The sequence below is a fragment of the Triplophysa dalaica genome, chromosome 17 (assembly GCF_015846415.1).
Source record: "Triplophysa dalaica isolate WHDGS20190420 chromosome 17, ASM1584641v1, whole genome shotgun sequence".
Classification (NCBI taxonomy): domain Eukaryota; kingdom Metazoa; phylum Chordata; class Actinopteri; order Cypriniformes; family Nemacheilidae; genus Triplophysa; species Triplophysa dalaica.
In genome coordinates this window covers 9,046,880-9,118,739 of record NC_079558.1, presented here as the reverse complement: position 1 = coordinate 9,118,739, position 71,860 = coordinate 9,046,880, and the positions used below count along the sequence as shown (strand labels likewise).

The 71,860-nt window shown below is 36.9% G+C and overlaps 5 protein-coding genes across 13 annotated transcripts in view; 3 read left to right on the top strand and 2 right to left on the bottom strand.

Annotated features, from left to right (window-relative positions):
* Positions 1-888, bottom strand: part of LOC130439296 (uncharacterized) — a 1,718-nt gene extending 830 nt beyond the window's left edge. For all 4 annotated transcript variants that reach the window (XM_056771847.1, XM_056771849.1, XM_056771848.1 and 1 more), the window contains exons 1-3: positions 646-888; positions 347-417; positions 1-69 (exon numbers count right to left, since the gene is read on the bottom strand). The exon at positions 1-69 is cut by the window's left edge and continues 108 nt beyond it. In XM_056771847.1, coding sequence (XP_056627825.1) covers positions 1-69; positions 347-417; positions 646-818 — 313 coding nt within the window. In that variant the 5' untranslated portion in view covers positions 819-888. The remainder of the gene's footprint in view (positions 70-346; positions 418-645) is intronic.
* A 1,229-nt stretch (positions 889-2,117) lies between these two features.
* On the top strand, positions 2,118-5,105 carry LOC130439374 (alpha-N-acetylgalactosaminide alpha-2,6-sialyltransferase 1-like). Of its 2 annotated transcripts, none has more exons than XM_056771979.1 (4): positions 2,118-2,598; positions 3,501-3,601; positions 3,838-3,921; positions 4,879-5,105. In XM_056771979.1, exons 1-4 carry the CDS (start codon positions 2,557-2,559, stop codon positions 5,027-5,029), a joined length of 378 nt encoding a protein of 125 aa, XP_056627957.1. In that variant the 5' UTR covers positions 2,118-2,556; the 3' UTR covers positions 5,030-5,105. The 2 variants fall into 2 exon arrangements, with proteins under 2 accessions (XP_056627957.1, XP_056627958.1); XM_056771980.1 differs by lacking the exon at positions 4,879-5,105 and adding an exon at positions 4,187-4,304.
* A 4,108-nt stretch (positions 5,106-9,213) lies between these two features.
* Positions 9,214-13,037, top strand: st6galnac1.2 (ST6 (alpha-N-acetyl-neuraminyl-2,3-beta-galactosyl-1,3)-N-acetylgalactosaminide alpha-2,6-sialyltransferase 1, tandem duplicate 2). The gene is made up of 8 exons (XM_056771823.1): positions 9,214-9,232; positions 10,737-10,899; positions 11,094-11,262; positions 11,356-11,494; positions 11,760-11,863; positions 12,377-12,460; positions 12,582-12,681; positions 12,783-13,037. The coding sequence occupies exons 1-8, from the start codon at positions 9,215-9,217 to the stop codon at positions 12,960-12,962; spliced, it is 957 nt and encodes a 318-aa protein (XP_056627801.1). The 5' UTR covers position 9,214; the 3' UTR covers positions 12,963-13,037.
* Positions 13,038-14,696: 1,659 nt separating this feature from the next.
* On the top strand, positions 14,697-54,180 carry caskin2 (CASK interacting protein 2). Of its 5 annotated transcripts, none has more exons than XM_056771904.1 (21): positions 14,697-15,030; positions 25,148-25,199; positions 30,727-30,824; positions 31,482-31,627; positions 33,045-33,140; positions 34,358-34,470; positions 37,316-37,424; positions 38,226-38,334; positions 39,382-39,476; positions 41,295-41,412; positions 43,506-43,679; positions 44,042-44,113; positions 44,514-44,629; positions 45,285-45,360; positions 46,882-46,967; positions 47,220-47,330; positions 47,450-47,551; positions 48,332-48,470; positions 49,419-51,014; positions 51,725-51,968; positions 52,650-54,180. In XM_056771904.1, exons 1-21 carry the CDS (start codon positions 14,937-14,939, stop codon positions 52,744-52,746), a joined length of 3,843 nt encoding a protein of 1,280 aa, XP_056627882.1. In that variant the 5' UTR covers positions 14,697-14,936; the 3' UTR covers positions 52,747-54,180. The 5 variants fall into 5 exon arrangements, with proteins under 5 accessions (XP_056627882.1, XP_056627881.1, XP_056627886.1 ...); XM_056771903.1 differs by having other exon boundaries at positions 44,511-44,629; XM_056771905.1 differs by lacking the exon at positions 14,697-15,030 and adding an exon at positions 23,636-23,710 and having other exon boundaries at positions 44,511-44,629.
* Positions 54,181-54,562: 382 nt separating this feature from the next.
* On the bottom strand, positions 54,563-55,946 carry nme2a (NME/NM23 nucleoside diphosphate kinase 2a). Its single transcript, XM_056772039.1, has 4 exons — positions 55,818-55,946; positions 55,290-55,391; positions 55,053-55,165; positions 54,563-54,680 (listed from the first exon to the last, which is right to left on the bottom strand). The coding sequence occupies exons 1-4, from the start codon at positions 55,944-55,946 to the stop codon at positions 54,563-54,565; spliced, it is 462 nt and encodes a 153-aa protein (XP_056628017.1).
* Between the last annotated feature and the right edge of the window lie 15,914 nt (positions 55,947-71,860).

The following is a 71,860-nucleotide window of genomic DNA, read 5'->3' as shown; positions in this document are numbered from 1 at the left end:
CTGCATCCGTCAGAGGTGGTGGTGCAGGACCTCCTCCTGTTTTACGTGCCTCTGCCCTCTTTCTATTGGCTGAGTAGACATGAAATAGTCAAATTATTGTCATTACTCTAATTAAGATATGCAGAGAGAATTTTCTCTGGTAGGCCATTACAACTGTTGATTACTTTCATTGGATGTGGTTTCACGGACTATCAAATCCAGTGCATAGCTGTTATACAGACATTATTTAGAATACCATAGTGCTCGGTTCTCCTCATAACTTTTAAGGCTTGTTTAAGTAATATATCAAACATATCCCAGTCAGGCATCCTATACTAGTAAGAGCATTTTATTTCTTTAAACTCACCTGACTGAATGATGTTTTTATATTTCATTTTCAGCTGCTGCCAAGTTCTTTTAATTGCAGAAGGATTGCACCTATATGAAAAAAACGTAGATGTGTGTGTGTGTACAATATATATAATATACTTTTAAATTAATTTTGTTGAAACTGTCAAAATTGTAATTATATTGAGCTCTACTAAATGTCTCCCTCTCTCTTTATATAAAGAGAGAGAGAGAGAGAGATTTAGTAGAGCTCAATATAATTACAATTTTGACAGTTTCAACAAAATTAATTTAAAAGTGATTGACATTTAAACTTACGCATTAACACGTGAAGCAATTTTCTCCCACGCCAACGCTCTTTCTTTTGCTGCTGCGGCTGTGTTGCTCTTTTTTCTAAATATCGGCTCATATTCACCGTAAGCTTGTAATAGTACCTCCAATTCCATTGGCGAGAAATAAACAGAGCGCTGTTTGTCACGTGCCGTTGCCATGGTGAATCGTGCTATCTTCGCTCAATTGATGATGGCTTTTTATAGCCATGGTGCACGGGCGTAACCCAGAGTGAACTTACCCAGGGTTGATTAAACTAACTCAAATCAGCTGTTCTGAAACTGAAAACTCAGAGTAACGATTCTCTGAGTAAATCAACTCAGGGTTCAGATTTTAACTCGGTGTTTGTTGAACTTCCTTATTGAAACGGGCCCCAGTACACAGAAACAGCAACAACAGTACACAGAGACCATAACACAATAGAATACAGTACACAGATGATTTATATAAGGTCCTATGGGTATAAAAATATGAAATACAATATAATAAACATAAGATTTAGACGTAGAGAGTAAACCTATGTGTGTATGTAAATAGACAAGTAAAAACTAGGTTAATGAGTTAATAAGTTAATGCCTGGAAAGGTGGTCCTTTTAGGGCTGTTCATCTCTGCTTGAGTCAGTACAAAGGTCTCTTTAATGTCCTTTGGTATTCTAACCATGCCTTTAATTGCTCCCTTATCCACATATGTGCATTTTGGACATAATGGTTACATTGTAGCATGCAAAACATAGTTTAAACCCTTTTCAATAAATACATTTTATTTGATAAATATCTTCTTTAAAATTCTGTATTAAAATGTATACAAGACATAAGTGATGTTATAGGCTGTAATATGTGTGTGCAGTGACCTTTAAGTTGTAAATAAAAACGTAAACATATGTAAGTTATACACCATACAACACAGGATAGAGTATGCCACAAAAGAAGCAATTAAATAACAGCGATATATAATTAGTGATTTGAATTTATTTATTGACCTCAAATTGTCAGCAGTTCAACTAAAACAGAAAGATAAGTATGTCACGTTTCAAAATAAGAGTCAAAATATTACACGCTCAAAAATGACCTGTTGACACGACAAAAACGTTCCTTTGAACAAAACACGGCCAAAAAGATCGCGTTATGGCGATAAAAAGATCGTGTCTTCAAATAACACGCCCAAAAACTTCGTGTTAAGACGAAAGAAACGTTCGCGTTTACACGGAACAAAAAGTCGCGTACAAATTGATCGTGTTGACGCGTCCAAATTTCACGCGTTTCATGTTAAGAGTATTGTCCCCGTTCGCGTTCCATAAACTTCCCCTATGGCGTCATATTTGGCGCGAGCACCGAAGCGATCTACCGGATGCGTCGAGTATAACACAGCATAAATCAACTCAATGAGCGAGCAAGTTTTGAGTAGTTGCGAGAGCACAGAGAGAATCATCAAAGCCTTTACTCGCGGATTGAGAATTTGCCCGAAGTGCAGAAATGAGCTCACGCAAATATTTTTTTCCATGCGCGGATACTGTTCAGCGCGCTCGCGGATTATAAATGCGCTCTCGCGAGGGTGTGTTTGAACTGTTCTGCGCGCTTAAATCACGCGTGTGCGTGTGGTCTTCATGTGCGCGAGTTTTGGGTCTGAATATATTTATAAAAATAAAATAAATGGAACACAAAACGGCCCCAAACAAGAAAGGCCGAACCACTGGCAAACATAGTAAATAAACAAATTCAGCCATGAGAGAGTAAACATAAAAAAAGAAAGATGAGACTTTAGACGAAGCTTCAGTGAAAGGCGAGGGTTAAACGGAGACTAGGAGACTTGAGACGAGATGAGACGTGAAGGGAAACCAGCCATGCGACAAAACTTGAGATGTGAGAAGAAGAAAGACAAGAAAATACGTAATTAGACTTATGATGAATCTTGAGACACAGAGAGATGAGACTTCGGATGAGGTGAGACTTGAAAAAAATGAGATCTAAAATGAGATGAAACCTGAAATGAGATGAGGTGCAGCTCACCGAGAAAAGTTCCTATAATGCCAGAAGGCCAGTCCGCCCCTGAGCTTACATACGCTCAGCTAAAGGATTATTAGGAACACCTGTTCAATTTCTCATTAATGCAATTATGGTGGTCAAAGACAGTATTAGTATGGTGTTTCTAATAATCCTTAAGGTGAGTGTATATAAAGGATGCATACCAACAGAATCTGTATCTTCCATTTCAACCTCTCCACCACCATGGTCAAGACCAAATAGCTGTCAAATGATGTCAGGGACATGTTTGGAAGTCTACACAAAGATGGAATGGGCTATAGACAGAAGCTTGGTGACAAGGAGACAACTGTTGGTGTGATTATTTGGAGATGGAAGAAATGCAATGATAATGAAGGGCAGTTCAAGGCAGTTGGGCCGACAGTTGCCAAGCAAACCATTGGTTACACAATATGCCAGAATAGACTGAAATCCTGCCGCAAGGTCCTCCTGTTCAAGAAAGCCTGTCTGCTCAAGAAATACTTATTTTTCTCAATGAAATGCAAATCAATTTATAACCTTTATATAACTTTTTTTGGTCGATATTCTGTTTCTTATCAGTTAAAATAAACATACCTTAAAAATGATAGACGCTTCATTTCTTTGTTAGTGGGCAAACTTCAGAAGGGTATCGAATAATTACCCATGTACTGTATTAAAATATTTATGAAAATGTGAAGTATTGTGCATACCTACATAAAAAAATTCATATGAATTTATTTAATGTTGATATGCCAACCACGTTTAAATGTTTCTGGTGAAATCACTTTAAAAGTGTTTTCCTAACACAAAGTAATCAACTCTGTCTCTCTGTTATTCAACAGGACATCAAATATGTCATGATCCCTGAGGGCCTGAGGGACTTCCAGTGGCTCCAAGGCATTCAAAAGGGAAAAGAGGCCATAGGGGACTTTAAGGGTGTGAGGTACAGTATCAAGATCTAGATCTACTTTTAATACAGTTATATTTTGCATAGAAGATGCTTATAACATGTAAATAAAGTACAACAACAGTCAAATGCTAACATGATTATTCAAAATATTTTTTTATGAGTGGCACAACACAAAATTACTAACGTTTACCAGTTCTTTTAACCACAGACTGAAAATATATGTACAATTTTACACTTTAAAAAAACTATATTGTCCTTTTCTTTCCTAGACCGCTGAGTTTCTTCAATGGTCATTTCAATGAGAGCAGATTTTATGTTCTTCATCCAGATTTACTTCAATACATTCGCAACAGGTAATTTACAGTAATGTTAGTACTACTATTAAAAAAATGATTTAATTTACATTTTACTTTTTAATTTTAATTTTACTCTTGTCATTCCAAACTTGTATGATTTACTTCTTCTACAAAAGAAGATATTATGAAGTATGTTGTAACCAAACAACATTGAACACAGTAGACTTCCACTGCACAAAAGCAGTCAAAATATCTTGAGCCATAAACAGAATAAACCTTGATTCTGCCTCATCATGTCATGTCTTTCTTGGTCTTGTGGCAGAATCATGACAGAGCATCATGTTCTAAGCCCCCGCACCTCTCGTTCCCTTGTTTAGCTTTCCATTAGTGTTTCATACCCTGCACTTGCCTTGTGTTAATTTACCCCTTGTTAGTCTCCCTATATATCCCTATATAATGTGTCTATTGTCCTGTGCTCGTTCGTACTTGTTCGCACTAGTTACCCATACCTCTTATTAATGCCAGATACTGGTCATACAGCGTGTGAACATGAATAAATTAACATTTGAACTATCCTTTTAAGTCAGAAAATAACCCAAGTTCATTTCAAAACACTATTTTAAATCAGTCCAGTGAAATGTTTTTATATCCATCCATCCATCCATCCATTTTCTACCACTTATCCGAACAACCTCGGGTCACGGGGAGCCTGCGCCTATCTCAGGAGTCATCGGGCATCAAGGCAGGATACACCCTGGATGGAGTGCCAACCCATTGCAGGGCAATGTTTTTATATGTCTGTTGTAAAGATTAATGCCATCCAAGCAACTACAAGACAACACATGGGCACTGTACAGGCCAACAAATGGAGCCTTTACTTTGTTCTTGGCTCTGCATACATGTGACATTGTAGGCTAAATGTATTATTTTACTATGGTAGAGTCAATGTTATTTCATATATCATACTTTATGATTATTTCATAAAAAGGCTCTTATCTTAACCTTCAACATTAGGTGGATGCCTATGGATCTGTTACAGAAGACCACCATAAGTAGGCTACTCCAACTATTACTTCGAAAAGTTCAAAAGACCAGTGTCATTTTCTATATTAACCATGACTATGGCTTGAAGATTGAGACTTGGAAGAAACTACATTTAGCATGACATTTTTGTGTTAGTTATTGACATTTCGAAAGCCACAGCTCCGTTACACTCATTTTACACTATTTACACATGCAATACATGTCCAATATTATACAAAATGTCATGCTGCAAATCAAAGCAGGTTGTACTTCTCTTTATATCTGTCACTTCTATTTAATAAATGTTTTACGAAATAAATTAAAGGCCCTTTTGTGAAAGGCCTGCCCAACCTAACTATGAGTAAAAAGGGATCTGGTCTTTGGTATTTGACTAAAACTGTTAATACTTTGGAATTAGTTTTATAATACACTTATCAAAACAGTTATAATACTGGTTAAACAGACTTATTCTGATTTTCTCATCCTCCGAATTTTACTTATCAAATGTTGTTTTTCTTATCATCATTATCATTTAAAAAATGAATAAATTCAGAAGAGGGTTAGAACAGAATTATATTTTTAATATGAGGAAAACTATATTTTCTTCAACAGTAAAGACAGCAACTGCAGCAGAAACATCCCCAACAGCCAGCTCAACATCAGCTGCTCCTTGTTAATTATGTCAGACCACAGTGTTTTAATGTTTTAGCATATTGCTTACAATCTTACAATACAATATTTTATGATACAGTGGACACGTTTATTTTGAATAGTGACCATGTCTTACAAAGTTTACTATAGCAGCTGTTGTTCTAACAGAGAGGAAAACTTAAAGGGACAGTTCATCTAAAAATAAAAATGACATCATGATTTACTTACCCTCATATTGTTTCAAACCTGTATACATTTCTTTGTTCTGCTAATCACAAAGGTAGAATATCAGTAGCCAAACATATCTTGTCCCCCATTGACTCCCATACTATCTATTTTTCCCACTATGGCAGTAAATGGGGGATGAGATCTGTTTGGTTACTGACATACTTCAAAAAATCTGTTCAACTGAACAAAAACATTTATACAGGTTTAAGATTATTTGAGCGTGAGTAAGTGATGACAGAAGTTTAAATTTTGGATGAACTATCCCTTTTAGGTTTGAACAACTTAATTCACTTCAGTTTCTAACCCAAGACTTCTTAATAGGTGCAAATAAAATATTTTTGAACTTTTAATAATTGGAATGGTCTTTCTGTTTCTTTTTCAAAACTGCGTCATGGCATTTGGTGCTGTATCAACACAGAAGCATCCATATGGATACACGTATCACCAAGGAATTCATCACAATATACAGTATTGATGTTTTGAGCACAGCCCTATTGAAAGCCTTGTTCCATGTGCCCCTTTTATAGCCTACTTTGAGCACCTGCCCATTTAAACGTCTCTGCACGGCCCTGCTTAACAGATAACTGCACACTCTAAGAATTGCTGGGTTAACCAAGCTGCTGGGTAACTATGGGACAGAACACGCGCTGGGTTATTTTGACTCAAGTAGTGGGTCTAAATATTTCACCTAGAATGATGGGTTGTTTATTTGACCCAACCAGTGGGTCATGTTAACTTTATTTCTGGGTTAAACATTACCTAAACATTGGGTAATATGTTATCTCATTGCCTTGTTACTTTTATATTTAACAATAAAATTAAATAATCACAAAGGAATATAAAATTATATTTTTCTGTATAACAATTAAACAACACAAATGCAATTGTAAATATCGATTTTTATTACATTTCTTTTAATTTTTTTTGAATGGGTGAAATTGTCATACATTTCATCAAACACCAACAGATACAGATAAAACACATTTTTGTAGATCAGTTTCTTTAAAAGCATAAAATTGTGTGGATTCCTATTCTATATGTCAACATTGCAGCATTATAACGCTTTGCCCTCAAAAACGTCACACATAAAGACTCATGTCCATCAATACGATAAACTGCATGGTAATCCCAGGTAGGAAGACACTGCTTGGTTAACATCAAGCAAAAAATAGGACTTGAAACACAGATCAACTGAGCAGCTGTCAGTTTCAATGGCATGGCCCGAAAAAATGGCGAAGGTCTGGGATGTCGTTGCCCTGTCCCCAAGGCACAAAATGTGCAGGAATACATCACTGTATTTGCATTTTGCAAATATTCCACCACGTTGGTTCCCAACTATGAAATAACACTTAGTCTTGAAACATAACTAACTTTACCGTAATCTGCATTTAATAATCAAACACAGAGGCCTGATAAAAACGCTCATTTTAGAAGAAAATTTCAAACTGCACTTTTAGTCTATTACTTCTGAACATATTACATTTACAATGATATTACATTCATGTATATCATTTACTTCTGAGAATATATATATCTCACAAACAGTGGTGGCCAAAATTATTAGAACTTATTATTATTATTAGAAAAAATGGTTTAAAGTCAGTTCTTTCTATCTTTTGATGTATTGTGTGAGTAGGACAATTCAGTATGCATTTCCAAATATTATTTTTGTCATTAATTGTAATAATAAGTGAGATAAAGTGGCATAGTTTTAAGCTAATGCAGCTAATGTTAATGTTATCTGAAGAAAAAAAGCGTGAAAATGCTCAACAAAATTATGGATGGTTGGTTGGAACCGGCACGTCGCAGAGCCTTAAAAAAGTATGCCCTTAGATCAAGTTTAGTATGAAATGATCTAAATCTGACTAACGATTACAAAGCCATACAGTAAGCAAACAGTAACCAAACTTTCCCATGTATTTCTAAACCTCTAGTTAGTTCAAGTAAGGCCTTTTTTTTAATGTCGCTTTCAGGCTCCTACTTAAAGTTAATCCTTCACAGAATAAAACACTAACTCCGCACAGCGACAGATAAATATTGCATTAAATAGTGAAATCAGGTTGCTCTATACCACAACTTATTAAAAATAGAGGAAAATTATCATATTATCATAACTAACCAAATAAAATCGGTGCGTGACCAGAAAGTTTGATGAAGAGGAAAAATGAATTAACCGGTTGGGTCAAAACAACCCAACACTGCTGTTCCGTGGTGAAAGAACCCCTACAGTCCATTTGACCTAGCACGAGCAACCCAACTGTATGTTTACAGTAAGTTATAGCCTACATGAATACGGTTGCAATTCGAAGACCAAGGGTTCAGTTCCCAGGGAGGAATAAACCGCATTAAATGCACTGTATGTTGTAGTCTGCTGAATGCATAGGCCTAAATGTGAGTGATTTATGAAACTGGATAGGTTTAAAATGTTTTATCACATGATGTCTGGTCTGGAGCAGTTTTTATCCATAGCAGATCAACATGCAGTGATCAAATATTTGAGTAGGCTATATAAACATGCATTAGACAGTAAGGACATAGATTTAGGAAATGAGTTTGTGAACCAGTTTTGCTTGTTGGTAGAGACATATCAAACATCACATTATATTAACTAGAATGTGTTACGGACTGTAAACATCAATTCTCCTGCATAACAGCATCTATAAGCGCCTTTAAGAATCATAATCATGTTATATTCTGTGTCAGAAAATCTTATATGTATTTACACCAGTGTGAACCGCGCACAGATTTGTCATTTCTTGTTCGTTTTACATTTTGGGATGCCGCAGCCTCATCACGCTGAAGACGAACAGGTGTGGATGTCACGTGATCTTTACGGAGGATGTTGGTAGCGAGGATTTTTCTGGCTATATCGGTTTCAACTTTGATTATTCTGTTTCTTTATGTCACGTTTTACGACGAAAAATGCACTTTAAAGACAAACACGCGGTAAAAGACCAAACATTAAGCCTGGAAACTTAGTCTGTGTAAATCAGTTTTTATGCAAGTAGGCTAGGGCCGTCGCTAGACCACTTTACTGGGGCACGTGCCCCAGTATAAATCTTCTGTGCCCCAGTATACATTTCAAGTTTAAGTCTAAAAAATGTACTTAATTTGTCAGTGTAATCATTTACATTGATATAAATGCCAAAACCGGATCTATATGCAACATAGTAACCTAATTTACTCTTGTAAAGGGACGCAGTCTCGCTCTTTAATCGGTCCGAAAACACAAACTCTGTTTTGGCGCAAAAATCTATGTCCGTGCGCGTCTGTGCATTATCTTCTTGCAAAAATCTAGGGTGACGACAGGAGAATGATTTAGGCTATGAAATTAAAGTAAGTTTCAAAATAATATCAATCATCTTATTTCGACTCGATCATTAACAGCCCCTGAAGATGGACATCTGAATTTGTTTGTGCAAAGCAGGGAAATGGAAGCAGAAAGGAGATGATGAGTTTGAGGCAGGTAAGACTTGATAAACGCACTACTGCTGTAACATCCACAGCCAGTCAGGTCTGAGACATCAGAGGAAAATGTCTCAGGAAACCTTTATAAAAGTCTATCAAATTGCATTGTTGCATAGAAAAACATTTGTGTTCTGTACTTGCAATAATTCATATTTAATTTACTGGTTCTTGTTTAGGACTTTTCATAAAAAGTTGGCAGTAACTATGGCTGAGATAACTATGCTATTGGGGAGTACAGTTTAATGCAGTAAAGTTGGTTAAAAAAGTAACTTTTTAAATCAACCATTATCTTTCTTTAAGATAAAACATGCTCTTTATATTACTTGGAGCCATAAAATGACTAGTTTCTTGAAATACTGTAATTGTAAATTCTTGAAAAAAATGTATGTATTGATTGTTATCATTGTGCAGATGTGCTAGGAAATAACTTCTTTCTGCTTTCATTTTTTCCATGCAGTGCATTCAACCATGTTAATAAAGTTATGTTAAGAATGTTGAAGATTTCATATTTGAATATATTTGTTTACCTTCCCCAGTATTGTTCCACGGTAGGAATAGTGGTTAAAGCAGGGGAAGTTTGTGTACTGCATTAGGTTGCATTCTTCTTGCACACAGAAGGTTTTTAAGAAAATAAGTGATAGAAAAAGTAATGGGGGACCTGCTGTGCCCCAGTAGAGCTTTAGGTCTAGCGACGCCTCTGCGCTGCTCGATTACCAGTAGCAAATCAAAACACAAAACAGTATTTTAAGGCAGTCTGTTGGATTATTTTAAATTAATGCAAATGTTTTGCCAATGCTAAGAAAAAGGTTTAATAGGTCTAGTAACTTAGCCTTCGCATCTCTTCAGACAGCATTTCTTGTTCTCGGTCGTGAAAAGCAACGGCACAAGTTTAGTGCAGAGAGCTGTGCAAGTTTACCCAACGGAGAATCCTGTTATGAGGGATGCTACAATTGCTACAGCAAATGTGACAAATTCAGTCAATCTCGAGATGCAATCCACTCTTATACCAGCTATGGACAAGCACAATTTTACCTCTCTGCCACAATGGGAATTTGATGACATTTACCGATTGGATCCACAGTTTAATAATAGTGTAAGTGCAACACCGTAGTAGACATTGACCTGTATTTTGGGATGTCCAGTGGGGGTCAGTTTGTGCACAAAGGGTTTTAAACGGGTGGTTGGTTTCACTCACATGGATATGTGAATCATTGCACCATAAGCTTTTTACATTAAGTCATTGCAAAATTCCTGTTTTGGGCATTATTCCAATAGGATTTAATGGTGTTCTTTTGGTTTCCATCTTCCAGATAACATCCAACCAAAAGAAAGCTTCACATAGCTTACCAGTAGACAGAATTTTAAAGTTTCATTAAAACATTTCAATTCCCGTTATAACTATCACATCTATTCCATTGTGTGTAGAGCGAGGTTCTATTGTTTTTTAGGCAGTTTTTATGTATAAATAACCTTGTTTAATGACATTTTCCAATGTGTTTTAGGTATGCACAACCTCCTTGCGGAATTCCACAGATCCTTTATTCAGCAAGATGTTTATCCCAAACATTCAGCTGTTTTTACAGAGTGATCACCTTAATGTTAGTGAGTGGAACAGGCTTTATCACTTTAACAATCCCTTTGGCTATATGGGAGTCAGTTACACAGGTTAGTATGATCAGCAAAATATACCAAGACAGTGAAGATAATTGATTAAATGTAAAGTCCATTTTGAGAATAGCCATTTTAACATTGAGGCAACATTAAGTCAATTTTCCTTGCTGTCTGGTAGGTGAATGTGTGACATAGATGTCAAACTGTGGTACCAAAATTATGATTATTGATTATTTTTCCTTTTATAGCCATAAAAGCAGGTGTTGATACCATCCCAAAACTTAATTCTACCCAAATATTGCAAGTACCCACAGACGCAGAAGATGGCTGTATTCGTTGTGCTGTTGTTGGGACATCAGGCATTCTCAATGGCTCCGGACTGGGAACAGAGATTGATTCTAATCATTATGTGTTCAGGTCCAATTCTTAAGTCAAATTTCACAGAAGGAATATTTTGATTATATTTTTATTTTTACACAAGGTCATTTAAGCTTCTTTTATATTCGTTAGGATGAATGCTGCTATTATAGCAGGGCATGAGGAGGATGTTGGAAGAAGGACTTCAGTTTATGTGCACACAGCACATTCATTAATCAACTCCTTAATATTACACAAAAAGAGAGGTTTCACACAGATTCCTACTGACAAGGTGTGCCACATGGTGATGAACGCAATTATTAGATTTGCTTCACTATAGAGCAATTCCTTCTGTAAAGGAATTATTTACTAAATATTTCCTGATGGCTCTTAGGATTTATGAAAATTAAGATTCATTTAAATCTACTAGTATTTGTAAGTGTCATGCTAAAATGACCAATACGGTCATTCATTGTTTAGTTTAGATTATACATTTTTCTCATGCTTGCAATTTCAGAATTTAAGCTGGTGTTGCTTTTTTTCTTGTTTTTTATTAGGACATTAAATATGTCTTGATCCCAGAGGGTCCAAGAGACTACAACTTTCTGGAGTACCTTATGAAGAACAGAAGGATACCGTCAGGAGAATATCGTAAACGAACGCAAGTCATTTAGAGATTATTAACATTGTGTTATCATAAACTGAAATGATAGGGATTAATTTTGCTGTTTATGGTTCCACATATCAAGTACAGAACACAAGGTCAATGCCCAAGTAAAATAATCACACAATAAAACACGAAGCTACATGAAAGTTTCATTACAGTAAACTGTTGTGGTTCATTTTTTTCAGATTCATGATAATGAGTGTATTTGTAATACTATTAATGCTTTACAAACAATCTAACTAAACTTGAACGTAGTCTGCTAAGAACTGATGGCTGTTGACTGCAACAACACTAATTAAAAATATAATAATTGGCTCATGAAGCCAATTCAAATACAGCTGGTTAGAAAGATATTAAAAAGATCACAAAGCTGTCCAAATGCATCACTGGAAATGACTCACTGTGCATATCTTGCAAAGCTTTGGCTCTTTAATGTTTACCTACGAGCAATATGTAAGCTTCTTGCATTCAATGCAATTTAAAAAATACCTGTTGTGATTTTATTAGGCCAAGGAATTACTACAGCGGGCATTTCAATGAAAGTTCCTACTATGTCCTACATCCAGACTTCCTCAGATATGTGCGGAACAGGTATGGGTGAACATTACGTGCACGCAGCAGACACTACAGTATGATTTAATGCCACTAGTAGGCATGAGCTTACTTTATTTTGGATAAGTTCAATTGGATGTGTACTATTGTTTTACCGTAGGTTTCTAAAGGCAAAACGATTACGAACTAAAAGATGGTGGTTGGTAAGACCCACTAATGGAGCCTTTACTCTTCTGCTGGCTATGCACACGTGTGACATTGTAAGTGGTTGTTTTTGCAAAATGGGATGGAAGACCATCCATTACTCACCAAGTCATAGATTTTCTCATTTAATTTGTTTGCTTTAATTTCTCTTATTTAGGTGAGAGTCTATGGTTTTAGCACAGCTGACCATTGGAAATATCCAAACTACTACTATGACACCACACACACTAAAATGGTGTTTTTTGGAAATCACGATTATCCCTTGGAGATGCAAACCTGGAGGAAACTTCATGATGACAAACATATCTGGTTGTATCTGAGAAATTCTGATAGCTAGGTGGACAATTCCTTGACACACTTAAACAACAAGTTTAAGAAAACGGATGAGTCTAAATAAACGTTATTCCACAATGAGATAAAGAGTTGGGAAAATCGGTATTGTTTTGAATTGTTGCACATAAATAAATAAATAAGACAAGAATATCAGCTGGTCACGTCTGCGATTTTCTAATCGGCTATTACACAGTTTTGTCACTAGATGTCACACTTGCATTCAGAAAACCTTTGCGTTGATTTCACATTGGGGTTTCTGCTGTTAGTGATAAGGCCAGTCACCATAATATAACCATTGAAAAATATTTTACGTTTTACTTATTTTTGAGAAAATTATTCAATAAAATTTATTAAAAAGACGTTATACTAGAGTACCAAAAAATCCCCGAATGCATAGAGAAGTACTTTTTACAATATATTCTTATTAAACTTGGAACAAATGTTGGAAAAAAATATAGCGCACCTTTCAGGAAGAGAGCAACAGCAGGCGGGCGCGCGGCAGACGGGCGCGCTCACGCATCTGACACTAGTGTTGTGTCAAACACGTTCCCAAGTATGGCACTTCGCGCTCGCGCTTGAAAGAACGGTAATAGAGATTATGAACAGGATTATACTCATTAAAATCTTGCTGTTCTGGACTCTGTGGATATCTTTGCGGCCGGAGTTTTTGAAGGAGGGTTAATATTGACAGACAGGCTGCATATCAGATCTGTGGAGGCAAGTGAATCGATTATTTTGCTTATAGAACTAAACCCTTCCGGACAGATAACTGGTCAGAAAAGTTTTGTCGAATTATTGTCAATGACTTGTTATCCGTTTTGTGTTACTTTCCTTGACTATGACCGCAAAGTTATTGCGCTATTCGTCACATAAGGGCAGGTTGTAGTAAAAATGTCAAACGCTCGTGACAGGCACGCGTGCTAACGTTATATCGTAAGATATCGACATAATAATATTTTTAATAATATACTTTTATGACATCGGCAACCTGTCAGATAATTTAGAAATATTTGCTTTTGGGTTATTATGTCTTGATATTGGCATTTACCACAGATTAAATAAATAACGCAATATGTTCTTCAAAAACCACTAATGTATATTTATTTACCTTAGTAATAGTTCAACCTTAAATAAAAATTCTGTCATCATTTACATGTCAAACCTGTATGACTTTCTTCCTCAGAATACAGAAGAAGATAATTTGAAGAATGTTGGTTACTGGCTACCATTCACTTGCATTGGTTTTTGTGTTCATACAATAGAAGTGAATGGGGGCCAGTGGTGTTCGATTACCAACATTCTCCAAAATATACTTTTATGTGTTCTGCGGAAGAATGAAAATCATAAAGGTTTCAAATGACAAGAGGGGGTGTAAATTATGACAGAATTTTCATGTTTGGGTGAACTATTACTTTAATGTACAACATGTTTAAAGTTCAGAAGCGACATAACTCTCTTTTTAAAAAATATCATGTTTTTTATTGTAAGAATATAAATAATATCTAGAATAATAAAAATCAATCAAACTGCTGTTGGTCTGTTTTGATTTAAGCCAGAATAACAGAAAAAAACAGATAACTAACACAATAAAAGAAAATAAAAGCATGGTAACATAATAAAAAACATGTTTTTTGTAAAAAAAAGTTATCTCATTTTGGAATCAAAACTCATCATCTGTTCACAGGGTTATTATGTTGATAATATAGCTTGGCTGTTGTTCCCCTATAGGTATCCTCTGTGATGTGGTTTATGAAGATGACTTTCACTCAAGAACAAACTACTTCATGTTGAATAACTCCATAAGTCTAATGACAACTTTTCTTCTCTCAAAGAAGAATGAAAAGCTTCATGTGGTAAATCTCTGAATCATGTTTGTGAAAATGATATGGTAAACCAAAGGCCAAATCCGTCGTTTTGTGAACACAAAAGATCATGAGAGTGTGAGCCCAGATTGTAACTCTTTTGCTGGATAAGAGCCATGGGCAAAGAGCAGGACCTTCTTCTGGCTGTGAAGAATGGAGACCTTCCCTTAGCTCATAAACTCCTTGCCAAGATCAAGACCAACCGAAACAGTAAGTAGATTTTGTGCAGTTTTAGGATTCTTCTTCATGTGGATAGTCAGCTTCTTGGTCAATTCAGTTTGGATCTCTAATGCATCATACAACATTCAGAAATTGTGGAAGAGTTTCAATTTTGCATATTTGAAAACATTTTATAGGGTAATGCACTATGATTTTAAACCTGTTTACTCATTATTTTTCTTTTGTCACTTACCCATTTTGTTTTAATATTATTCTCAAGCACAAAAATCACAAGTGAATTAATTTGCCTAAATGTTAGTCATGCCAAAACCCTCTATGACAATTTAACATCTGAGCTATCAACAGCGTAGACAGTTACAGTGGCATAATTAAAATTGATTGCGTTTACATGCACAAAATAAATGGATATTTATCAAATATCAGCTTATAAAAGAAACCTGTTTTCATGTGTTTACATACATATCAATAAACCGGCTATGCGAAATACCGCGTACAGTGAAGTCACCATCGATAGTCCATCTACTAATTAAAAATGCCATGGGAAATTGGTCAGAAGCTGTATTTTTATATATCTTCTCATGTCCCCAGTACCTGCAAATGCACCAATAGTTTTTCATTTTTCCGTTTCCACATCAAAAGAATGATTCGAGAGTGGTTAATTCTGTTTGGGACTTTTACTTTTGCCTTGTCAGACATGCGCACAAAAACAAAACTGAGAGAAAACCAGTAAAGGCGTTTACATGCAGCGCGGAATCGGAGTAATAGGCACAATAAAAGATAACATTTTTGCGCGTTTAAATGACCTTACTTGTTATCAGCTTATTAAGTATAATCGGAGTAAGACTGAGTACTCACTGTAGAGTTTGTCTGGTCAGGTGGCACCAACAGCTGCATCAAAACATAACATAATGTCAACGTAGGCATTATTTGACCATTTATTCAAATGTGCACATACAGTAAAAGATTTATATAAACGCTAAATTTAAATAAGGCATCTTCGTTTACATGCAAGAGTACTTGGGACTGGAGTTAAAACACTATGCTGAATCTTGTTTGACAGTAAAAATGGTCAGTTACTCACCGGACTAAGCAAAGAGGTCGAAGGTCAGTTGCTGACCATTTATGTGCAGGTCACATACAGAGGATGATGTTAGCACTGGTCACAGTGTGAAATCTTGTATTCAGTGCAAGTATCTGGTTGACCCTTTGACATAGTGGTGGAGGTTTTGCATTCATTTCCAATTTCCCTTAAAGGTCCAGTGTGTGAAATTTAGCGTCATCTAGCGGTGAGGTTGCAAATTGCAAACAACAGGTCACTCAACCTTACATTTCGAAGCAATACGGTGGCTGACACAGAATCAAGATGTCATCACGTTTACGCTTCATTGCTGAAGGAGAAAACATATTTACGAAATGCACTCTGTAGAGCAGTTTAACTGTTTTGGGCTTCTGTAGAAACAACATGGTGATGTCCACGTTAGGGGAGCTGTGGCTTATGTAGATAGAAATAGCTCATTCAAATAGTGTTTCCCACAAGATTTTGACATGAAAGATACTCACAAACTAATTAGCATATTTGTGACATCATCACGTCCTGTTTATCTGTTTTTCTTCTACTTTATGATCAGTCGCATTATACTGTATTTTACAACTGAATCCCACCTGCAGTCACTTTTACTGCTGCTAAAATCCTTATTTATAAACTGTTTGCCCTTACTCGACAATGTTTTGCCTGTATTATGAACGCTTCTTTGTTTTTAAATGCAAGTAACAGTTAAATACACTACACGGAGCAAACTACATGTACTGATGAGAGGCAGAGGGCTCGCACACACACGGAGCTCATCGGAAGAGAGTGCATGCGAACACTGAAATCGGAGGATCTGCACGTTGCCATTCGCCACTCACACCAAACAAGTCAGGAAAGAGAGAAGACAAGGAAGCGCTGTTTATCCACTAGTTAATCGATCATAGATATAGTCATTATCATGGATCGATAAAAGATTACAATATGTGACGCAAAATATATACGTGGGCGGCCTTAAATAAAACTTGGTTGCCCAAGTAAATGCAATGTAATGGAAATGCTGTTCAAAGGTAATAAAAACATTATGCCAAATAATGTAAGATCTTTATAGACCTCTGAAGACATAGATGTGTATAGCATTTCTGTCAATAGATCCTCCACACAATTACACACAGCACCTTTAAGACTGCTAAGAGCCACAATGTTTACAAAATCTCACCTGAATAAAATACAAAGCCAAAACTATAAATAATAAATTTGACTAATGTCCGACTTTATGTATTTTTTCAGATATCCAACTGATATGGAGACAATACAGTTGATATAATCTGATTGTGAAGGCTCTAGTCTGAGTCCTACTATAACTGGTTTATCATTTCATTTTAGTTAATTGAAAAGTAGCACCTTGGGTATATTCTCATTAGGACTGGGGAAACATTTACAAAAGAACCTAAAACCCGAAACTTTGGGCACATTATTTCGAAGTACAGATAATTAATATAAAATGAATCTCTGCATGCTTCTGATGTGTAAATTGTATTCGTGCATTGACCTTTACCAAGCAAAACCTGTAGGTGCTCATCCCCGCCCCCACCCATTATGTTACAAATCAGGGATAACCCATATGGCAAACCCACAGATTAACTTTAAAGAGAATTGGATTTCAGCAGACAGTTCACTCTAGTTTAACAATGTCACTGGGCCATTGTAGTTCATCTTATTTTATTCTTCCTCTTTTAGGTCAGAGTGCAGTAGCACTGTAAACTACCAGGGTAAAGATATCAGCTGTGCAACACGAGTTGGGTGGATCTGATCTTCATGTAAATTGTTGCATAATGATTGTTTATACAGATTTGAATACTCTGGTTTATGACTGATAGGTCGGTTGCAATTTATTTGACAGTATGTGCACTTTCAGTGTACTTATAGTGTACTTACCCATCAAGAACTGGTGACTATAATTACTGAATATGGGTTAGGGATATGGGTAGGTTCATGGTTAGTACATAGTAATTACACAGTTATACAGTAAGTTCATACTCTAGTATGTATATGGGTAACAGGACTGTAAAATAAAGTGCTATTGATAGGTCTGACTTCTCAAGACTGTTTTGGATCTGCTCAGTGAGCAATGTTGTCAGTCATACTCTGATCTAGTTAAAATGGTGTAAGCCTTGAACTAAGCAGACAGCCTCCTTTAAAATTTTCATCAGAACTGAATATTATTAAGAAAATGGACTGTATTATTAGCTGTATCTGAGAACATGCATACATTTTCTATTTTCGGCCTAATTAGCGTATAGACACAGAGCGACTGTAGAATATACAAACACATGCGGGCTGTGAGAGCACGTGGTGCATCTCAGATCTAGATCCTCACTGGATATGGCTGTATGTAAATTAGCTTTACTTTTTTGCATTGGTTTACAAGTGTAAATAGATTCAGAATGAAACGTACTTGTCGTTGCCTTTACCGATAAGGACATTACGTCTTATGTAGTTACTTCACCTTTCAGCTTTGACCTTTCTTCCCTTCTCTGCGTCATTTCTGGTGTCATTGTCTCAATTGATAGTAAACCTCTATAGACATTCACATCCACATTGGTTTGTTTTAGAATGGTTGAGTGCAAGTATAATGTATCTCAATGTTACCAAGAAAGCAGCGCTTTGAGTAATAATGCTAAGTATTGAATATACAATATTTTACTTAAAACAGTGGTACTTTAAAAGTATTAATGGCACGCAAAGATGTTTAATTAATTGTCTTTTTATCTTTAACGTAATGAGAACATCCTGCTTAAGTTTAAGTTGTTTTTATGTCTTTGCTAGCTTAGGTAAATTTAAGCTTTATCTGCCCTGACTGGTTCTCCACAAGCTTGTTGTTTACAGTCATCAGCTGTACATCAACAACCCTTTAAAAACACCTGATAAAACCAAACCATGCTACAGATATGAACTTTATCTGAACTCATGTCTGCTGTCATTTGTCATGATTTTGTCTTTGCCCAGAAGTGTTAAATACATTCTGTACTTCCCGTCTGTTACAATGTGCGATAAACATTTCTCTGCAATATTTCTATTATTTCTATAATGTCTATTGAACCCTAATAAACTTAAGTGTTTTTACTGAAGGAGCAAAAGTAAAGTTGCTTATGTATTTACAGTATCGATGTGGAATGTTGTTTGTCTAAATCAGTTTTAATGTAGACCATACAATGTGGCTTTGCAAAGATCATGGATTTGAGTCGCAGTAGGTGGACATACTGTAGTTATAAAATAGCCTAAATGCACTTAAAAGGTGCAGTGAGTGAAATTTAGCAGGATCTAGTGGTGAGGTTTGAGAACTGCAACCAACGGCTCACTCCACCACTTCCTTTCGAAGTACTCTGTATGCTGTATTTACAAAATGCGCTATGGAGATTGGTTAGGGCTATTCCATATTAAGGCAGCTGCGGTATATGTAGATAGAAATAGCTCATTCTAAGGTAATAAAAACATAAGCTTCATTATGTAAGGTCTTTGCACCTCTGAAGATATATTTATGTATATTATATTGCATTTCTGTCAATAGATCCTCTAAAAAAAATACACAGAACCTTATAGGGTTAGGCTATAGAGTATAGATTATTGTAATATTTTGTGACATTTATTTGTGAATCTTTTTGTGTTTCCAGCTAATTTTGTTGCATCTACTGATGGATTGTGTTAATGTTAAAAACACCAATTTATCGAATTACAACGTGACAACCTGCTTGTTCTTAATGGGTATGCGCACCTCGCTGCATCCAGTGTAGACAAATTTTGAAATTATATTGGGTTCTGATGTGTTTCTAATGTCTTTTGTCATGTGGTGTCGTGCCTGTCGCATACGGTGTGGACACGGTGTTAGATCACATTGTGTGGAGTCATGTGATGTATGTTACCTAACCTCATGCCTCTTTCATCTCCACTAAGCTTAGACACCTTGACAATTTTCCATTTGTTTTGTTTGATGACGCTTTCGTCGTGTGGCAGAACGTTTAAGAATGTTGTTTAAGAAAAGAACCGAGAGCCTTTGTTTTTTTAAAGGATATAATATTAAACCTTTTATTTTTGTTATGCCAAATCCTTTTGAGCACACTGTCATATACAGTCACAATGTGTACAGTCAGCTTGTCTTTATGCCGATCTCCAACAAGCAGCAGAGACCCTATTTTGCTCCTTTTTTATGCCAAAATTAGCAATAGTAAAGCTATATTTTTCCATTCTTTCAATATTGAAGATTATTTGTTAAACAGTTTGCACTTCTCTTTTACTCTTATGTTCAAAATGGATCAAGTTCAAAGTTTATTCGGCAATATTGTTATGAAACATAATAACGTAATAACTTTAATAATAGAGGTTCAGTAGCAATTACTGGAAAACGTGTGGGTAGGCATTAAACTTTATTACTCCAAATTGGATCTGGCAAGCCAAACCCAGTCCATCAAATTAAAGTCATTACTAATCTTTTGAGAGCTTTATCGCCAACACCTGCTTGTGTTCCTGTAAATCCCAGATAATAGTAGTTCTAATAGTTTGGTCAGAAATTAATTATACATTTAGCTAACCTGGTGAAGCCTAGAGTAAAATCAAACATTTGCTGTGATAAACCATAATGTGTATTTTAATGGAGATGTGATAATTGAATCCCCTTGAATGTTTTGGTTCTCGTCAACTTGCTCACAAATGACCTGAGGATAGAACACTGAGGATTTTAGGAATGATACTCAATTGTATGATTAGAATTTTAAAGTTTTACATAACTAATGTTGCATATAGGAATTTATGGTCTGTTTAATATTTGACATGTGTTTCTCTCTCCTTAATTGTGAGCTTTCACTGTGTGTGTGTGTGTGCGTGTGCTTGTCTGTGTGTCCATGCGCGTCCGTGTGTCTGCGCATCTGAGTGTGTGTGTCTATGTCTATGTGTGGTAGTACGTGTGCATATCGTGTGTGTGGAGCGTTTGTATGTCTTCAATGTTTTTACCTGTTTCTTGTTTTTACATGTATCTAACTTTAATTGATTTGCTTATAGTTGTTTATGTCTCATGTGCAGCTGCTTTGTAACAATGAAAACTGTAAAAAGTGCTATATAAATAAATTTGAGTTGAGATAAACTTCTCCGATTTTTATCAAGATTCACTGCAGTTTGTTGATCATTACAAATGTGTAAATCTGCAGAGTTTAGTGTTGTTATTCTTTCCCTATGGCAGCTCTCAGTAACATGCCTTGAATGAGCGGAATTGGTAATGCATACTAAGCTACATAGCTACTTTTAAAAGAAAGGGGATGTTAACATGCTGTGAAAGGTTTGAAATAACACATCGCACTATTTTAGACGGTTTGATTCCAAGCAACACATACACTCAACAAACATTAGTAGTGACATTAACCAAACAATTATTACCCCATCTGCATCACATTCTCTTTTCTTAAGAAAAAAGATCACATTCTTTCTTTGATCTGATTGATCATGCTGAACTGTATGCAAGTCATCTTCATCTATTTTTTTAATGCCCTACATTGTTTTGTTTGCTACTGAGCATTGTAGCTGCGGGAATACACAAACCTTTGAGCTTGTCTTATTTATTTTGCTTGCTTGCTATAAGCATGGGAACTTCGAGAGAATGTAAATAGTTATTATGTATTTAATAGAGGTTTTGGTATTGTTCATATTTTGATGTGAAAATCAACCCATCAAATTAATTGAGTCAATCTATGAGTTCCTAACGTGAATGCATGTTGTGTTTTGAAAGGCTTTTGACTTCATAAGAAGATGCATGGAAACATTCTTTCAACCTTAAAACACGCTAAATGACAATGAAAGGTTTGATACAAGGTTTCCTTCAAATTGTTTCATTATATGAATTGTGTGTGGGTTTAGGGAGTGGTTGAACGCTGTGGTTACTGTGGCTCACTTCATTTAAGAGATGCCCACATTAGAAGCAGCTCTTCCATTTGACGAGAAAAGACCACTGTTGACAGACACAAAGCATGTTTGTGTTTGTGTGCACGCTTTTGTGCGGATGCTACCAGTGAGGGTGGGAGAGAGGGGGACAGACAGAAGTCGAGTGATCGGGTGGGTAAACCATGTCAGGAATGTTGTTTCGTGTTGAAACTCGACCTCCTCTCGAAAGGCCAACAACTTTCATTTAACAGACTTTTTTCATACACTGCGGCAGTATGAAATGTTCATACTGTAGCTCTGTTGGCATCTTGCCCGCTGCACGCCGATCATAGCATGTCTAAAGCCACGTTCACACTGCCACCAAAATCCGTTCATATGCGACCCAGATCTGTTAACTGCACAACAGTGTGAACAGGACAAACCAGATGGAATCCAATCTTTTTTTTTATCTGATCTGAGCCACTTCCATATGTGTTCCTAAATCAGATACAGGTCTGATGTTTCACAATGTGTTCAGTCTGAACAGTCATATCGGTATTCATGCGTCATTGTAGATCGACTTGCGTCATAATTCTATGCTAATTTAAAGCTTCACGCGCTATTCTGTTGACGGAGGTGCACTTTACAGCTCGGTTCCCAAACATTAAACATCAGATTCTAAACATAAGCTCTTGCACTGTCTACAGCACGTGAGCCGCACGATGCAATGCAACAAATGACTTAAGAATCCGTAATAATAACAAATTTTGCAACTGGATACAGCGCGATGCAACGTCCAAACCGGCATGCGCACAGCACGAGAGCGGACGGCTTCGGGATTGCTCTAAACAATCCACTCAGCACCGCTTAAAATCAAACACCACGCTGACTTGACCCTTGCTTAATTCCATATGAAAGCGTGCTGCCTGTCACATTGTTGTTGTTTTGCGCATGCGATTCAGTTTATAACCATCACCAGTTCACACTGGAATCTGATATTGGCAACATTTTAAAAATAGTGTGAACAACCAAACAAAAAAATCTGATCGGAGCAAAAAATCGGAATTGAGCATTAAGGCTTGCAGTGTGAACGTGGCTTAAGTTATCGAGTCCCCCTAGATCTACAGTACAGAAAATCACAGATTTCGGTGTGGTAGACTGCTAGGATTGACCTTAAAGGGATATTTACTTTTTTAAAATCATTTATTCACTTATGTCATTCCAAACCTGTATGACTTTTTCTTTTGCAGAACACAAAATAAGATATTTTGAAGAATGTTGGCAACCAAACAACATTGGTCTACATTGACTTATATTGTATGGACAAACACACTAATGCATTTCTCAAAAAATCTTCTTGTTTGTTCCACATATACAGTATTATTATGACAGAAGTTTAATGTTATTTAAACTATTTCTTATATATTATTTATATTATAAAACCTAAAAGCACTCTTTACAGAAAAACAAAAAATGAGTTTTTTCTAATTGATTTTAGTCCAAAAGATGTGGAGGAAGGAATGCAATGCTCCCACAACTCTAGTTAGAACAATTGGTCATAGATCTGTTTTCCTGCAGTGTTTTCTGATTTGGAGCAGAGCAGGAGGAGAGAGGATGTTTTGTGACTGTGATGATGATTGACTTGGATGGATATGAAGGTTTTTGAGCAAGTGAGTGATTAAGGCGCAGAGGATGTTTAGACACTGATAGATGACGTTTTGGTGAATGATGTTATGAAAGGCAAAATGGGACAGGTGGCTGTGTGTGTACTAACAGGTAAGTGAACACTGTTTACATTTTCAGTTTGGCCTTTTACCTGTTACATATTCTGTGTGTTTTGAAGGGATGGACTGTGTTTAGTCACTGACGGATGAGACGGTCTTGCTCTGCATCGTCATGCTTTACTAATTGACCTCACATTACATTTACGTCACATCACATTTATTCTACCGTACATTACAGGGTTAGGGTTAGGTTAGATATATTTTAGAATTTCATATTTTTGTTGTACCGTTTTTATTGTTTTTTTGTTTATTTACATTTCTAAAACATTCTGCAGTTCCTCTTACCTTACATTCAAATTAAAATTAGTTGTGGCATTACTGTAAAATTTGCACAGTGAATTTGTGATCTTTTTATTTGTTTTATGGGGAATTACAGCATTATGTATATGAAATTCTGCGTTATTGATGTGATAAAAATGTATTTGTTACAAATGTACTGAACTATCTGTTTGTTTTACACAACCCTTGAGTCTAAACATTATAAAAAATATCAGTCTATACACACGTTTCTATGTAAAAAAAGGGAAATAAACATATAATTCCAGGTCAACCTGAAAATGTTACTTAACATACTATGGAAAATCATGCATTTAAATACAAATGCTTTAAAAACTTCCTGGGTGTTTGAACCACCAAATGTTGGCATCTGTGCTAGTAGTTTCATGATACTGTTGATTTTTTCATTGAATTGCCATCATATCATCAATTTATTTATTTACATAGCATTTTATTATCGGTCTTCTTGGGGGGCCCCAAAATGAATCCAGGGGGCCATAGGTTTTGTGGCATTTTATGAAACAGAATTTTTTTCTTAAACTGTCAAAAATGGCCAAAAATGGCCAAATTAACCACTTTTATTTTTTATATTTGTAGTTATGAGCTTTTTATGCCTTTATTATGACACAACAGTGAGATGTGACAGGAAAGCTTAGGATGGAGAAAGGGGAACGGAATCCGCAAAGAACCCTCTGAGACATGAATCGAACTCGGGTTGCCATGAAACACACTGGCACTATATGTCGCCGCACTAACCATGATAATGTCGGCACCAATGGCTCTTTAACTTTTAAGATTTTATACACTACATTTGATCCAAAATGAATACATAAAACAGAGGCCCACAAACACCTTTTGTTCTTTCCTCATGTAGGTTATTTAAGAAACTCATCCTACTTCAACAAGTCAGTCAAGTCAATGCTATTTAAAGGCATTCACAATGTTTTGTAACCTGGGCAAATAATAGAACACCTCCATCAATCCCATTGTGTTTGTATGCATACAAAAAATGGCCTGTTGACGGTTTGAAACAAGTGCTTTCTTGCCATTACAGCATCATGCCTCATACCACTGTAATGAAGACTTCAGCAGCTGACTGATTTGTTGAAAATATCCCATCATGCCCTGATGTTTTTTATGTCTGTTTTTGTAGAGTTACTGGGCTCCACAAAGAGGCTGAATGTCAACTACCAAGACCAAGATGGGTAAGTTCTCTCATTTTCCACACGTCATTGTGTAAATTACCAAGGAAACTTTTCAAATATTTTTTTTTTGAGTGGGCTGACACAGGAATTTTTTTTGCAGTTATTTTAATGTAGCACCTGTAAAAATCCATGTGACCGTTTGTTATATCTACTGAGGAACCGATTAGTGTCAGACTACATCTACATTCATCTTAATAAATTACCTTGGGTGTCATCTTGGTCAGGTGTATTAACAATATGATTTTATTTCTGGGTATATTGAGGTATATTTATCATTTTTACAAAGTAAATTGCAGACATAACAATGCCAGTACAACATGGAGCTTCAGTATTGATATTGAAGTTAATGATCAATATCAATGATTCAAGTTTAAGATATAAAGTTTACATTTATGCATTTGGGAGATGCTTTTATACTCAAAGTGACTATCCAAAGATACATTTTGATTCTGAGTATGTGCAATCCTGGGATCGAACCCATGACCTCTGTGTTGCTAGTGCCATGCTCTAACAGATGTTGTCAAGTTAACACTGATTGTAATAATTCAAAACATTCAACAGAATATTTACAACACAAACCAAAACTATCATTTTATCAATGATAAACAATCATTTAGACTTTCCAGGAATCTTTTTTGTAGTAATGTACATCTCAATGAATGCAGTAAGAGACTTGTTTAACTGTATTTAACTATATGCCTTGCAGGTACATATTAAAGAATAGTGCTCTTCCATGCTGCGTCTTGTTTTGTTTGCTGTGGTTTTGTCTGCTTTCACAGTTGTTTGCATAGATTCTATCCAAACATTCAAAGGTGTTGTAACACCGTCCTGTGCAAGTAAAAAAAAGTGCTTGACTCAGACAAGAAAATTAAGCATGTCTTGCCTACTTCGTAGTTTTTTGTAATTATGTTTGTTTTAATGTACTGTTCATGCAAAACTTAATATAGCTTGTGCATCTCAGGCTTTGTTGCATTTGTAGTGGGATGTGAGTTTCAAGCTGTGAGGACAGCTGATCAATTTTCCTCGGATCATAATGTGTGCACCGTAATATCAGTCAATGAGTGCCAAAAACCTTAAAGTGCCATGCATTTGCATTTGAGATCTAAGTTTTGCTTATCGAATACTATTGATGACTATTCCGTGCCAAACTCTTAAGGGGAGGTTTTGGGATTGGACTGCATGTTTTGCATATTATCAAACACAGCTGTGATTATTTGGAATGTTTTGATTTGATCCAAGGTGGTCTGAAAACTTGAAGAACCATTAGACTAACTGTGTGTTTCTTATGACTATTCCCATGATGCCATTCTGCTTTGAGCTACTACCGCTGTTTGAAGTCAAAGCTTAGCCTGTTAGAAAAAGATCACGCTTAAAATACAGTAGGGTAGCCCTGGAAAATATTGTTTGGAGATGAAACTGCTATGTGTAAACGTTTGTGTGCATCTTTGAGCGCAAAAACCGATGTGTTTTATGGAAGATGAAGCGAAAAGATTTTTTCTGTCTAATGGCCATCAAATCATTTCTGAAGAGTCTTCTGAAGAATCATTGCTGACTATTGGTGAAGTCAATAGCACAAAGATGATGTGACATTGTGGCAACACGTATATTGAAACAAGCGGTGGTTGTTAAATCTGGATGTCCCATTAGTCTAGAGAGATAAGTGGGGGAGAAAGTTGAAAGCGCATCTTGATGAAGTTGAGGGAAGAATATTATCATGAGTGCTAATTTTCAGGGGAAGAACTGAGAATCAAGTTCCTGAGGGACCCGCAGCTGAGGTGCAGGAAAACACTTCATTATTCATTATTCATCACTGGCGCTCTTCATTCCAGCTCTCAGTTCTTTATTTCTTTCTTTCTTTTTCGACTCCTATGCTCCCCATTGCATTTAACTTTTGTATTTAACTTTTGTAGCTTTCCTGTAGCTCAGTGGCTAGAGCATAGTGCCAAAGTTCATGGGTTTGATCCCAGTGATTTAAAACACAAATGTATATTATCATGCAATATAAGTTACTTTGGATAAAAGCGTCTGACAAATGCATAAAAAATATATATTTTCGGAAGCCCCACTCACAAAAACTCAAAATTTCAAGCAACAAAAATATTTTAGAGTTAAAATATATAAAAATAAGGCAATCTTGGTTTTTTGTTTTTTAAATGTAATTTAGTGCTCATTTTGTTTAATTTCAAACTATTAGTTATCCCCGTTTGAGACCCCCTTTGAAGTCAGCTTGAGCCCACTTGTGGGCCACAGGCCCCACGTTGAGAACTGCTCATGGGGTGCCGTGATGAAAAATCACACAGATGTAAAGTATGTGCTTTTATTCATTCACAAATTTGAATATTGTCTTTTCGAGGTCGGGGTTAACTCATGCAGTTGTGTTTAAGTTACTAGAATACACGTTTTGAGAGTTTTAACAGCATAAACAAAACATGACAGGTTTTCTCAGGAAGGCCTAAAATGGGTTAAACCAGTGGTTCTCAACTCCGGCCCGCGAGATCCATTTTCCTGCCGAGTTTAGCCCGAACTCTGATATAAAACACCTAAACAAGCTAATCAGCGTCTTTAGCAATAGACGCGTTCAACTTAATGCGGCGCTGCGCAAATCTATCAGTGTATGACATTTAAGTACCGCGAGAGCAATTCAACTGCAGATAGTGATTTACGGATTTGAATCGCTCTCGAGGTACTTTAATGCGATATGCCAAACAATCTGCGCAGCCCAACATTAAGTTGAACGCGTCTGTTCCTGAAGTCACTGATTAGCCTCAACAGGTGTTTTATCAGAGTTGGGGCAAAACTCTGCAGGAAAATGGATCTCGCGGGCCAGAGTTGAGAACCACTGGGTTAAACTGTTGTAATCAGTGTTACTCGTTTACATATGCAAAACACCAAACTGTTTTGCTTTGTGTAATTTTTTCCTATTATATTCTTTTCTACTCACCCATAAATGGTACTTGAAATTAGGACTTCTGTAATATGGGAATAGTACATAAAATGAGTCAAAGCCCCTCTGGATATTTTTTTAACACACATCAGTATGCCATCCACTGAAAATTGGGTGTAAGAAGTGTCTCTGGTGGATGTGTTTAGAAATGCTCTCAGTCAGTAGCTCAGAAGTCTGGATCAGATAATGTGAGCCTCACCATAGACCGAACACAGCATGCTTCAAATACATGTCATATTAATCATCTCAGCGTTACTCGTGCTCAACATCTGCGGTTTCAGAACAAAGGCTGCAGGGTTCTTTTTTCCTCTTTTATCAAACAGTTTCACAAAACTCATGCACTCTTGTATGCTTTTAAACAAGTACTGGCTGAAGTTATGAGGGGTTGTTTTGGTTTTATGTCTGGTTGGGGGATAATTTGTGTAAAGTTTTGCTCCTATAGGAGATAAGGGGTTGGTTTGTCTTTTGTGCATGAAAGGACATGTAGGAATGAGCACTCACTACAATTAGAGAGAAGCCTGCATGCTTCATTTGGAAAATGTTCAGGAAATGTTGCCTATAGGCATGTAAAAATCATATTTTGTTGGTGGTGCAAAGAATAAGGTGCATTTACTTTATGTATAGAATGGGCAAGCCTAAAAAACGACCTATGCGATTTAAACCCAAAAAAGCCACATTCTACTGTAGTTGCGATAATACAGTTTCAGACTTTTAGTGATATTGTTATTAAGCACAAACATTTTTGGAAATCTTGGTATATCCCCATTCAAACTTTACGTGTGTCCTTAAATATTACATTTAGTGACTTTAAGTTAAAATGGGTTGTGTGACACAAGGTCAAGATGTAATCCTTTCCATCATTAATCTCAAGGCATTGGGATTTTATTGTTATGTTGTGTTACAACCATGGACCTGAAAGGACCATAAATTCCCTTAAATTATCCCTTAAAACAACCTTTAAATTAATACTGAGAAACTTCAATTGGTTCATCTTAGAATCGCCCGCACTAAAAAATTTGTGAAAGAAGTGTACTTTTTTAAATGTGAATGAATAAAGGACGTTTTCCACTTTGTGACAACCAGGTCCAAAAATTAGTTTTCTATGCCTGTGGTACATTTTTTATTACGAATTATATATTTATCTGTCTCATACTGATGGGCTTTATTGGGATTAGTGCAAATCTACTGGATGAGGAAAAGTCAGCCTTGTCTAGGGAGCTAATTATCCACGCATTAACTGAACTGACATGATTTTAATAGCCATTTGAACTGTGTGTGTTCAGAAAATACACTGTATGAGCATGTATTGTATATATACTTGAAGTGATTAGTAAATGCCGTATGCACTTCCATATTTTAAATCCCAGATTAGAAAATGATTTTAGAACATGTCTTTGATATATAATTGATCTTAGATCTGGCTTGAACGCCACATTATTTATATTTCATGTAGAATTTATTCAGACCGTGAATTCTGTACAGTGGAGAAGATATTTAACAGTAGGTTTCTTAATTCATAATAAATCCAAAATGTTAGTTATTAATTCTTCAATATAGTTCTTCAAAAAAGCTGGACCAGTTACTTGCTGGGTTTCCATCCAAAGTTGCAAATTTGTGCTTATGCGCAAAATTGGAATATCGCATAAAACATTTGCGAATAAGCACCGTTTCCATCCAAGTCAACCGTCACTTTCTAATAAACTGACACTAAATATAAGTAAGACAAGTAAGAGAAGCCACTGAATAAAATAATTTTCATATATATTAATACTTTCGCAAGCAGACGATTACAAAACACAATAAATGCAGTGCTTTTGTGGATGCCTGGTGTTTTGGAAAAACAGTTGTGAAAGTTCTAAGAGATGATTACAGAAATACTTTGACGACTTTGCTCAGTCATCTAAGAATGACCATAACAACATTTCTGATGCTGTGCAACAAGATCAGTACTCTGGTTAGTCAGGTTACGCCTTCAAAAAAGTGCAGTTACTCGACTTTTGGAGGAATTTGTTCAGCAAATGCTTTCCATCTTCCATTATTCGCATTAACCCTTTTTCGCAAAATTGAAAACAACGTTAAACCAGCATAAACATAGCAAAATTATAGCAAAACATCCAAATGTTACTGTATTTGAGCAGCATATACTGATTGTCAGGACTGACTGCAGTTTTTAACTCGTGACCGACAGAAGCTGTGTCAGGGCTTCCAACTTGACCCTCTTAGATAGCAGATGAATCATTCTTTGCTAAGATCCAAGTTCAATTTGTAAGCTGTTTATGAGTTTTTCTTACGTAGAACACACAATAAGATATTTTAAGAAGTGCCTCCGTGGTTTTGTTTCCATATGATGAAAGTCAATGGGGTGATGTTGTTGAGTACCAGCATTCTTCAAAATGTTTTCTTTTGTGTCCTATTGACCGAAAGGCGAATAAATGATGAAATCGTTTTTGGGTGAACTATCACTTTACGGTGTTTTCTCATGCAGAACATTGACTTCGACAAAAAAAATGGACAATATTTCTAACAAATAGAGCTGTTTTCATGTTGGATAACTTATTACTTATTGCTTTATTCTCTCCACAGATTTTCAGCACTTCATCACGCTGCTCTCACTGGCACCACTGATCTTCTGTCTCTGCTGTTGGAGGCACAAGCCACTGTGGACATCAAAGACAGTAATGGTGAGATGCTTTTATCCCCTGTGTCTCTCAAACTCCTATCACTGTCAAATCACTTTAAAATGCATGTCCTCACTTCACATTGCTTTGCATGTAAATTGTTGCATCACTAGATGAGATGGTAAATATACAATTTTGCCCTTTGTGTTGACTTATTCATATACACGAGCCTGCTTTTCATCTGCATTTGTATATCAGACAAAAAGTGTTGACAATTTATAAGCCTTTTCATACAAATAGTAATTCATATATTTAACACCTAGAAGACACCAGGGTGTTCATGTTACATAAGGGATAATCCACAGCTAGCTGTGCATTAAAGGGTTTTAATGCATGACGTGGAGGCCAAGAACCCCCCAATGCGAAGCGTTAAAATTGTTTAACGCACGGCTAGCTGCTTATACCATGGTCATTTGCCAAGTTAAATCTTTTATTGATGTTTACAGTGAAATTATAGATCAAACAGGTGAAAATTACAGTGATTTTGTCAGTTAAATTTCAAATGTACTCAAACCTACTGGAGTGCGTTAAAGGGTTTTAATGCACACCTTCCAGCCAATCAGAATCGAGTATTCAAAAAGACCAAGGTATAAATTGTTTTATTGCACGTGGCCAATACAGTATACATGGGTAATCATATTTTTCCACACTCGGTTGTAGGTATGCGTCCTTTGCACTACGCTGCCTGGCAGGGGAAGGCTGATTCTGTTCTTATGTTACTGAGAGCTGGAGCGTCGGTGAACGTAGCCTCGCAAGACGGACAGATCCCTCTCCACCTGTCTGCACAGTATGGACACTATGAGGTGGTATGTAGCTTACCTTTTCTCCATTTTCCTCCTTTTCGTGCCATTCTGCAATGAATGAATGGGAAGACAATGTCAAAAGTCACAATGGTTTTACATAGTCATTTACATGGAAGTTCATTGTACTGAAGGAGGTGTGGCTGACTGGTTTGCCTGGGTGTTCGATTTCCAGGGAATGCATGGAGTGACAAATGAACAGCAAGTAAAAATGTCAGGAATTTGTGGGAATTGTGACATGAGTTTGCAGTAAGAGGGTACTTGCAGTATACCAGTATCTGTGGTAGTCAGTGGCAACAACACATCATCTGACGTTTAGGTTTCAAATCATTGATTTGGTTTTGTGTTCACTAGATGCTTCTTCCTTGCAGTGTAGACGGTGCAATGCTCAACATACACTGCAAGCAAGCAGCGTGACTGAACTAGAACACTCCCATTATAACAAACATGGTGTAGACATAATGTAAACAAAAGCTTTATTGTGCAGTGTGGACATCTTTGTTTATGATTGGAACATTCGTGTGAATCCATGGACGGTTTGAGTTTGTGCGTAACGGTAGGTTCAGTGTAAGCCATCAATAAACTTTTAATAAAGGATTTTTTTCTTTGAGATTAAGATGTAGATAAATTTGTAATAAATGTTTTATCAGTGGTTTAAGTAATCATTTTTGAAGACATTTAGATTAGATGCAACGTTATTGTCATTGTGCTGATAATGTAAAGAGCAAATAACTTCTAGTTTAGATTTTAACAAACAGAAATTAACACTTTTTATATACTGTATTGTCCCCTTTATATTCACATCAATATTCTGTAAATAAAAATACAAATTTGTATATGTCCAATGCCCTTTATTACCTCATTTGTGACTGTAAATAAAAACAGTTGGCCGAAGGGCAATATCATTTATCAGTCGAAAAGTTTGGTAGTGACTCATTATATGTGGTATGTCCTTTAACTCAAGCTGTAAAAACTCAGTTTTGTTAGATACAAGCCAAGAAAATGCAAGACTTTCGGTCGTTGCATGCTCAAGGCAAAACAAGAGGTCCCCAAGCATAGATAGCATTACTTTGCAAGTTCATAGCTTTGTTTCAAAACAATGCATTTTTTTAGTTCATCTTGCAGAATGGCAGGTTGTTTGGCTTAAGCTGCAAAGTATTCCCTTTCCTGAACTCTTAACAAAACAGGTCACGGGATCTGCATGACAGATAACGAAATATCCCACAAAGAATTTACAGTGTTCCTATGCCCTTTCCCTCATGTTCATTGACCTTCCTGGATGCCATTTCAGCTTTTCATGTGAGCAGACTAAAACCGATATGGCTTTTGACAATGTCCTTCGACTGTGTTATCCCAGAATGCTTATGCAGCAAGACACAGCTCCTATTGCCCTTTCAGTGTGTCTCTGTGTTTATCTACTCAGTCTGAAATGCTGCTGCAACACCAATCCAACCCCTGCACTGTCAACAAGGCGAAGAAGACACCTCTGGACCTGGCTTGTGAGTTTGGAAGACTCCGGGTGAGTGAAATGCAGACTTTGGGAGGGACATTTCATCTGTTGTAAATTTGAAATAGTCATAATTAATAATCAACAATAACCGTTCATCAAAAACAACTTTCTCTTTTTTCTGAATATAGGACATACATATACGTAAAGATAATAGAATATTACAAAGAAATCCGAAAAAATATGTTGTCTCTCAATAACAGTGTCACATCTTTAATGCATCTTAAATAGAAAACACCAGTATAGACTGACAATCAGCTGTCTAGACTGTAGATATGTCTTGGTGTAGATAATAAAACTTTAATAAATGCAGTTTAAATTGATGTTTTGACTGAGAATGTCACATCCATAAGACTAGAACTGCCTCAGAAGTGTATTGCTATAGGTTTTGGGAAGGTTTCCTATGCTATTGACAAGAACTACTTTAAGGTTTGCTATTGTTTTATTTAAAACAAATTGTGCGCACAAATATTTCCTGGCATACAATGCAATGATATGGTTGTTATAAAAACTGCAGGGAATTGTGTTTAGCTTTTATTTTGGTACATGTGCATAAATAGAGTTAAGGGCTTATCCCTTTTAAAATAGCTGTGCAATTTTAAACATCTATCCAAGTTATTCCACTCTGTATGCAAGCTCATAGCAAAGAAGCTATTTCCACACTGCATTTTGAAAGATAATTATAAGTAGGATTTTATGACATAACCGAGCTTGAATGAGGTCTTGATTATTTTGGTAAAGACTGTATTACACATTCAGCAGGAAAAAATATAGCAATGGTAAGCTCGTACAGACTGCGTACAGTTGCACTGCACATACCGGGCAAATTAGGATAAAGGGTTTTAGAAGATGGCTTTTCTGACAGTTTACTCAACAAGTCCTGTTAAGAGATCTTTAATTCACCTTAGACTCGATTTGCCAGTGCGAACCGTTTTTGATTAATCTTTCACCCAAGTCATTTGGAATTACAGAATGCAAACGCTGCCGGGCGGCAGGCTGATGGTATGAGTCTAATTTAGCTGCGCCCCAGCGAGTCAGTTGCTGGGCTGCGTGAGGATTCTGCCTCAGCTAGAAACTAAATTACATTTGACAGATTCTTAGTGGCAGAGAGTGCAAAGTCATGGCTGTTTGGCTTTCTGTATTTCTGACATGTTTAGTCATAAGCAGACACAAATGAGGTGCTTTTTGACTGGCAGGTTAACTCACCAGCTCTGATTTCCTTCCCTCAGGTGACCCAGCTGCTGTTAAGCAGTAACATGGTGGTGGCTCTCTTAGAAGGGAATGGCAGAGATAACACTCCCCTACACCTTGCTGCCCGCAATGGCCATAAAGACATCATCAGGTCTGCTTATACTTTTTATTATGTGTAGATTGATGTTTTATAGAACATTGGGGTACCTCATGGAATGGTCTTTATCAGTCATCCTCAATTGGGGATACTGCGGCTGGATCCGGACCTTTGCTTCGTTCCATCTGAACCGCGAGAAATAGCTTATTAAAAAACATTTTGACTATTTAGGTCTGTTTAAGTTGAGCCGCGCGTCTACACAACAGAGAATCACATCACATTTTATCTACATTTTAGAATTAGCATTACTGATCAGCATGTAAACATTTTAACCCTGTGAAACGCAGGCTAAATTCTCATAATTTAATTCATTATTAGATGATCAAAGATTCATTTCAAGCGTTCATTTCACTAAGATTTCAAGCTTTAAAATGGCATTATTTAGTCACTATGGAAGATATTTTTGTTATATTTTATATATGCATAAAATACATAGCACATGCAAATACCTGGGAAAAAAACATTTGTTAGACTACATTTGTCACAAAATTCACTACATGATCATAAGAATTCACAATATGGCAATATTATCGTAATATCTGTGAATTTTTTGTGAATTTTCAATAAGAATGTTGTTGTTGTCATGATCCTGCCTCTTCTTGTCATGATTTTCGAGTCTTGTGGCAGGATCATGACATACCCAGGTGTTTTATGTGGAGAAAGGGCATGGCATTGTTTTGGTTTTGTAATGCCATGGTCTCTCTCCGGTGTTGCGTCTTCTTGCACTGCCCCTTTGTTTCTCCGTCTACTTCTCGTTATTGTTTCATCTCTCAGACCTGTCTCTTCCCGCCAGTTTCTCATTAGTGTTTGATCCTTGTCACCTGCCCATCTCCATGCAATCTCCATGCAATCTCCCCTCGTTAATATTACCCTATTTAGTGTCTCTGTTTCCCTTGCCACATGTCGGTTCACTCCTTCCCGTAACCTTTCGATGTGTTTCCTTCCCGTTTGTCAAACCCTTTGGATTACCTTGGCCCTTCGTGTGTTGGATTATCACGTTCCCTTCATGTTGGATTTATTATTTACATTCTCCTTGAACCTTTTTTCTATTTCCCCTCGTGGAAGTTTAAGTTTTGATTAGTTGTGTTTTCCCCATTTTGGGTTTTTTGTTTGTCTTATTAATAAAGTATTTTGTTAACCCTTTGACTGCCCTGCACTTGGGTTCTTCTGCACCACAACCGTGATAGTTGTGATATCAGTAAAAATTTGCCTCAATATCGCAATTTTCGCTGAATGTTTATCGCGGCTATAAGAATTCACAACACAGCATTATAATATTTCGATATTTGCGAAATTTGTAACAATATCAGTTTTGCAACAATATCTCAAATCTCACTGCACAATTGTCATTGTAAAAAAAAACTAACAGGATCAGTTTTGCAACATAACGTAGATTTCACCACATCAATTCACCAATTCATCATCAAAATATTATTTATAATATATTATAAATGTAAATAATTATTATCTGTGAAATGTCACAATATAAGTTTTGTCACAATATCACAATTTTCACTTCTTGGGTAAAGGAATTGGATTGACAACATCATTGTGATATTCATGAAAATTGGTCACAATATTGCAAATTTCTCTATGAGATTATTGTGGCTATAAGGGTTCACAAAATAACAATTATTATTGTGATAAATTAGAAATTTTGACTCAGTATAATTTTTGCTACTTAAACACAAGAATGGTATTTGTGAGTAATGTATATGTGTGCTAGCATGCAATCGGCACATGACAGGGTAAAGATGTCTCCTTTTTTGCAAGTACAGTGGTGTTAAATGGGTGGCCCGACAGGATTTGGCAGGGTGCCTTGTTGACATGTTTGTCGAGCAAGGGAGGTGAGGAAAGAGGGTGTGGAATGTTCTTGTGGACAGACGAGTGCAGTTTAAACAGATGAGTAAAAGACAAATCGTATGTTCGTTTGCGGGTGTTGACCTGGGCCGCCCTGCCCCTGCGTGATTGTAGCGAGAGGTCTGTGACTGCACCGTTGTGATGTGAACATATGCAGCAATGAGACCGAATAGGGTTACACTGTCCAGTCAGCTGCTTTGACATGCTTCTTTAGCAGCAACCATATAAGAAAGTTCTCAGTGCAGCTCTGCACTTTACCACCCGAGTGGAATGCGGCTTGTAAACATAGACAAGATGGACAGAGGTAGTACAAGGTCACTAAAAGCTTGTTAGAATGAAGCATTCAATTGCGCTCTATCTTTATCAACCACAATCATTTTTGCCGAACAATTTGAGCAGGGAAATAATACATTTATAGTGACTTTTACTTTTTTGTAATTAAATCAATCCAGTTGAAAATGAAGCTCTTTTAAAGCATTTTTTTCATTAAATCTTAAAGAGACTCTTGTTCGGTAAAATTGCACCATTATGCAGTGGACGTTTGTGTTGCTCTGAGGCTTTATATTGCTGTATCTTTATATTGCTGTGACTTTTGACACCTTGGCTGGTGGTCTTGCCATCACCTTTTGGCTGGTGGTCTTACAAACTTATCATTATCAAATAGTTTAAGGATTCCCACTAACTTTAGTCTGTGTTGTTGATTTTGGTTTGAAGTTTTATAGCTGGAAGCATAAGAGAAGTAAACGAAAGCAAAAATATAGGTTTGGCTACTAAAGCATTAACTTAACACACACTGCTGTGATTGCCTAATGATTTGTTAACTTGTTTATAATGAAATTGACTACAAAGTTGCGTTTTGTTTAGTTTTTATTTATTTATCTGAACATACACTTTAACGTAATCATGTTTCAAATACTGTACAACAGGATGTACAGGATAATGTACAATGAGGTTCATGTGTTGACTATCAAATATTTAGACTGCTGCTGAAGGCTGGGATTGACATCAACAGAACCACTAAATCGGGAACGGCTCTGCATGAGGCTGCCTTGTACGGGAAGACGGAAGTAGTCAAATTATTGCTTGATGTAAGTAAATTATTGTTCTTTACCATAAGCATGTAAATAGTCTATTAAAATTGCTACATTTATTTGTCTATACAAGACACAATTTGAAAAGACACTGAATGTGAATTTTTAGTTGATGCATAAGAGTTTAAAGAAAACTATCTGATTTATTTTGAAGTAACAAAACTGTAAAATATAGTCGTTATAGTTATAGACAGTACTGGAAATGGCTGAGATTCATTGTGGGCTGTAGTTGGGACCATACAGCTGAGAAAAAAAAGAGCATTTCAAAATTATTTTCAGTTTTCCTGAATCTACTATTTACAGGTATGTGTTTACTGTATAGGTAAAATTATCATTTTGTTCAACCGCTAACACTATTGCTCCCAAATATATATATTTTTCTATTTGCATTTATTTGCAGAAATTTTATATTGTAGAAACAGATCAAAATAACAGAAAACATGCTCTGTATTGTGCATTTTTTCAGACCTCTAATACTGCATAGAAAACAATTTAACAATCACTTTTTTTTTTATGTGATAACCTCATCTAATAATATAATGCATATAATAAATCTAGAAGTGTTGATTAAATGAAAATTTGGAATGGTTCTTTAATTTTTTATATGTGCATAAAAGGCCGAAATTCCTTATGTTTTAAGATGGAACTTCTCGTCTCTTGAAGTTCACTTCCCGGACTCAATCTCCACCAAGTCCCCTTCATTTCCACAGTTATATCGCAGTGTTGCATATATAACTTTTATGAAAAATATTTCTAAAGGAGTCGTCTAAATCCAATGCCTTACCTTATACCCAACAGGCTGGAATTGATGTGAACATCAGAAACACCTACAGTCAAACAGCTCTGGACATTGTGAACCAGTTCACCACTTCACACGCCAGCAAAGAAATCAAACAACTCCTTAGAGGTGACTGAGATAAAATTATATTTATTTTCCGCTTCCTTGTCTCTCTTTACTCTTGGTCTTATCTTTTTTATCTCTACCATTGAACTAGCTTTTTTGATGTCAGGCCATGAGCCTTTATGTACTGTACAGTACTGTTATCTTTATCTTGATGTAGACCATGGGTCTCCAACCTTTTCGTAAGCTACCTGCAAGAGATAAAATCTTCTACTAGGGCTACTTGTTGATGAAATACTTTCAAACTTTAACATGTGATGCATTATTTTCAGTACACAGCATCAAAGTTTTCTTTCACATATTTTTGCACTTGAATATATTAAAGCTTAAAGCAGGTGCTAATAATAACATTTTCATTACGATATAGTCACATATTCGTCAACTATCCTTATAGAGCTCATGCGGGCACCACGTTGGAGACCACTGATGTAGAGAATAGATGTTCAGAGGTGTGGATTGTGTTGTGTTTCGTTTCTCTGTGGGTGTGTGCACATATGAGTGAACCTGTTTGTTTTCATGTTATAGAGTTTCATATCATTACTGCTCTGGGGTAGCAATGACAACCATGCCTGGAGATTTAACTCAAACTTTTGTTTGCATGTGCGTAAGCTGCTCTGGGTCCGCAGTATTGCGTGCGAAGCGTATGTATGTGTTAAATAAAACTGTTCTACAATGCCTCCTGTAATCCAGTAGCTTGTCCTCTTTGAAGTGTGCGCAAGGAGCCGTGTTTGAAGATGAGGGGTGTTTAGCTGCTCCACTTCTTAATACGAAGTATTGAGAAGAATTTTCACGAAGTGTGCTGAGCGTATTTAAATATTACCTTTCTCCATCTGAAATTTTCTTTATAACCCCAACAGTTATGTTTTGGTATTAATTTTGTGGAGCCTACCCTGAACAGTATGAAGACCCCACAGTTTGATCACATTAGTGACACTCATTGGGAACAATATTTTTAAGTTTGTATGGGGTAGACTTGATGAATATTTTTAGGGCAACATTCTCTCTCGCTCTCTAATACCTTGTATGCATTTCTTTGGGTTATGTGTATATTAGATGCCAGTGGAGCTTTGCAGGTGAGAGCGCTGAAGGACTATTGGAATCTACACGACCCCACTGCACTCAACATCCGGGCGGGAGATGTGATCATGGTAGGCCTAAAGCAAAATAGTTTTTCAATTAAACATGCCATGATTTCTCACAAGAGGTGTTCTAATTTGAAACTGAAAATTATGTGAGTGTTATGTAATAAGCTCATATAATGGGTGTATTATGTGTCTGGGCATTGCCTTGATCTCAAGACTTATTAGATTTACCAATGTTCCTCTGATAAATATTGCTCTCCTGTACCTCAGTGGTTAGAGCATGGCACTAGCAATGCAAAGATCATGGGTTCGATGAATCTCAGTCATGTTTTGATATAATCGTGTTCTTAACATAAGTAACAGGCGCACAATGAAGATGTGAGGATGGTAATTTTGTGTTCTACGGTCCAGCATGCCGCAGCAGGTTCTCGTCGCTCAAGCTTTGATGTCAGATTCATATGACAGAAGCGGAGCTTGTGTTGTTTGTTGTTGTAGTGTGTTTGAGTTCATCCTGGCTTTTTTCATCCGAACAGGCTTCTCCCCTCACAGAAAGGCTTGTTTATGATCAGTGCCTGTGCTGTAGCTTTAAGCCTGAGGCTCAGCGACACGTGTATGATGCCTCATTGTTCACACCTTGTCTGTCTGGATAGCTCCGGGCTGCCATTTCTGCTGGCATTTCTGAGTGCTGTGCTTATGTGGAATTAAGATGTTGCAGAAACAAAAAGAAAGACACGTCTTTTGGGTGAAATAGGTTTAAAAGCCAGCAGTGAATGTTTTTTTACTGAGCCAAACAAACCTTTATTCTTTCTAGTTGCCTTACAGCAGTATTAGAGCAAAATGAACAACCCTGACCAAGGAAAAGTGTAAAATTTTCATTTTTTAGGGGATAGTTCACCTAAAAAGGAAAATTCTGTCATTATTGATTCACCATTATGTCATTGCCAATCCGTCTGACATTGTTCTGCAGAACTCACAAGAAGATATTTTGAAGAATGTTGGTAACCAAAGAACATTGGACAAAACACATTTTTCAAAATATCTTCTTTTATGTTCCACAGCAGAAACAAAGACATGAACATGTTTATACCTGACGTATACCCTAGTGAAACGACTGATGACATGAGAAAAAATTTAGGGCGGGACTTGATTTCATCCACCTACAACTGATTGGATCGTTTAAAGGTGAAAGATTTGAACAGCAGTTTGCAATCTGTCAGTCATTGTAGCCCAGCCCTCGCGCCATTCCTTGTGACCAGAAGTGAAGAGAGGTCATTTCGAGTGGGGGAGGAGGTTAGCGCAAATGAATTAATAAAATGTAATGATGTGCACAGCTTAATAATTTATAATAAATACTTCACTGTGTAAAACAATTAGAAGTTTTTATTCTGTTACAATTCCGTCCAATCTTCCTTACAACAATAAGTTAAATACGAACTCAGGAGATGAGCAGTTCAGAAAACAAAGCTCTATATTTTTCCATTAGCCCACACGCTTGTCTTTTCCAGAACAGCTTTGTACCGCATTCATTCATTTGTCGGTCAGATGGAGAGGACGCTGTCTTTCAACACTACACAGGTTCTCTCGGCCATGTGCGGAATGTCAACTGACTTTATTTACCACGTTGGTCAGCCAAATGAGGAAAGGATCACATGCTAGGCTGTGAGGTTAGGGGAAAAAAGGTTAACAGGCTTGGTTATTTAAAACTGTGCAGAGGTCATTTGGCTTAGAATACGAAGGTGCAAAGGGGTTTTAATGAAAGTAGACTTTTGAAATAAAACCACTATTTATAGTTATACAATTTTTTTCACTATAGCTCAAGGGGACATCTGCAAGTATTCAAGTGTTTTCCCCCTGTAACGGTGTAATGTTATTGGTCTTTTTAAGGTCTTAGAGCAGCACATGGATGGACGCTGGAAAGGGCACATCCATGACAGTCAGAGGGGCACGGATCGTGTGGGATTCTTCCCTCCGTCCATCGTGGAGGTTATTAGTCGGAGATCAGGTATACTGGTTACATATACTTTTGATTGTTCCAATTGCACAACTGGTCAGTACAAAAATATGCTGTGCTTCAAAGCTAAATTAATCATTTAATTTGAACTTGACTACTTAGGCACATTTCTCAGCAAAGATAAAACTAGCTACAGCATGTACGTAACACTCTCCTATAAATACTGCAGGGTTGAAATTCTGAGGTTGATAGTAAACAAAAATAAATTGTGTATGACTTTTATAATGAAGACAATAAGGAAATTAAATATATATATATATATGTATATGGGTCAAAGATGAAAAAGTGTTGAAGCATAAAAACAATACGTGTAATACTGCTTTAAATTGTTGTTGTTCCAAAATTGCATTTTTGGTTTTGTTTTTCTCACCAAAAACATAAATATCATACATGTTTTCCATGATATACAGAAAATGCTCACTAAAATGTCATTCAGTGTAACAATCTTGGCAGGCATATTTACAACCAAAATCAATTTACGACATGTTAAAAGACTACATTCATCCCAAATGCTAATTAATTGTAATTTTACATCTAATCTAGATTTGGTACATTTGTCAATAAGATTTTTTTACTCATTTAAAGCACAATAAAATGTTACATGCTCCCTTATTCTTTTATATATTTTAATTTGAAAAGTCAGAATAAGTGTGTTGTTTGAATTTGTACATAAATATTGCGTTACACTTAATGACAATTAAACATTATTTCAACCAAATTTGGACATTTTGTTCTCCAAAAACTTAGTTGAAACCATAAAGTAGACATTTTACTTACATTTCATGTGCTTTCTATGGACATATAATCACTTTTGCACATTTATTTTGAGGTGATCATCTTAACGTCTTTGATATACTGGATGTGTGCGTTTGTGTGTTTATATATATATATATATGAAGAGTTTGGTTCCAGAATGATTTTTTTTAATTTTTTTATTTTTATTGTGCATTACAATTAATATCAATCAAACTGCAGTTGGTTTGTTTTGGTTTAAGTCATAATAACAAAAACAACATAAATAACAAGATTTTTGACAAATGTTAAAAACAGAGTTATTTCATTTTGGAACCAAACTCTTCATAAATAATCTGTATATACAGTATGTATATTTATTCATGTAAATATATATGTGTGTGTGTGCATCCAAGAAGTGCAATTCTCTTAACACAGTACATTCTTTTAGATCTGTGGACATATAGTCCATTGATAATAGCGTCTCACACGCTAATGAGATTAACAAGAACATATTGAGGACAGCCGGCTCAGCTTTAAACCCATGCCTCTGTGAAGAAGGAGCCAGCCTTCGATGCTGGAGTTTGAGAAGAAAATCTTTTCCTGAAATGAGTCTGTTTTGTTCAGTTCGAGAGAGCGAGAGAGCGCAGTGGCAGACTCAGCACTCTGCCATGTCACTGCGTCAACATTCTGCTGTTCACATGAAATTAGCCTTCACTATAAAGCTTCTGCCTCAATACCGCTGAAGAGATGATGATGATGAGGGCAAAAGCACCAGTGCCTTCAGTTCAAGATTAACAGGCTCACTATCTCTCATGCTGGAGAAAAACACTCCAATTTAGGTTATCTGATCAGGATGCCGGATTGGATCCACTTCATTTTTATCGAAGGAATTTTTATAATGTCTTTTTCCGCCATCTTTGTCATTTACATTTGTGTGTTTAGTGTTTTCATATAATTTAAAGGTGAACTGTGTTTCTTATGTTCAATGTTAAAGACCCAGAAGGATAGTTCACTCAAAATGGAATTTCTTTTAGTATTGATTTACCCTCGTGTCACTCAAAACCTGTATGTCTTTCTACTGCAGAACACAACAAAAATATTTATTGAAGAAAGCTGGTTACATGCATAGCCAACAAATATTGAACTGAAAAGATTATGTATGTTTGGGCCAGGAAGACGGAATGTTTAGATTATTTTTACCCAATCTGAAGCCGCAGACATCTGCTTTAAATGTCTAAACCTTAAACCCACAATTGTAACATTTGAGAGAGAAACCATGTTTGTCTCTTCATTTTTCTATCATATCGTCAAAAAGTAACATTTTAAGTGTTTCCATGTTGTATCTATAGGGGGCGCTCTCTCCCGACAGGCTTCACTACCCATCCAGAGACATCACATTCTATCCAGGGCTCTGCCCCCACACAGTTCTCATCACACCCCTCACACTGATGACACCTACACCCTATACTCATCCACCCGGCCTGTCCTGACTCACCAGAATGGGCTGGATCAGCAGCACACAGGTAGCGTGACACTCATAGACATGAATTAAAGAACACACGCATCTACATGCTGTTTACACAGCCTTCTTCCCTCCTAGACCGTTCACATGTGGACTAGTTGTGCGATTTAAACTCTTCTTCAAACCATCATGGCCACCAAGAAAATAATATTATAGTTGTCTGTTTAGACTAGTGGTTCTCAAACTGGAGAGGAAGTGTACAGTAATAATTTTAAGTCATTCTTGGAGAAGTTGAGAAACAATCTTTTAAACAAGCACTCCCTGGTGATTAATCCAACCCCATAAAACTCATTACAGTTATTTAAGATCCCAAAACTCCCAGAATTCCCCCCTCCGGCCCTTTAAAGTGTTTGTGTTTGCTAGGTCCGCTTCCCGACAGTCCAGCTAGTCCCAGAGAGTCAGAGGATATTTGGGTCCTCAGGACCTTTCTCAATGGTAAGAGTCGCTTGTTCCCAGAGGCCCCTGTTTGTCTCCAGTATCCTCCCAGACTGTTGTCTCATCCCAGTAAACTTCCAATGGTCCAAAATACCAGTGACAGGAGCCTTTGGTCTTAATCTGAGGTTTCATATGTTTCCTGTCATCCCAGGCTGTCCTTTGTTTGTTTGTTTGCCTGCCACCAGCTCACCATTTTGTGTCCCTGAATTCAAACCCAAGTCCTTCCTTTGTGTCCCTCCACATTCCTCCACATCTCTGCAGAGACTTTTCTGGAGTTCATACAGTAGTGTCTGTTACCTATTTAAATTTGAATCTGATATCAAGCTGTTGTTTATTGGAGGGTTGCCATCTAAAGCAACATATTTGTATGGTATCTCACCAAATCTCTCTCTGTTAGCAGGAGATAGAAACAGTGTTGGGAGTTCAGGGAGCATGGGCAGCAGTCGCAGTGCCGGCAGTGGACAGAGCTCTGAAGGACCGCATCAGTCACCTACTGCTGTCCAAGACACCACAAAGGTGGGCTTCAGTTTACAATGAAGTACCAAACACAACCATTGCACTTTTTGGACATTCTTCACTGTAGAACCATAGGATTTTTGGACGTAAATGGTAGTACATTGCAAAAATGAATTTTGCCAGGCTGTCTTTCAACTGTACCATGATTTTCTGCCATAGAACTACCCCAGTACTTACAGTTTCTGTATTAAAACCTTTTAAAGTGATACTTTTTAAAGTGACTCACCTTTGATTTGTTACAAATCTGTATACATTTCTTTGTTCTGATGAACACAGCGAAATATATTGGGAATAATGCTTATAGCCAAACAGATCTTGCTTGACTCCCATGGTTGGAAAAATGACTTTATAATTTTTTTGATCTGTTGAACACAAAAGAAGAAATGTTTAAGAATGTTGGACAGCAAACCGTTATGCCGCACTTTTAACTACCATTATATTTTTTCCTACTATGGTGGTCAGTGGGGGGCAAAATTTGTCTGGTTATAATCATTCTTGTTCATCAGATCAAAGAAACTTATACAGATTTGGAACAACTCGAAGGTGAGTAAATGATGACAGAATTTTCATTTTTGGGTGAAGTATCCCTTTAATACACTTGAGTCTCTGAAGTGTGCAAGTATGTGAGGTGATGCTGTTTTTTTTCTGTGTGCAGCTGCCTCCCTCTGCTGGTGAAGGGGTAGAACTGTGCTCTCAACCACCTGATCCCAAACAGGCAAACCCTTATTCAGGTTAGCACATTTTTTAGCCATTGTTAATTTAGGAGGTTGGAAACAAGACATTTTGTAAATGTAAAAGTCATAGGCATTAGTTCAAAAGCGAATAAACGATTGAGTTCTGCTCAACAACTTAAAATATATAATAGTCGGTGCCCTTCCGAAACCTTTGATGTCCAAATTTGCAGGAAATGGAAAATAACTGTACTTATTAGAAGATTAAATACTGTGTTGTCAAAGTTTACAAGCACGTTTTTACAGTATTTATGGGTTAGATATTTTCAAAAACAAATAAAAGTGTTTTCAAAGACTAAATATAGTGATTTATGGCAAATACAAATCACAAAATATGTTGATAAGAGGTTTCAGAACCATAAATACAACCTTTAATATGTTAAGATATCTACTCATTTGTACATATAGATACAGTCCGTTGTCAGATTTCAGTTGGACGGAAGGATCGAGAGAGGCAGGCAAAGTTGTCTAAGTCAGAGATAACGAAAAAAAGAAAAGATTTAGAAAAAGTGATGCATATTCAGGTCGATCCAATTTTATTTATATAGCACTTTTTTACAATGTGAATTATTCCAAAGCAGCTTTACAGAAGAAAAACAGAAAAACATAGAAAAAGTTGAACACAGCACAGTGCATGGTGTTTATAGAACAAGTAAGATCATTCTAGAAAATAATATCTAATAAATATAAATATAACTATAAATGTCATGGACACAAGAGGGTGTATGTAGGGTCGCTGGATTAAAGAAGATCATCGTGAGACAGACAAACTCTTTAAACATAGTCACATTTTATTAGGGTAAGTAAAGTGGAGTCATGTTCATATATGAAAAGTTTATTTGCCAAATCCGATAACTCAAAAATCATGTTTTTATTTTTTTTCATGTTTTTGTGTTTTATTGTGTTATTTAGATGGATTTTTTTGTACTTATTACTTCACAGTTTGATTGATATTACTGGGAATACATATAAAAAGCATGTTGCAAGTGACCTCTTCATATGTTATTATTACCACTGCTGAAAGTTACAAAGTCCATTTCAGAAATGCATATCTACATATTTGTGTAGCTTTATAGTTTCTTAAAGACCTTACTGCTCTTTATAGATTCCTGTTATGTAGAATTAGATCGTATATCTAGAATTATTTGTTCATGTACATTTGGTTTGTTAGAATTGTTGTCGGCTATACCAAAGACACAGATCTGGTAGTGAAGTTTTCTTATACACATGGGCACATTCTTACACAATTACTTATCAAAGCTGCCTTAAGTCCTAACTTCTCTTTTCCATATCTCAATGATAGTTCAATTCTGGTGCGATGTGTTGATAGAGATGTAAAATCAGTGCCTGGGGTAACAGGAGATCATTTTTATATCATTCTGCTGAAACATGTAGTAAATCAGCTTACTGGTGTGTTAACTTGTAAACACAATAAAACAGTACGTTTAAAAGACAACACTGTGCCTCTATACTGTTAACTGCAGCCTGACCAAAAGAACTGTTTATACATGTATACTTTAGGGGCTCTTGGCCGTAGGGTGCTTCTGAGTGGCTCCAGAACCGGAGAGCAACATGTCATTCATCCACAACAGCTTCTGGATGGCCGGGTGAGATAAGGACTTTGTTCAGAATAGTAGACTACCATAGCGCTATTGCTAGAATGTATATGGTGCATGTTACGCAAATGTTTTCTAGGCATAGAACATATCCCACAATACGATGTTTACTTTTTCAAATTCACCTTATTACGTTTTTTCTTACGATCTAGAATCAATTGATTTGTGGCCTGACTAGCCCTTATTTCTGCAACCATGTTTCCCGTAAACTTCTCAATGCTTAACTCTCAATAATCTCTCAAGGATGCTGAGGCTATTTATCAGTGGCTGAGTGAGTTTCAGCTGGAGCAGTACACGTCTAATTTCCTCAAGTCTGGATATGATGTGCCCACTATGAGCAGAATGACCCCTGAGGTGAGCTGACTCTCCGTATACTGTCGTACAAAGGCTGATGTTTACAGCTGTATTCTATACATTTTAAACAGTTTTTAGACATATCTGAACTCTATTAATTTTTCTCTATGTGGTTTCAGGATCTCACTGCTATTGGTGTTACAAAGCCAGGTCATCGCAAGAAGATCTCAATGGAGATCAGCTACTTGAACATTCCAGAGTGGTTGCCGGATTATATTCCAGTAAATATTTGCTTTATATGGCTTTCATTTTTTAAGATGAAATATTTTTGGTATACCTTGTAGACAAGGGTGTGTACACATAACATTATTGTATGTAGAATTCATGCATTCATATACAGCAGCGGTAAAAATTAAGAGACCATTTAAAAATGTCATCCAACAGCAATGTGAAAGACTGACAGCATGACAAGACACATACAAACTGTGATAAAAATCAAGGTTATCACATATTTTTTTAAACTTCATAAATACATGTACAAATATTACTGTTGTGTTGCTTAAAAGTGAACATGAACATCTGAAAAAATTATAGAGAATCTTTTCTGTTATTTTGACTTGTTTCTCAAATAAGTGCAAATAGAAACAATCTTAATTAAAATTTGGAAGAAATATTGTTAGTAGTTCACAGAATGAAAGAAAATTTATAATTTTACTTAAAGCTATAAAAAGTAAATTTAGAAGAACTGAAAATAATGGAAAAATTGTCTCTTAATTTTTTTCATACTGTATATGCTTAAGATTATAAAATGTAATGACAGCATGAATTAGGGGATAAATGAATAGAAACCGGTATATAAATTATACAAAATTTGCAATACATAAATAAATACATATACAAATACAGATATTTTACGGACAGCAGTTATGTTGTGTTATAGTGTGTAAAACAACAAAAATGTGATATGTATTGCACATGATTATATTTTCAGTTAATATAACAAATATTGGTGTTAATACAACAGAGAATTCAGTCTTATTGTACTTGCTTGTTTGTTGCAGTCTGATATTGGCAAATGGCTCAGTGCTATAGGGCTGCCACAATACCAGAAAAAGCTGGCAGAGAATGGGTATGACTCCATCAGCATAGTGCAGGATATCACATGGGAAGATCTGCAGGAAATTGGCATCACTAAACTGGGTAAATGGACCTGTCCTCACTATATACTGTAGATTAATAGTGGACCAATCCAGATACTACACTATATAAACGCTTTTAAAGCAATGACGTAAACAAACGTTACTGCGTATGCACGCTTTTACCAAAGCTAGCTTCCGGTATAAATCCGCCAGTACCTGAATACTATTTCTGAATAACAAGTAAGTGACATTAGCTAGGAAGTAATAAATATTTCTAAACAGTATTATTTTGGGTTACACGACCCATTTAACAAGTTGTTTATTTAAAAAAATTAATTTACAATACATTTAAATAATTTGTTTATTCAATGAAAAAGTTATTATACAATTAAATATTAATATAAATGATTATTAATATATAAATAACATAAAATAGAAATATTTATATTATTAGCCACTTCGTAGTGATTTTATTGACAATTTTTGTTGTAATTTTACAAAAGAATAAACAATGTTAATGGGAAGTAACTGTTATTCCATATACTTCCCTCAGCTCCCTGTTGATCAAACCAGCATGTGCTGGTTAGGTATGTTTTGACGCATGGAAGCTGGTATAAGCTGGTCATGTTCTGGTTGAAACTGGTCCTGAGGTGGTTTAGGACGAGCACTTGACCAGCTTAAACCAGCACAAACCAGCTACCATTCTTCCAAACCCACAGTACCTTACAAGCATATGCTGAATTTTTCAACAGGGCTAGTCCTCAAAATAAGATTTCACACTTTCTTGCAACAACAACAAAAAAGCAGGTTATTCTTTGTGCATCACGCAACTTTGTTGTGTTCGTTATTTGTCCAAAAACCACACATTGGATTTAGACTAAAGGCATTTTTCTTCTGCAAAAAACGTGGCAGGGCTGTGAGATTTTCTCCATGTTGTTCTACCACATTTGGGGAAAACTTCCTCATGTATTTATTCTGTTTTAAACTGTAGTAAACTGTTTACCCACAGGCCATCAGAAGAAGCTGATGCTCGCTGTGAAGAAGCTCAGTGATGTGCAGAAGGCTCGTAAGATCCAGGCTGAAAGTCAAGCATTGCTGCAGCACAGGAGAGCTCCTCCTGCCCTCGAGCTGGTGGCCATCGAGCACCACGAGAACCCAGACTGTCCTTCCTCCCCTCTGTCGCCAAAGATGCTCACCTTTCAGGACAGTGAGCTGAGCGCCGAGCTGCAGAACGCCATGGCCCGGAGCGGTTACTCGGGTGGCCAGGATGGTTTCTGTAGCGCGGGTGGAGCATCCATGCGCCTCAGTCAAGAGAGCATCGGCACACGATCGGGGGGTTCTGGACAGTCACAGGAACGCCCGATGGCATCTGTAACGCCCCACAGTCGATCGCAGGAGAGTTTGGGAAGTGTAGACAGCAGCCGCATTAAGGAGCAGGATGGAAGCCAGATGTCACCTGGTAAAATGACACCGGAGTTGCCGACGAGGACACCGCCTGTAATCGCAAGTAAAGCGGCACGTTTTGTATACCCACCTGTTGTGAGCAAGCCCAAACCAGTTGTGTCTCCCTCCAAACCCCATCACGGCTCACCGCACGGATCACCTCCCCAAAGAGGTTTCAGCTACCTTAAGCATCAAAACAACAACATGGGAAGCCCAGTCCCGGTTAGAGCTCTACAGCCGAACGGAGAGGCATCCCGGTCCAAAAAGCGAAGCCAGAGTCTTTCTCGCCATGCGCTTTCAGATGGGGAGAATGAAGATGATGACATATCTACACCTACTGCATCTGCAAATCTGTCATCGTACGTCACCCTCACTCGAAAGCCCGGACGTAGCCAGACAGCTTACGGCTGTGGTGAGCGTCAGGTGGCCCGCAGTCATTCCTTCGCCATACGTTCTAAGAGGAAGGGTCCTCCACCTCCCCCTCCAAAGCGACTGAGTTCTGCCCCGAGCGGGGTCAGTACAAGTGGGGTTGAAATGGAAAGCGTGGGAAGCGTTAGAAGCATCGCGGCCCGATTGGAGAACAATGCAGTGAGCCCTAGTAAGGCATGCAACAGCCTTTTGTTTAGAACCGGCTCACCAGCCACCCCACCAAGAAATTTGGGAAACCGTATTAAAACTGTCAGTGAATCTTCAGTTAACCAAGCTGAAAACAAGGAAGCTTTGAGCAATCACAAACAAAGAGGTTCACAATCTTCAACAGGAAGCTCACAGGAGAGCATACCTTTCGCTGAAGAAGGCAAAGTGACCATCAAACAAAGGACCAAAATATCAACCAATAAGAATGGGTCTGAGACTGGTGTTAAGATTCTAAGGCCAGCACAGCCTATCAAATCACCCTTAGAGTTGCCGGAGTTTCACTTAAAAGAATCAGACACTGTCAAAAGGAGACACAAGCCAAAAGAACTTCAGACCAAGGGTCAAGGCGCAAGCATGCGTGCCGGAAACGTGACCGCCGCTGAGACCGAGATGGTCTCGCAGCGCATGCATAATGGCAACTTGACTGAAAATCCATACAAACCGAGTCTGTCTCCCAAACCGGTTTCTCCGCATAAACCTCAAACTCCTTCTAAGCCCACACGCTATTCTGCTTCATCAACCTCAGGTAGTGCAATGTGTTTACATTTTTAAAAGGAGAGTTCAGCCAAGAATTAACAATCTGACATTATTTATTCACCCTTGTGTTGTTCAAAACCTGTTTATGACTCTATGTTCCGTAAAACACAAAGAAGATATTTTGAGAAATGTCTCAGTGGTTGTGTCAATATAATGGAAGTCAAAAGGGGGTCAAGGTTGTTTGGTTACCAGCGTTATTCAAAATGTTTAATTTTGTGTTCTGAAGAAAAAGAAAGTTGTGCAGGTTTTGAATGAAATGAGGGTGAGTAAATGATGAAAGATTCAACTTTCAGCCATGCTTCTCTATAGATGTTTAAAGGGATAGTTCACCCGAAAAGAACAGTCGGTCATCATTTCTCATTCCAAACCTGTGTGACGTTTTTTCTTTAACAGAACACAAAACAGATATTTAGAGGAATGTTGGTAACTGAACAGCAGCGGTACCCATTCACTTTAATAATATGGTCTCAAAACCAATGCAAGTCAGTGTTGCTAAGCCAGTTGCTAAGCCAGTTAGCAACATTCTTCAAAATATCTTCTTTTTGTGTTCTGCGAAAGAAAGAAAGGCATAAAGGTTTGAAATGACAAGAGGGTGCGAAAATGGTGACATTATTTTCATCACTTTAAATCCTCTAATTGTATGTTTTATATAATTTTACATGTCTATCTTGTTGACTGTTGTCTTTGTTGGTTCTTCAGGCGTGACAGTTTGTGTCGCACAGAGTGTGGCATTCGCCCTTTCACCTCCATGCACTTCGCCAGTTCGATGTCCCTTAAACAAAGGACAACATCAAAATCAGTCTGTGCTGGCTGGAAAGTCACAGGCCGTGTCGGTCGTCCAAGATGAGCTTGTACATAAACGTCTAGAGCAAACCAGCACGTCCCTGGAAGCAGCGCTTAAAGTTGTGGAAAGGAAATTGGCTCAGGAGGATCCAAGAGAAAGGTGACGCATAACACACACAAAGACAAATGCACGGAACGGTCATGAAGCTTGATATATGCCACAAACATAGAAAAAATACAGTCTGCATAGATAAATAACACCCAATGTCCCTTGTTTGGTTACCAACAAGATACCACAAATATCTTCTTTTGTGTTCTGCAAAAGATAGAAAGTCATACAGGTTTGGAAGGACATGCTTAAACATGATTTTGTGGGGTTTACACACACACTCTGTATTAAGATGAGATGGATCTGCAGATGGCACTATAATGACTAAATGACCACTCGTCCATTGGGAAATCTATAGCAATAAACTGACTCCCCTTCCACAGGTGTCTTTTATTTCCTGGCGGTTCGGTAGCTTTGGCTGAGATGAAGACATATTGTCAATGTCTTTATCGCAGGCCCGGAGACAGATGGTGTCTCAACAATGTGGAGTTTTTATACGCCTTCTAACCAAACCACTGTCAATAGCGTTTCTGCTCATTCTGTCTACCATTGAACATCATTTTGCATTTTTAAGAGATGTAGCTTGTTACAAGGCATATGTTGATCCAAATTTGCATGTGGATGCTGTGAATCTTGACTAAATCAACACGTTCGGTTTAAGACTTATTAAGATAGATGTATACTCGCTGTGCATTCTTATTAAAACTTTGTTCTCATCCTTGTCTCTCTCAGTGGCATCAATACGGTGAAGTCAGCTGGGAATATTCTTGATGATATAGGAAACATGTTTGATGATCTAGCGGACCAGCTGGAAGCCATGTTGGATTGACTTGACTCAAATACAGCATGGGGCCTACATATGGACTCCTCTTGATGTGTGAGATGCAATGCTGGGTTTGGAGACAATCAAACTTTACACAACGTATTCGTTTACAGGGCACTTTTGTAAAAAAGTATTGGTTGCATTACCCAATTTAAAGGGTGAAAAATTGCAAAAATCATGGCTGTTTCTTTTATGATACATCCATCTGCAGTTGACTGGGCAAACACTGAAACATATTTGCTGCTTTCTGTATCTTTGGCTTATTGGACAGAATGTGTTTTATCATAAGCACTTACTATTAAAGCTCTTCATGCAGAGACACTTTCATTTCCTGTTGTGCTCAGACTTTAGCCTCTAGCAATGGATATACAATGCAAAGGCTGAAAGTGTGATGCAAGTTCAATTCTGTGTTTGAAATGCTCAGACATTCAGTATCATTCTATGAATTTTCTTGTCTTTAGACTGAACACAATAGAGGGAATTATTTATATAACAGAGGGAGATAAACCAAAAAACTTTATCGTTTGTTGTTATGACACCTCATTGACCAAGTATGTTTGACTAATATTACTGTAACCGTGTCATTGAAAAGAGGACGGGGCAGTAAACAGAACAGTCATCTGTTTAAAGTTTTTACTGTGCTGTATATCTTTAATTTCACTGTGCGTTGTATAATGTTTGGAACGTTGCATAGCAGTTAACTATGTTAGGAAATAACCTTTCTTTACACGTTATAGTAATAGTATATTTTGATAACCATTGCGTTTTGGAAGATAAAGCATATTGGATGGATCACTTCTAATGTATATGTATTTTTATAAGAATTATAATTTATTTGATTTGTGCAGTGACAAAGAAAAGTCCCTTTTTGTAAATGGTCACCTGGACTAAACCAGGGAAAATAGATTAAAATGAACCATATGAAAATACATTTTTCAAACACAAATGACCAAAAAGGACCTGAAATCTGTGTTATTAGCTTTAATAAGACATGCGACACATGTGGTTAAAACACACAATGATGGTACGACCTATACTTCTACGATCTGATACTCAGGCTGAGAAATGGAAAAATAAAAGCTTATATACCTTCTCACTTCTGCGACCCATGCACTTTTCCCAAAGTTATATAGTGTATGCACTGTATGTATCTTTTATTGTATACATTTATTTTTGTTAACCAGTTCTTGTTTATTCTGCATGTACTGTACGCTGGTAAGATGACCAGTTCTTGACTGAAAGAGACTATCCTCTAACTGTTTGATGTTACCTATATTGCTAAAAAGAGAAATATGTGGAATAACTCTTGGCTGAAAGAAGGCCAGAGCAACATGGTCTTGCATGTTTTATAACAATCTGAAATGCTTTTGTATGATATGGAATGATATTTTGATGGACTTTATAAAAGCAGCACTTACTGGTGCTGTACTTTTTACACTGCACTGTGTATTTTATGTCCCTGTTCATTCCTTATGGCAATACTTTGGCATTGCTGTGTTCATTGCAGGGCTTAGTAAGAGCCATGAGTACCATCCGTTTAGGTCTCTTATGATTTCATAATCAATACTACAAAGTATTTGAATACTTTTAATAAAAAAACTGATCGATCTTCGGATCAAAAGCCTCGTGTCATTGTGGCTCACTATTTGTTTTTATTATACTTTTCAAGGTGACGGAAACTGACCCTTGAACTAACAAGAACCACAATGTATCTCACTCTAAATTTATTCATAAAATGTAACAAATTATTTTTTGTATTTACTATAAAGACAATCAGCAGAAACCACGAAAATGAAACGGAGGAAGATGTGCAGAAAAACGTTCACCCATAGAGCCAGTTATGCTGACATTTCGAGTAGTCACAGAGTTCTTCTGGTGTGAACCACAGGTTGATCTCGGCATTGGCACTTTCTACAGAATCACTGCCATGGATGATGTTCCTGTTGAAAAAATAAGTGAGCATTAGAAAAAACCTAATGCAGATTAATGAAAGTGACAGACATATCGATAATTCTTAATAGATTCTTCATGCGAAATGTAGTATACATACAGCTGTAACATCAAATACTGAACCATCTGGAAGAAATATCAGAAATATACAGCTGAAACTATTATTTGCATGAAAAATGAATAAATCAAGAAAACATGACTGGCATGTTGTTGTGAGTGGGTGTGTGCATCTTAAATGAAATCTAATGTTCATTAAAATTGAGCATTAATATGTGCAGTTTCTTTATCATTTGAAATGAATTAACTTGATGATTTTATCTTCATGTTACTATTACTTTAGTTTCTTAACAGTATGGTCTTACCGAGAAACCTGTACGCAAAAGTCACCCCGGATCGTCCCAGGCTTGGAGTCAATGGGATTAGTCTCACCAAGCATTACTCTACCGGTTTTGATAACATTAAAACCCTCCCACACCTATAAATACATTAAAAAATGACTGCAAGAAATGTTTCAACTATTACGACTAAAGATAAAACATTAAATTCAAACTGACCCAAAGTCATACTTAGGAGCGATAAAGAAATATAAATAGGCTTACCATGGCAACCACAGGGCCAGAGGACATATAACTGACAAGTCCAGGAAAGAACGGCCGGTCCTTCAGGTCACTATAGTGCTCTCTGAGAAGATCGTCACTGGCCTGAATTAAACACATACAAAATACAAACCTGCTGTGAAAAAAGCTCTTCTATTATTTCACAAATACACACTTTAAGTGTAATGTCAACACAGCATCTTATGTTTGGTTAATTAGATGACACACAAGGGAAGATAACAGGTGCACCTTCACACACAACAAGAGACCACAATGAAAGTAATTGGTTTTAACCCCTTCAAGAACGTGCTTACAATGCATTAAAATCAATATACACAACACATACAAATATAATTTGATATTAAAGGTTTTACTTATTTAAAAATATCGTACACGAATATAAACTGTAGACGATTCATATTTCTATATTGGCACAATGAATATTGCACATACACATTACGCACTATTAAACAAACAAAAAAGTATGTTCTATATAAAATGCATCAAATACAAAATGCTATTATAGCTTACCTGTATTAATTTCAAAGCAACTAACTTGAACCCTTTTTGTTCAAATCGCTTGATGATCTCTCCAACAAGACCCCTCTCCACGCCATCTGGCTTGATGGCAATGAACGTGCGCTCCTCGTTTGCAGACATAAGGCTGAAAGCATAGAAAATACAGACATATTTAACACACATTCAACAACTGCACTGAAAGAACTTTAGGAGAACGTACACCGCTGCGCGTTTGGCACCAAAGACTTGAGATGCAGAGGGGGGTGTGGGTGCTGAAACCCCTGAGCCCATCACCAGGTACATTGCGAGTGACAGTAACAGTAAACCCTGCTTGCTTAACCTTCATTGCTTAAGGAAAGACTGTCTGAACCGTGACCGATGATCTGACCTCAAAGGACCCAGTTTATTTACAGCAGCACCTCTAATCATCTTTACATCTTTATTACGCGAATCGGACCTACTTTATGTATTAAGTGTACAAAACGACCCATTAACTGACCAACATAGGCTGCTGATAAATTTATGACAGCCTACTGCTCCGTTCACGTTCGTTTAAAAACAACTTTAACTTATAAAATGAAGACTAGCCTAATAAAATAACCCAGTGAAAATAAAAAATGCCATCCATGTACAGTATACAGTATAGTCTTACATTATTTGACGGATGTCCAGGAGTCTTAACGTTATTCCACACGCGCGGTTGGATTCACTAATCCATCACCAACTGCATTAAGAGTTCAATGGTGGGGGCGGAGATTGCGGTTGGAGTGCTTTTGCAAACAGTGATGCTTTGGAAAAATTCAAATTGTTGCATATAAAGATGTTGTATAAATGGCCCATTATGTTATTAAAACTAATATTTTATTGGATATATGAACCTATCGAATACATTTAGTCTATCAAAGTGTTAAGATGCAATTTCGAAAGATGTATTCTTATCCAAATAGCAAATTATCTAAAAAATATTCATTATCTCCATCTGTGTAATGCATTTCACCAATAAAAAGTGGTCTGTACATGTGTACATGTTGTTTGTCATCTTGTGACAGATATTCCAAGATTCAGTGCAAGGGGTTTTGGCATTTGGAGGAAAGTTCCTGTAAATAAATGTTACAATTAGGTCGGTTGCAAAGTCTAAGTCTTCTAACGTAAGCTGGATGACGGTGACAGCCAAATAAATGTGACTGCTGCTACACAAGTGTGTGCTGTGCAAGTCATTGAATCCGTTCAAAAAATACCGGCAAAGAATAAGAACATAAGTAGTATGTAGTGAAGACTACTAGATCAGTTTTACTACAATAAACCAGATACAGAAGGTGCAACTTGTTCATACTAGCTTCTGTATATACAACACTAGGTAGTGTAGTTTTAGTCTGTTCGGTCAGATATACATTTTCACTGCCAATAAGCTCTGTGGAGTTTAAGCAATAACTCCTGTATGCATTCTCAACCTGTCATTCCTATACGCAGCTTTGGCAACCGAGGGATAGTGTTGGCCCTGCGAAAAATGACAAGAAACAAGCAAATCAAAAACCTCAAACCACCCCAATGCACACACACGCATTTATTGACCATAAATGTATTGCTCAGGGCCATAGCATGGTAACATTAGACCTCTGACAGCAATACTAACATATTGCTGTGGACACCCCTGCACATTTGGGTCCTTATAATCGCTGCCACCTTTTAGTGGATACGGTAATGGAATACTCAAAATTCTGGATCTTAAATTTGGAGGTCCTCATCCGACTGAAGAAACAGATTTGAATATGAGCATTCCTCCATGGCACCAGTCAGTCAGCATTTTCATGACCTCCATATAGCTTTGGGGATTATATGAATGCCTCTGCCACACCGAAATTGAAGATCGGTGGTGTCTTCAGTGTTCATGGGAAATCCCATCGAGGCTCCTAGAGTTTATGTTGCACTCAAGACCTGACAAGAGCAATTGTAAGTGCTCTAACCTGGATATGAACCCACCGTTATCCAGATTATTGTGCCTCTTCGGAAACCATGCTGTATGATATTTTTAGGAATGTTATTTTTAAAATAAATCCCATTATGTGGCACATTAGTTCTTTTAGTAATCATTTTAACCTGTTCATAAATCTGTGCACCACATTGAGCATACATGACAAGAATATATTTAGTAGATTTTTATTTTTTAACCAAAAGAACCATAAAAGATATCACACAATCCTTCCACATCCTTTCTTCTAACAGAATATACACTTATCGGACTAAATGGATAAATAATCCTCTGCTAATCTCCCTAGCAGTACTCTTGATGTTTGGTATTGCATGCTCTATTTTTACCAGGATTTAAGGATTAAAAGAGGAAGCTGCCAAGTGATAGTGTGAAGTGCTTCATACCTTAACTGGGATTTTTGTGACTCGTTCTCCACAAGTCGAGCCTATTGCTGAATCTGTGACTTTAATACATATCTCAGGTTTCGTATATTTGTTGACCACATCAAACCCTGTCGTTTATTAAGACTTTTGTGTAGCTGTTACTTCTGATTAATGTTTTGGGCACAGTCAGCCTCTAATTTAATCATGGGGCAGCGGATAAGTCAATCTGCACAAAGGCATTGTGCAATGAGGCCAAACAGCGCTGAGGAGAAACTGCAGGAAATATGTCATTAAGTAAAAGGCCTAATGTAAATTACACTGTTTTTCTCTATCTATTTCATTTGCTTATAATCACATTTGTACTCCGGCAGCTTTATTCAGGTCGCCTTGTGTGAATGTAAATGACTGTGATTTTTGTGTCCTAATTTTCTGCATCATTTATTTGTCTGAGTTGTAGGAAACAGAGTGTACAGAACCAGTGATAATGGGGTCTCCTTAGCATTTGATTTTCATCCCTTAGAGACTTTATTAAATTACTTAAGTATTTAGACCAAGCCTTTCAAAGTTGCAAGCTCAAAAGCAAATGCTTACTGGCTTAAAATTTAAAGGGATAGTGTCATGAATTACTCCGACCTGTTAACCTTCAAAACTGTATACATTTCATTGTTCTGTTACACACAAAAGAAGATATTTTGAAGAATTTAGGAAAACAAACAGTTCTGGGGCAATCTCTGTTGCTAACATTCTTCTAAATATCTTGCTTTGTGTTCAGCAGAACAAAAACATTTATAGATTTGTTTGAGGGTGAGTAATTCATGACAAAACTTTAATTTTTGGGTGGACTATCCGTTTCAACATCTGGTTCATTTTCATTCTTTCTGACATAAACATATGAGCAACAAAATTAAATATTTTAACATTTTCACATTTATTATCCGTTTCACGTGCAGTTATGAATCCAAATTCCCGTGATTTTCCTAAAGTGTGTCCACAGGAGGGCAGAGCATTGGCAGAACAGATGGTTTATTTGCTCCTACTGTATAGGCAGCCTAAACACATCATCAACTAAGAGTAATCCTACTGATGATAAATCCTCAGTCACATGTCCTCCTTGATGGATGATTTCAGTAGAACTGTAAACGATGAATAGCATATGTTCGGTAAATTAATGTGATTTACATATTAATTGAGATTAGAAAGGAATTTGCTTCCTCCACACATCAACATGTTTTGCTTGTATGTTCTGGACCACTCATCTAGGCCTATTTGGGCATTTTAAAGTTTAGCATTACAAAAAGACGAAAATATTACTATTGTTAATATTAAATACATAAAAAATTATTTGACACTATTCTTATATTAGCTTGCTTAAAAAAACAATATAGCCTATATATATTATAAAAACGCCTAAATAAATAAATACCCCACTTTAAAATGCCAGACGTCTTTTCAATATAGGCTATACAACAGTCTCCTCACCTGTGAGCAGGTAAGTTATTACACCCAAACCTTGAACCTCTGGTTCGTTTTGACACTCCGTAAACGGAGTGTACAGGAAGCTCTGAGAGTTGGATAATAAGATAGTTTGAGCAGCCATGTCAACAATTTTATTTTTTAATCTGTCACAGCGGCCTTCTTTACGCCCAGACTGAGGAGAGGAAACAAGATTATACTTGTTTTGGAGCAACACCGCGTGAGATGCGGGTGACTGATTCGAAACTGTCACAAACACGAACTCTGAAATGCACAGCGGTTATATTTGTATCACTTTGGGACTCAGTTGATGCCGGTTGAAAGTGATCAAAGAAGCTTAATGGCGTGGGCTTTTAATTTAACCGGTTTATGTGGTGCAGAACTTGAGGACTGTGACAGAGTGAGATGGTGAGCAGGGAGGTTTAGGACGTGCGTTTGGTGATCAGATGTCATTTTGCGCAATCATTAAATTGGCTTTTATTTGTGCAACAGTGGATGATTCCAATGGATCTTTGACAGTTATTATAGTTATTTTTTCATTTTAATAATAATTTGAGATAACTTTAACATTTATGTAAATTCTAGTTTCATTAATAGGATCATTTGCTGTTGCCTTAGGAAAATGTTTCTTTTTTTTACCACAATTAAAACCAAAAAACATGGTTAGGCCGCCTGAGTACAATACTATAAAACCATAGTTAATCTTCGTAAGGGTTGCCATTTTATTATGTAGATTTAAGTTTTTAATATTGCTCTGTTTTTCTTTAGTTTATATATCATATCTATATCCAGACGACATCACTAACAGCATCTACTTTTAAATCCAGATTAAAACACACCTGTTTAGCTGTGCATTTACAACCTGAGCACTGTCCTTGTTTACATCAACAGCCCCTCTATTTCTAATTTCTAATTTCTTTTGCTCGTATTCTTTTTATATATACACTCACATTTTTAATCAATTTTATTGCTGTTTTATTGTCTCTTAGAATCTAAAGTATTTGTGATCTTAAATCATTTGCATTTTAAAGATACGTCTTATTTCTCTCTGTCAATCATTTAATGTGAAGCACTTTGAATTGCCCTTGTGTATGAAATGTGCTATATAAATATACGTCCCTTGCCTTGCCCATATAGCCTATAACTATATACACTCACCTAAAGGATTATTAGGAACACCATACTAATACTGTGTTTGACCCCCTTTCGCCTTCAGAACTGCCTAAATTCTACGTGGCATTGATTCAACAAGGTGCTGAAAGCATTCTTTAAATGTTGGCCCATATTGATAGGATAGCATCTTGCAGTTGATGGAGATTTGTGGGATGCAACAAGCTCCCGTTCCACCACATCTCAAAGATGCCCTATTGGGTTGAGATCTGGTGACTGTGGAGGCCATTTTAGTACAGTGAACTCATTGTCATGTTCATAAACCAATTTGAAATGATTCGAGCTTTGTGACATGGTGCATTATCCTGCTGGAAGTAGCCATCAGAGGATGGGTACATGGTGGTCATAAAGGGATGGACATGGTCAGAAACAATGCTCAGGCAGGCCGTGGCATTTAAACGATGCACAATTGGCTCTAAGGGGCCTAAAGTGTGCCAAGAAAACATCCCCCACACCATTACACCACCACCATAATTGCATTAATGAGAAATTAAACAGGTGTTCCTAATAATCCTTTAGGAGAGTGTATGTTGAATACACTGAATATAAGTGTCAGCAAATGTGTAAACGTAAATCCATATCATATTCAACAGTGCCTGTGCCACTGTGGTTTTTCACTATGTGCTTCAAAATTTTCATGTTGCTTCTAAAAGAAAAAGTAGTTTGAAGTTCATCCATGAGCAATATAAATTAGTATTTTATTACTCATGTTTGTTCTTCAGATTAGTAGTTTGTGTTCTGTCTGTGACAATACTCGATCGGTGTATGATTAAAAAAAGCCCTTTTTCCCTTTTAAAAGTCTCAGTTTCTTCTACAGTTTGAAAGCATGACTTCCTGAGGTTACACTAATTATAGAAAACTAATTCACAACTTGGTTTGAACCTGCCGCAGAGGATATCTCAACACTCCGTCTCGGGACTTGTTTTGACGGCGAAATACCTTGACAATTAGGCTGTTTTGGGAAATTGCTTCAAACGTGTTTTCGTTGGTGTGAATCTTGCATGCAAAAGCTAAATCCTTGCTGAATACCCAAATATCTGAATTATGCAGGGTACAAAGTAATGAAAAGCGCTTGCTTGCACCCAGCGATGCTTTATGAAAAGGCAGTACATAAAAGAGAAATAAATTGCTTAAAGCACGCATTAGCTTTTCTGTCATGACGCTGGAGTCTGGGAAAGGGTCACTGGGGCCGCATGATTTGTCAAGGACGGCGGAGGTCTCCATTAATATAACATTAACCTTCCCTCACCCACACCTTCCTTCCCCACCCTTCTGCTTTTGTCTTCATTAGATACTCTGACATGTTCTCTCGATACCTCCGTGTAGCCTGTAGCAAGCAGTGTTGAGTAACTCGCAGAAGACCGTGTTCTGTTTTTCTTGAAATCGTTTTCTCTTCTAGTAGGACGGGGAAACAATGAAAAAAGCTCAGAAATCCACCGAATACAGATATTTTCTGAACCCTTACTTTGGAAAGTACCAGCTTTAAATCCGAGCAGATAGTTTCATAGGAGCAGATCTGCTTTTTTCAGGTGTGGGATTTGTTGTGCCTTGTCATTACAGAGGAGCAACGAGAACTCGGGCATCACTGTTGTTCACCTCTCATGTCATTCTGGGAAAAGATTGTACCGGGATGAAAAAGGCGGCAGACGGGGGTTGAAAAAGAAGGCTCGGTTGAACTGTCAGAAATTCTGAGCCTCTCCACATGAATGAGACTTCATAATGTCGGTAACCTTGAGGTTTGTGTTTGCGCTCCATAGAAACCAGACTGCTGAATCTTTGTTCCCCTGGTTACCTGCAATTTGAAGCAATCCAGCTGGTTAGAGTGGCATGCGTATTGACAAATTCTTTCTACGCCAATCGTACAAATAGGCCAACAATAAGAGAGGAAAGACGGGGTGGAACTCAGAGGCGAAGCTAGACGGAAAACAGAATTTTAATCACATTTACATTTAAGCAAAGATGCTTTTTTCTGAAACATCTTGCAGCGCATTAAAGGTTCCACAGTTGTGCAATTTATGTGTTATTTAGGAATTGAACCTATGTCTTTGCAATTGCAAGGCCAAGGTTGAGCTACAACACTTAAGATTATTTTATTTGAAGATCTTACATTATTTAAAATGCAGCACCACTCTTTAAAGTGAAGAAACTTCTTTCATCATTTACTCAACCTCTTTTCGAACCTGTATGACTTTCATTCTTGCTCAGAACACAAAATAAGATATTTTGAAGAAAGTTTGCTGCCGAACAGCCTTGGCACCCGTTCACTTCTGTTGTATGGACACAAAACAAATGCAAGTGAATGAGTGCCGGCTACCAACATTCTTCAAAACGTCTTATTTTGTGTTCTGTGGAAGAATATAAGTCATTCAGGTTTGAAATGACAAGAGGGTGAGTAAATGATGGCAGAATTTCAATTTTTGGGAGAACTCTCTCTTTAAATATTTCAAAGGATTTTTCTTACGATTCTTTTCTTCTCTGTTCATGTTCCCAAACGGTAGCTCATCATCAGTCTGATGTGCAGCTTTCAACGGTCCAGAGATTTGACAGAGCAAAAATTCTGTTTACGTTCCATTGGCATATCTGTCAGAGAAAGCTCAATGATGTCTGCACCTCCATCTGCTGTGTGTCTTTAAACGAGTGACTGAAAGGATACTGTATGTGCAGTTAGAACAAGTGATGCGCTGTTTTAACGTTCACCTCAGGGTTTTGCATTAACACGTCTTCTTTATTTATTTGAACAAAGCCACACTAAATAGCCACACACCAAAATGTGCGTGAGGCGTCAAAGCAAGGCTTGGAAATATGAAGTTCCGAGATGCCTTATCAAATAATGAAAGTGCAGTCATGACTTTTTGGTGAATGCCCGATAGATGCTTGTTTGAAACAGTAGAGGGCAGTATGCTCTTGCCATCATATGCCTGTTTTTATGAAATGAAATGTGTCAAAGAATCAGTTCGAAAAGACTCCATTTAGTGACTTTTAGCAGCATTGCAGACATTATCAAAAGAGCAAAGCCTCACGTTATCAATTGTTTGTCTGCGGGTTGAGGAAAACCAAATAAAATTGTATTAAATACGAGAACTTGTGGGGACTTCATTATCTTTAAAGGTGAAAGGGATTTTTACATCTGTGTCGGACCTAGACAGTAAGCAAAACGCTGTTTTTATTTTAACTTCTGCGTTGTTGTCCGCATCGACAGGCAATGGCCACTAGGCGTCAGTGTCCACAGTCGTGTTGCTTGTGTAACCAAGAGCTGAAGAAGAAGTGATTCGTTGTGTATGGTATGGGTATAGGGTATGCGCCGAGTCTGCGTGGGTACTGCGTAGGTCCGACGCAGAAGTAAAAATCTCTCTTTACTGTCTCACAGACAGTAGATGTTGCAAGTAACATCTGTACAACCTCTTACAAATACATTCGCAGTGAAAATCATGAGATTTCTTTTAAATTCCGCAAAGTAGTTTCCATCCAGAATCTCTCCGTGCTGTTGTCACTTTGCAGACGGATCCATTATCAGATTCATCCTGCTAGCTGCTACTGTTGATCACTTTACTAATTTACTGTGACAGAACACTTCCTGCGGTCTCTTCCTCCTGAGACCCTATCATACTTTTTTGTCCCCTTTGAGGGCCTCGAGCACTTGAGATCCAAATTTCATATGAAAGATACGCCACTGGCCACAAGCCTCTTTTGTATTGAAGACGACATCTTGGGTTTTTCAGTCATATCCCATTTGTTTGGAGTGAGCCTTGTGTCTTCAAATATGCGCATGTCAAAATGACTAAAGATTAAAAGAGAAGTCAACCTCAACTTTCAGTGGCTTGATTTAGGGGTGAACGGGGTTTGATTTTATGTGTAAATTATGAACCACTGCTAAATAGAAATCACTTAGGTTTATATTAAACGACTGGTTCAACTTCAAAATGAAAATTCTGTCATTTTGACATGTGCATATTTGAAGAGACAAGATTCACTCCAAACAAATGGGATATGACTGAGAAACACAAGATGTCGTCTGTACCCCAAAACGGAAATTCGAAATTTACTCACCCTTTGTCATTTCAAACCAGTGTGACTTTATTTTTCTGCAAAACACAAAAGAAGATATTTTGAAGAATGTTGTTAACCGAACAATGACAAAACCCATCGACTTATTGAAACTGGTTTTGTGTACAAACTATAGAAGCAAATGGTTACCGCTGCTGTTCGTTTATCAACAATTTTCAAAACATCTTTTGTGTTTTGCGAAAGGAAGAAAGCCACACAGGTTTGAAATGACAAGAGATCTGAAATGTTTATTTTTGGGTGAACCATTCCTTTAAACACTTCAGGTTTTAAACGCATGCTATTACACCTCTTCTTCATCATTTCCATTGTGATTTAAGCCAATAAATACCTTCAAATATATTTAGTATAAAATAACTCAATTTGTTTTAAAAACTGTGATGTTTGCAGTGTGCATGTTAGGAATTCAGAATTCTTCCAGATTTTGAAATATAACGGCCAAAAACAGATATCATAGCGAATTGAGCTTCTAAGAACAATTTGGAAACGAAACAAAATGTCAAGTTCCCGAACACCATATGAAGCCCTGCGCTCAAAATGACATTGTAAAATTGAAATGCTTAGCACTTGTTGACGTTTATAAATCAAAGCAATGCTTTTAGGGAATGTGCTACAGCTAGGTACCTATTCGCATTGGGGCAGAAATATGGCCGCAGAGCTCTTTCTCCCTGCCAGACCGCAGCCCCAAGCAGCTCTTTATCTCTGCCAAAGTTTGGCCTACAGCGACCCTCTGCTCCGCCTTCAATAAAGTCTTGAACACAGTTTAGGTCCAGCTTTGAAATAAATCCTTATCATCAATTTAATGTCAAGGCGAAGCATCTAACATCACCTGCCTCTCTTATGTCACCCACATTAATGGGTGTCTCTTTCAGGTGGAAGCTGCCAACTCGCTTCCTCTGTTTATAGACTGCCATGAATAAATGATGAAATGATAATACACACAGCGGCAGAATTCACGCTCCCAGAGACGTCTCAGCAGGAGACCAGAGACTCGGCTGTATTAAAATGCATTACCGGTAAATCAGGTCAGGCCCCAACTGCCTGCTCAGGGTTTTTTCATCTTTCGAGGTGTGTGGCTCCAGGCGAACATACCTGCTGGCATACATGTCTGAGATCGGGAATGAATCGGGGTTAAAGAAAAAAGTAGATTGGGCGTCCATTGGAGAGACCTGGAGTCAACAGAGGTGAAAGTTTGGAAGCTAAAAATGATTCAGAACCTCTGGGGACTTTGATATAACAGGCCCACAACAAAAGGAGCCAGACTGTTATAGCCAGCCCCTGCTGAGATAAAGAATCTGAAGATGATAGATGAGCTTTATAATTTATCTAAAAAATAATGTCCTGTCAGCCTCCCACCTGAACGGGAGCTGGGATGGCTCATTTTTCATGTGCTTAAAAGCCAGATGTCATGGGTTCTAAACTTTTTAAAAGAAAATAAAAATTGTGCGTGTTTGTTTGTGTATCAATAACAGCGGCAGATTTAGTTGCCTTTTTTAATTAAAAATAAAAAAATACTTTTTCTGGAACATAGAACATTGAGTTTTGACAAGGGCACACCTGTGACTGCTGCATGTGGTGCAGCGCTTTGTGTCACCTTGACCTTGTCTGTCATTGACTAGAGGGATAATTCATTACGTAACACATTTTTTACATTTCATACAGCAGCCTCTGTTTTCAAGCATAAAGAGAGATCATCGTGTTTTTAAGGGTGCTGACGACTGGGTCAGTTGATTTACGGGGGGCTGTGTGCAATACTGGGGGGTCCAGCGACGCCTGTGGCCTGAATCGCATTTTCTTTTTCTTTAGATAAAAGCTGCCTTCGGCTGCAGCCCGGCTGAGAACATTGAAAATACGATTTTCCTTTGGTATAAAGATGAAGAACAGAGATTACTTTTCAATTAGCTGCCAGCACAGATTCACAGTATGACTATGCATTCATAGCTATTCATTAGCAAACAACGGCGAAAGCACTCGTCTCCGAACATGTCAGACTAATCCTGGAGGGCCAAGATAGGACGATCGCTCTGCTGTTCTTTCTGTCCTCAAACAGCTGCTGTCATCCTATGATAATCTGAAATTCAATTATGCTTGAAATCATTTATGATCTAATTAAGAAGGGGTGAGGTGGGATGTTAATCTGCTGCTGAATCATTACCAGTTTAGGATGTAAAAACATGTGCTGGTTGCCAGTAGGGAGGTGCTAGTTTTTAAATACTTGCTTTAAGGCAGCTGGTTGGTTATAAGAAAGAGTTATATAATTGGACAGTTTTTTCCAGATCTGAAGGTTATATCAAAGGTGTTTAAATTACAATGACATGGAATAAAACACTGGCACTGGAGATGTCTTTCTAAATTGGACTATTTTTAAAAGAGCAAAGTTTGTGACTGGACGGTAAAAACTGTGAGACGTGTCACGTGACGTAGTAACTAAAGTTGTCCATCAGCATGTGTGGCTATAGTGGAGTTTTTTTTGGGGGGGACTTAAAAGATGCTATTCTGATGGCATTTTGTTTATATAGGGTATATTTACCCTTATTAGCAGACATTATACATTTTAAGAATTAAATTTGTCCCCACTGTTTTAGTTAAATAATCGTATTATCCAAAAGTTTGTAAAAGTTTGTACAATAATGACTTGTGACACCTACAACTAGTCCTTTTTGGAAAGTCACTGGGCATATTTGCAATTGCTTGAGTGACAAGGTTGGCAAGCATTTCCAACACAATCTCACGGCAGAAACATAACTATTCTACAAGGTGGCAAATTTTGACAATTACATTTTATATGTGCATTTAAGTAGGGTTTGCTTTCGTGCCAGTGATGTTTTAGGGGCGGGGCTTCAGTACTGCTTTTTTCGAATAAACGTACATATTTATACAACTTACAAATTCATAAGAATTCATAAGAGTTGCCATATTTAGGGTGGCACTTTCTCGCATTCCTTGTAATACCACTGTATCCTGTAGACTAGGTTTCAACTGTTCAAATAGTTATGTCACCTGATTAATATTTAGGGGTCAAGCTGATAAGTTGTAACTGTGTTGCTGCTAGTATCAACATTAAATTGAATGAATTAAAATGAATCGGGCATCTGTGCAGTGCAAATATTATCAGTTGTTTTATTTGGAATATATAAGAAATGTAATTCTGATTATCAAGAAACTTCATCTTTTAACAATGCATCGCTGCTTGTTCTTTTAAGAAAATGTAGGGCACCATTCAGATCTGTCTTACTACACCAAACGCTCATGTTTCAAGTTCCTTTGCTAATTCATTACCCTGGAGTCGACTCGATTGACCGTTCCCTCACCCAGAGCTTTATGATTTTTGCATCTGGCGGTTTGAAGATATTCCCAGTTTTGCACCTCATGAGGTTAAGAGCTTTCCCTTCAGATGAAACTGTGACGTGAGCACCTTTGCTTTGTATATGTGCTGCATGATAATGAGACGCAGACATGGTTTAGGGGTTGGTAGGAAATTTTAATAATTTCTGCATATTTATGTGTTTTCAAAAGAGTCGGGAAATGGATTCACTTTAAAGTGATGGTGTATTAAAGATAAATGGTGTGTAACATCTACCGGAGGCAAAAACTGTGACCCTCATTATCACCATGAATTGATTGTGAGCAAAGTAAAATTGCGTTTAATATTCAACAGTCAAATAAAGCCCAGGAAATGTTGTGCTTTTAATGTGAATAACACTGCAAAAGTGTATTTCTTACTATGCATGTCTTGTTTTCTAGTGCAAATTTCAAAAAAATCTTAAATCAAGATACATTTAGTTGACAAGTGACCTAACATATTTGGTCTTGTTTTATAAAAAAAGAAGTAGAATTAGCTAAGCTTTTGCTAGTGGGACAGAAAAAAACCCTTTATTTTGAACTTTTTCAAACGTATTTTTCTTACCCCATTGGCAGATTTTGTTTTGCTTGTTTTAAACATATAGTATAAACTTATATTTTCTCTCTCTCTACCTTTATATTTTCCTTCTGTAATATTATATACTTTCATAAAGAAACACTAAATATAATTAGGTCACTTTCCTTGTCAAGTAAATCTATATTAAATTAAACATTTTAAAATATTTTACTAGAAAACAAGACAAAACTGCTTAGTAAGATTTTTTTGTGGTATATGCAAATGTCTCGTAATAAACATAACAAGATAAGTAGCCGCAATATTTTGTAAAAAAAATTATTAATATCTTAATCATGCTAACGTTATATAGGTAATTTCATCGGTCTGTGTTTGGCTATAGTGTCTAATAACTATATTTTATTTAATTTATGTTAACATTAATTTGTATTATTATTTTATTTTTTAAATAATTTTATAAAATAAACGATTGAATTTTGTTGCGTTCATTTTATTAAATAAACTATTTGTTAAATGGGTCCTTTAGTTTAGTCGCATGTTACCGTATGTTACATTGACATCTAGCGGTTGAGCTTGGTATCGCAGTCTAAATTCAAAATATTGGAGATACAACTTTAGCCAAGTAACGGTTCTTCTCGGTTCCTTTTGCTTGTTTTCAGAAATAATCTACTGAAACTTAATTGTTTGTGAATGTAGACCAGATGTTAAGTGCAGCCCACAAACGCGCATTCCCAGAAACATTTGTTTATCTTGTCACTTTGTAACCGTCTATAGCTAATAAGAGTTTTATCCAAAAGCACTGTTAAAAATGTGTATATTTTATTCTTAAATCAAGTCTTACCGCTACAGTTCACTTAAATATTGCCTTTACCCTTTAACCTCTCTACCTATTGTAAGTGAAACATCCATTACTGAAGAGACATGAAGCAATCAAACCTTCACAAACATTGATGGCTGGAGTTCAATTTACCTACAGAGAGTCATATATAAAAGATTCCCCTCTGGCGGAGTCTGTGTGCCTCAATATAAAGAAAATGACATGTGCAAATCTTCAGAATTGTAATTGACTTAATGTATCTTTGAGTGAAGATCTGGAGCAATATTGCCCTTATAGAGGTAGCACAGTCACTGACTGTGGAACCTGAAGATAATGATCAACCATTCACCCTTCTCTCTCTCTCTCTGTCTCTCTCTGTCTCTCTCTCTCTCTCTTCTCTCTTTGTCTTATACTCACACACACAACCTGGAAGGTCCCTAGAGGGGAACAGAGAAGTCTTTTTCTCTCTTACACTACCACATTGACATTTCCAATATCCCCCACTAATACGGCAGCCACCGGTATTGTTTATATTTCACCTCTGTATTATTCCCTCATTTTGGCTCATTGTTTCCAAGACAGATTTCCAAGTGGGTTATTGAGGCTCTCTGCGAGTATCATTCATTAGTTTGCACCGAAAGGTGCCGCCTTATTGAATCGTAGATATATTCCACTGAATGAAGAAATATTCAAACAACAAAGCTTTTGTCACCCATCTTTTTATTGCCTTCAATAAACCTCAGTCGGCACTGTTTCTCGGGCCTTTGCAGAGCTGTTATATTGTGTGATTAGAAGCAGCAGGAATCTGTCCTATAACCTCTAATTAGTTCAGCACTCGAGCGGAGGCGATGTTCTCACCTCAGAAGGTCTATTTAAATCGCTTGTGATTAGCATTAGCGACATTGCTCTTGTAGAGCTTCATCTACTTGCTTTTTTTTTCAGAAGCAGGGTAGACCATAATGTACGAGTGGAGGAGCCTTTGATCTGTGTTGTGTTAGCAGTGGGGTATGCTTGCCAGCTTTAGCAGAGGTCAATAAGGAACGCTGTAGTTTCTCTTCAAGAAAATACTGTTTCATGTTAGAATTCATTTAAGCATTGGTGACATGTGGCAATCAAGCAGCTCAAAAATACAAAAATTGTAAAATAGATTATTGTGGACAAAAGTATTCTAATTAACGATATTACAGTGATATTTATTGAAATTTTCTCAGTTAATCGCACACAAAATATGAATGTAGACAGGCAGAGAGAGTCTGTAACCATTATGTGACATTATGGGAGATATCACCCATAAATGGAAATTCTGTAATCATTTACTCACCCTCTTGTCATTTCAAACTTGTTTGATTTTCTTGCTTCTGCAAAACACAAAAGAGGATTTGTTTAAAGAATTTTGGTAAGCAAACAGCGCAATACCCACTGACTTGGTTTTGTGTCCATACAGTGATATGAATGGGTACATTACATTTAGGCATTTGGCAGACGCTTTTATCCAAAGTGACTTACATTGCTTTATCCTATACATTTTACATAGGTATTTGCAATCCCCTGGGATCGAAACCACAACCTTGTGTTGTTAACGCAATGCTCTTACCACTGAGCTACAGGAAAGCTACAGTTGGTTGGTACCACAGTTTGGTTACCAACATTCTTCAAAATATCGTCTTTTGTGTTGTGGCGGGAAAAAGAAAGTCATGTTTGAGATGGCAAGAGGGTGAGTAAATAAAAATAGAATTTTCATTTTGTATAAACTATCCCATTAAGGGAAACTTTGAAATAGGTACTGAATTATTTACGAGATTACAATATGTCACCCTGGACCACAAAAGTTGCATATTTGTTGCAATTGCCATATTCATGCCGAAAATTATTAAGATTTAAAGTATAGATCATGTTCCATGAAGATATTTTGTAAATTTCCTACCGCAAATATATCGAAACTTTATTTTTGTTAGTGGATTTGTCATAATCGTGAACAAAAATGGCCAGAAACACGCCTACAAACTACACTCGGTGCTGACCGCTCTTTGGGAATTACCCACTCATGTTTGGTATCTATGTAAAGCTTAGAATTTCAGCTTTTGGTTTTATCTACTTTTCACAATATCATTGCAGCGGTAGAGAGCATTAAAACAAACCTGTCTCTTCTTAGCAACTTCCTGTAACGCCTATGATGGACAACTTTAAAGGTGATTTTCTAAATATTTGGACTTTTTAGAACCCTAAAATATCCTAACAATCCAAACATCAATGAAAAGCTGATTTATTCAACTTTAAGATAATGTATACATTTCACTTAAAATA

Excerpts from the sequence above, each read along its gene's own strand:
- st6galnac1.2 (XM_056771823.1), top strand. Across the intron at positions 11,263-11,355 it reads TCTAATCATTATGTGTTCAG|GATGAATGCTGCTATTATAG; the intron begins GTCCAATTCTTA and ends TATATTCGTTAG. Across the intron at positions 12,682-12,782 it reads CTATGCACACGTGTGACATT|GTGAGAGTCTATGGTTTTAG; the intron begins GTAAGTGGTTGT and ends TCTCTTATTTAG.
- LOC130439374 (XM_056771979.1), top strand. The coding sequence starts at position 2,557 with ATGATGAATCTTGAGACACAGAGAGATGAGACTTCGGATGAG. Across the intron at positions 2,599-3,500 it reads GAGATGAGACTTCGGATGAG|GACATCAAATATGTCATGAT; the intron begins GTGAGACTTGAA and ends GTTATTCAACAG. Across the intron at positions 3,922-4,878 it reads CTTCAATACATTCGCAACAG|GTGGATGCCTATGGATCTGT; the intron begins GTAATTTACAGT and ends CTTCAACATTAG.
- nme2a (XM_056772039.1), bottom strand. The coding sequence starts at position 55,946 with ATGTCTGCAAACGAGGAGCGCACGTTCATTGCCATCAAGCCAGATGGC. Across the intron at positions 55,166-55,289 it reads CTGGCCCTGTGGTTGCCATG|GTGTGGGAGGGTTTTAATGT; the intron begins GTAAGCCTATTT and ends ATGTATTTATAG. Across the intron at positions 54,681-55,052 it reads TTTTGCGTACAGGTTTCTCG|GAACATCATCCATGGCAGTG; the intron begins GTAAGACCATAC and ends TTTTTTCAACAG.
- caskin2 (XM_056771903.1), top strand. The coding sequence starts at position 14,937 with ATGGGCAAAGAGCAGGACCTTCTTCTGGCTGTGAAGAATGGAGACCTT. Across the intron at positions 41,413-43,505 it reads GGTTATTAGTCGGAGATCAG|GGGGCGCTCTCTCCCGACAG; the intron begins GTATACTGGTTA and ends TTGTATCTATAG. Across the intron at positions 51,015-51,724 it reads TTCTGCTTCATCAACCTCAG|GCGTGACAGTTTGTGTCGCA; the intron begins GTAGTGCAATGT and ends TTGGTTCTTCAG.